This window comes from Corylus avellana, chromosome ca2 (genome assembly GCF_901000735.1).
Source record: "Corylus avellana chromosome ca2, CavTom2PMs-1.0".
Classification (NCBI taxonomy): domain Eukaryota; kingdom Viridiplantae; phylum Streptophyta; class Magnoliopsida; order Fagales; family Betulaceae; genus Corylus; species Corylus avellana.
Window position 1 is genome coordinate 40,523,235 of NC_081542.1, and position 70,280 is coordinate 40,593,514.

At 34.0% G+C, this 70,280-nt stretch overlaps 9 protein-coding genes and 1 non-coding gene across 11 annotated transcripts in view; 5 read left to right on the forward strand and 5 right to left on the reverse strand.

Annotated features, from left to right (window-relative positions):
• The window catches only part of LOC132171298 (uncharacterized), a 4,107-nt gene extending 864 nt beyond the window's left edge, over positions 1-3,243 (reverse strand). The window contains exons 1-3 of the mRNA XM_059582583.1: positions 2,572-3,243; positions 1,166-1,245; positions 963-1,021 (exon numbers count right to left, since the gene is read on the reverse strand). Coding sequence (XP_059438566.1) covers positions 963-1,021; positions 1,166-1,245; positions 2,572-2,892 — 460 coding nt within the window. The 5' untranslated portion in view covers positions 2,893-3,243. The remainder of the gene's footprint in view (positions 1-962; positions 1,022-1,165; positions 1,246-2,571) is intronic.
• Positions 3,244-7,511: 4,268 nt separating this feature from the next.
• On the forward strand, positions 7,512-11,846 carry LOC132172353 (peroxidase 19). The gene is made up of 3 exons (XM_059583837.1): positions 7,512-7,907; positions 8,000-8,200; positions 11,127-11,846. Exons 1-3 carry the CDS (start codon positions 7,647-7,649, stop codon positions 11,706-11,708), a joined length of 1,044 nt encoding a protein of 347 aa, XP_059439820.1. The 5' UTR covers positions 7,512-7,646; the 3' UTR covers positions 11,709-11,846.
• Positions 11,847-18,397: 6,551 nt separating this feature from the next.
• LOC132172680 (uncharacterized) lies at positions 18,398-20,668 on the forward strand. Its single transcript, XM_059584223.1, has 8 exons — positions 18,398-18,530; positions 18,608-18,699; positions 18,785-18,851; positions 18,982-19,012; positions 19,123-19,263; positions 19,899-19,924; positions 20,027-20,082; positions 20,175-20,668. The coding sequence occupies exons 1-8, from the start codon at positions 18,399-18,401 to the stop codon at positions 20,203-20,205; spliced, it is 576 nt and encodes a 191-aa protein (XP_059440206.1). The 5' UTR covers position 18,398; the 3' UTR covers positions 20,206-20,668.
• On the reverse strand, positions 20,582-27,585 carry LOC132172679 (negative regulator of systemic acquired resistance SNI1). 2 transcript variants are annotated; one of them, XM_059584220.1, is made up of 15 exons: positions 27,275-27,585; positions 27,043-27,109; positions 26,798-26,891; positions 26,609-26,692; positions 26,408-26,497; positions 25,666-25,737; positions 24,362-24,443; positions 24,241-24,290; positions 23,824-24,036; positions 23,675-23,745; positions 23,505-23,574; positions 22,131-22,196; positions 21,804-21,956; positions 21,381-21,517; positions 20,582-20,824 (listed from the first exon to the last, which is right to left on the reverse strand). In XM_059584220.1, the coding sequence occupies exons 1-15, from the start codon at positions 27,381-27,383 to the stop codon at positions 20,752-20,754; spliced, it is 1,431 nt and encodes a 476-aa protein (XP_059440203.1). In that variant the 5' UTR covers positions 27,384-27,585; the 3' UTR covers positions 20,582-20,751. The 2 variants fall into 2 exon arrangements, with proteins under 2 accessions (XP_059440203.1, XP_059440204.1); XM_059584221.1 differs by lacking the exon at positions 22,131-22,196.
• TRNAE-CUC (transfer RNA glutamic acid (anticodon CUC)) lies at positions 27,585-27,657 on the reverse strand. Its single transcript has one exon. It is a non-coding gene; the product is annotated as a tRNA-Glu (tRNA).
• Positions 27,658-35,533: 7,876 nt separating this feature from the next.
• LOC132171957 (GDSL esterase/lipase At5g45950) lies at positions 35,534-38,644 on the forward strand. The gene is made up of 5 exons (XM_059583377.1): positions 35,534-35,882; positions 36,719-36,849; positions 36,948-37,181; positions 37,629-37,875; positions 38,323-38,644. The coding sequence occupies exons 1-5, from the start codon at positions 35,606-35,608 to the stop codon at positions 38,511-38,513; spliced, it is 1,080 nt and encodes a 359-aa protein (XP_059439360.1). The 5' UTR covers positions 35,534-35,605; the 3' UTR covers positions 38,514-38,644.
• Positions 38,645-40,525: 1,881 nt separating this feature from the next.
• LOC132169788 (GDSL esterase/lipase At5g45960) lies at positions 40,526-43,150 on the reverse strand. The gene is made up of 5 exons (XM_059580755.1): positions 42,895-43,150; positions 42,646-42,776; positions 41,655-41,888; positions 41,290-41,563; positions 40,526-40,719 (listed from the first exon to the last, which is right to left on the reverse strand). The coding sequence occupies exons 1-5, from the start codon at positions 43,148-43,150 to the stop codon at positions 40,526-40,528; spliced, it is 1,089 nt and encodes a 362-aa protein (XP_059436738.1).
• An 8,499-nt stretch (positions 43,151-51,649) lies between these two features.
• On the forward strand, positions 51,650-52,556 carry LOC132169789 (ethylene-response factor C3). The gene is made up of 2 exons (XM_059580756.1): positions 51,650-51,899; positions 51,991-52,556. The coding sequence occupies exons 1-2, from the start codon at positions 51,650-51,652 to the stop codon at positions 52,554-52,556; spliced, it is 816 nt and encodes a 271-aa protein (XP_059436739.1).
• Positions 52,557-56,797: 4,241 nt separating this feature from the next.
• Positions 56,798-57,689, reverse strand: LOC132171749 (pathogenesis-related genes transcriptional activator PTI5-like). The gene has a single exon (XM_059583142.1). The coding sequence runs from the start codon at positions 57,646-57,648 to the stop codon at positions 57,043-57,045; it is 606 nt and encodes a 201-aa protein (XP_059439125.1). The 5' UTR covers positions 57,649-57,689; the 3' UTR covers positions 56,798-57,042.
• Positions 57,690-66,634: 8,945 nt separating this feature from the next.
• LOC132171078 (rac-like GTP-binding protein RAC13) lies at positions 66,635-68,755 on the forward strand. The gene is made up of 7 exons (XM_059582294.1): positions 66,635-66,827; positions 67,316-67,403; positions 67,533-67,642; positions 67,762-67,825; positions 68,057-68,121; positions 68,220-68,285; positions 68,442-68,755. The coding sequence occupies exons 1-7, from the start codon at positions 66,729-66,731 to the stop codon at positions 68,538-68,540; spliced, it is 591 nt and encodes a 196-aa protein (XP_059438277.1). The 5' UTR covers positions 66,635-66,728; the 3' UTR covers positions 68,541-68,755.
• Positions 68,756-70,280: the final 1,525 nt, after the last annotated feature.

Consider the following 70,280-nt stretch of genomic DNA (forward strand, 5'->3'; position numbering starts at 1 on the left):
AACAAGGGACCGTATGTCCTTAGGTGGCTACTCCACTTTTACCTTTATGTCACATCAGAACACATTTTTGTCAATACACATTAACAAAAATAACAAAAATATTTGCATTTCTTTGCGATAATTGCTATTTTAGGCACTTCCATAATTATATTGAAAATTCCATTAGAGTTGGCGCTTTTTGCAACCCTTAAAAAAAAAAAGGTGCTCTTTACAATGGTGAGAAAAGCAATATCCTGTAATTTTTACAGGATATATGCATACAGCAGTAATAATAGGAGGCAAACGAACTGAGAAGTCTGAATAATGCTTTTGTTTGTTGAATACACTATCTTCAATTCTCATTGTTTTTATGCATATCACCTTTAAATAACAAATAGGGCTCAAGCTTTAATAAATTATAACCCAAGATATTTTTCCCTTTTTGTTTTAGTCTGCAACCCCAGGCCTTGCCAATGCATCCTTCTCCTTCGGACTTTCAATCACATAGGACCTAATGCCTAGAAAACATCAAAGAAGAGAATAGATACTTCCAATATATTAATAATGATAAACTAACACCAGCTTGATTATGTGTAATTGTGGCCTCTATTTGGGGTTACCCACTTGCATGTGTTACAGCTCCTACTCAATTGTGTATATGCTTCACTAGCAAAAAAGTAAAAATACTTTTTTTTGATAAGTAAGAACCAGTCTTAATAAAAGCGTAAGGCACCCCAAAGTAAAAATACTATAGTGCATATCTAAGTAGACCAGTAGATTAGTTACTTATAAAAGCACTTTAGGTATAGGTGCATCAGATGATATGATTAATTATCTCAATTCATATCCAAGAGTAGATCACTCCACCAACAAGGTTAAGGGAAATTTGGTCAACATATATATATATCGATTTTAATGAAGAGGCAACCTCTAACAATTATGAACAGCAGCAAGTATGATATGGCCAGTGATAGAAACCTAACCTTGAGCAAACATTGTTGTATAACCACTTCCTTTCCACAAAGGAATGACAAAATATCGGCTGCAAGGATAGACAGAAGTATGAATAGCAATATAAAGAAAGAGGACATATATGCAATATAAACATGTTTTTCTTTTTTATTGGTAAGCAAGAATTTAATAAGACAGTAACAAAGTGGACGCAAACATCATCTAAATGGATTACCAATCTGCTGCTCTATGCTCCATCAAGTAATAAAGTTTTGCTGCCATAGTAGCTCCAATATGGCCTCTTCCCAAGTGATACTGAAAATGATAACACATCCAAAAATAACTAAAATATACATTGACAAAACTATCTACAGTCTATGGTCCCAGAGTTCCATGTCATTATAATTTTCTTCAAAATAACAAAGGAAATTCAATTCAATCATAAAAAAGCTAGTTTGCATAAAAATCTTTATCTTTCCCAAATATACAAATTAAGGTTTAAGAAGCAATATCCCTTATGAAGGCATAGTCCAGACTAAATATACACAGAAATGACAATTGGAAGAGGTTGACAGATGAAAGGAACTCCCCAGATGCTACTTTAATGAAGTTATAATGGCTATTCGATGAAATTAAGTTAATTCTACAAAACATGTTCTAAGTTTGCCCAACAAATTTAGAAAGGCTCATAAACCTAAAAGGAATCATGAAGCATGCTTCATTTGGCAATGTCAACCAAAACGTGATTATGTTCACAAGCAAGTAAATAAGAAATCTAGAGTCCCGTACACAGATATTTCCTCTCAAAAGAAGCTAAAGAGAAAAATGTGGATTTTTCAAATTTTAGTTTGGTGAAGCCAAATGTAACATATTGACATCGAAGAATATGGAGTTAAATGTTACATAAAGAATCATCTAATTACGTTCTACTAAAAATCCCAAAAAAATTAAAAACTAGTCTAGAATAGAATTGTCTTGAAATAACACTTTGCACAATTTGCTTCTAAGAACTCCTTGATATTGGGTGTTGAATTAGCCAGATGGAGTTAATGATCTAACTCTGGCCTAGCCCTCTAATAATTAAAGTTCCAAAACATACTGAAGTAATGATACAACCACCTCTATTAGAACAAGTCAAAAATGTGAGATGGATGACAGACATAATTAGGTACATTTACAAGGAACCGCAAAAATATGCTTAATATAATTCTTTCAGCTGACCAGGTTAGCAATATCCACTCTACAACTTGATTCAGTCCTCCAAATATGCACACAAACAAACAATAGGGAGCAATATATCTACACTGGAGAAATGAGCTTAATGACTATTTGTTTATTTCATTAGACCATACAGTCCCATCCATCCTTGAAGCAAAACATACAAAGGTTGTACTTTCTAAAAAAAGAAAAGCATGACATACACAAATAGTGTCTTTTTGTTTTTTCGAATACATAGTCTATATCAATAGAAAATTTCGTCCACCAGGAGTTTTTCTCAAATTCAGTTTGTTCTAACTTCTCACAAAGTAATCAGAGAAGCTAGTGCAGTCATCCAACACCCATTTCAAAAAAGAAAAGTACATCTAGAACTAGCATTCATAAGAAAATTCAAATCATGAGCTTGAGAATTTGAGACATTACATCATCCCAAACCGAAGTGATGTCCTCGGACGAGCGGTCCTTCACCCTCTCGATATCCATAATCGAGTCCAGGGGCTTCCGCTGCAACGGCGTGAATCCAGTAGCAAAGCTTGAAGTCCTATAGAAACCAAGCGAACCCCACTTCACAAAATCTCCCGGGATCGCTGTCTCTTGCAGTTTTTGGAGATTTGGTTGCAAAGACAAGGCACTGAAAGACTGTTTCGGGACAACACAGGTCGATGAAGCATATTTGGGTAGAGTTGTCAATGAAGAAGAAGAAGAAGCTATGGCCCTTAAAATTCTTGACGACAAACGTTGCATTGTCAAAATGTAAAATTTGAATGAAATGAATGATTTTTGAGGCTTTAAATGGTAAGTTCAAAACTATTGTATGACGCTTTTGGAGGGGGATTGGGTGTGAGTTGGGATTCAAATGAGTGAGCCCAGATGAGTCAGTACGGTCGCCGATTCAGTTCAGCACGTCCTCTTAAACCAACTTCTGAGCTTAGGTCCTATTTGTGACCGTGAATATTTGCTCCAAAGCTAGCTACTTTGAGGAAGACTATGGAGGGGCTCAACTGAAGACTTTTATCAAACAGTTGGAGTTCTATACAGGTAGCTACTGTTGGGAAGGGCGGGGAGAACAAAACCTTGTAGAGTAGGTAGCGAGTCTGCGACTGGCGAGGGAAGGCGTTTGGGGCTGAAGGGCTGAACTTAACTGGGCTTGACTTGAGAATGTTTCGTGTAAAGCCCATACTGTATGGGCCACGCCCCGGTGAAGTAATTTTTTTTTTTTTTTTTTTTTGTTTCTTTTCTATTTTTATTTGGAAGTGATAGTGAAGTATTTCTCGGTGCATACTAGTCATGTCCTAAAGGCAATCACTATGTTACCGACACAATAGAGTAATAGAAAAAATATTTTTTAAAAATGATGTGATTTTTAAATTACCAATATATTCGTAATCGATTTCTATTAAATTTTAATCAAATAGCGATTTTAAAATTCTATTCACTTTTTTAAGAACCAAAAACAACTTCTAAAATCACTCTAAAAAATACTGCTTTTTGAATCAAGGATACTCGCCCGAGTTATCATATTTCTTTTTGGGAACGGAAATAGATTTTCAATAGAAGTCAACAAATCAACTCATGTCACTTAGTTTGTTGTGGGCTGCGAGATCTTGCTCATGATGGGTTGCAACAATGTGTGAGATCTTGCACACGAGTAATGTTATACACATTTTCATTTTCATATTTTTATTCTTATATTTCTTTAGATGAATTATTATTCAATTTTAATCTAATAATAATTTTAAAACCATAACCCAACAAACCAACCCATCACTAATCACCAATCATAAGTGTCAATGCAATTCTAGGGTCATGCGGCGATCATTTCTAACTACAATACCCATATTTCGGATTAAGATTTACTACAATTTAAGTTACTTGAATTTTAGGAAAATTCAGACAGCTTAAGAAAAGAAAATTGTAAAGTCTACTTACCATGGGCAAGTGAGTTTTGCATCTTAAACTATTTGAGAAAGGAAAGGTTCTATGAATCCGAATGCCCTACAGTTAGCGATCACCAGTGTCGATGTAATTCTAGGTAGGGGGGAAAAGCGGTTATAGTTAGCGATTATCGACTAAAACTGCTAACCACAACTGCTTAGACGATTAACAAAATCAACTACCTGCCTTCCCTAACCGCATTTTAAAAGGAAAAGGTAACAAAAAACAAAAAACAAAAAACAAAACAACGTCGTTTATAGGTTAATACCCTACTACATAGTATAGGCAGTTAGGCAATTAGCGATTATCAGTTAGGGCGGTTAAAAGTCTATTTTAGCCCTAATTCTAGGTCATGTTGTGGTCATTTCCAACTACCAACACCCATCGATTTGGATTATGATTTACTACAGTCAAGTTATTTGAAGAAATTGAAAAAATTTAGACGATTTAAGGGAAGAAATTGTAAAGTCCATTTACTTTTGGCAGGTGAGTTTTGCATTCAAACTATCCTAATTGTTAGAAATTTGGGCTTGTGTTGTAAATTTTTGAACTGTCCAAATTTTATTTTACCCTCTTTTTCATAAAAAAACTTGAAATCAAATTTGAACTATGTATTGGTTGAACCTATTTGTTTTGGGCAGCCCCCCACCTACTTAGGGGGCAAGGCTCTGGACAGCAAGATGCTACAGCCTCTGCTCTATAAAATTCTTCAAATTTCTAACTATTCTGGCAGCCAAATATAACAATTGCTCGTCTAGGCTCCATAACCTTCTCTCTATGCTGATAATTTAACCTTCTCTATGTTGGAATCCCTATCCACCAATTGGAATGTTGGAAATAATTGAGAATCAAGCCGAGGGAGTTAGTTCCCAACCCATCTGCTATTGATGTTTTTGGCGCGTCATGCATGTAAAGCAATTTGAAGCCACTTTTAGATTATGCAAACACGGGGAAATGACTCATACATATTCAATCAAACCACTTCTGCAGATAGATAACATTGATGGGACAAAATGCTCACGTGGCAAGATCATGGTGGGGGCACTGTGACTTCAATCGGTGCAGTCCACTCTGACTCCTCAATAGGTGCAGTCCACAGGCTTTCTTATTATAATCTTATCCCTATTTTTTCAGTTCCTTTTGGTTTTTACCCATCATTTTCCATAATTCTATAACCTCCCCATTGTCCCCAAGTACTTGGAAATCTTTTATATTTCGAATTGAATCAGCAGTAGGTTGTGGGCTTCTGCCAAAATGACAAAAAGAAATTATGAATATCTGAACTTGCTTGACCTCTTTTGGCTTCTGTCTCTGACTATGATCATTACTTTATATTATAAGGCCCCTCGACAAGCTAGAAATGACAAAAGACCTACAAAAGTAAAAGTGAACAACAGACAGTAGAGAAAGGTCCGTAGGGAAGAATCTATAAAAATAAAAAAATAAAAAGAAGAAGAAAAAGGTGGGAAGACAGAAATTACAGTGGGTGACTACGAGCTCACACTCACACATGAATTTAATTTCTTTTACTCCATGGGTACGTACTCTGGCAGTACCCCCCAGTACCCACTACTCTGAATCTACATGAAAAGTAAAAAGATAAATCAATAATGATAAATTAATAAGAATTTGAATTTAGTTGCTGGGTTTTTAATCCCATTAACCGTTTGTCGTTTACCATGCGTGTCTCATTTGACTTATCAACGTCAATCTTAACATCTCAATATAATGCCAAGACAACGAAATCGAAGCTTTTTGTTATTGTGAGTTTGCTCTTTAGGTTTCATGTTTTATGTTTCTCTAACGGTAAAATGACAAAGCGACCTAAACTAAATAAAAAACCTAGAGGATATATATATATATATATGGTATTGATTATTCAGTGAGGTCCCCCGTTGCACATGCCAGCATTTAAGAAGTCATGCGTGGGTTGCTAGTGGTCTCACTCTATTCCCCCCCACGGGTTCTGCTCATGCTTCTATTTTTGCAAACATAAATCATCAGTGGCATGTCTTGAACGCCTTTATCGTTGATTAATTCCTGTTTTTTTCCTCTTGTCGGGCAGAAGAGTATAATAAAAGCACGTTGTTAGATAGTGACTGCGGATCATGATTTGGCCTTCAATAAACTGTGATTGATGATGATTAATAATTGCTCATACCAGCAAGTGATTCAGAATCTTGTTGGCAATTCATATTCTCGTGTATATTGTGTCCAATTATGAGTATAACATTATATAAGTAAATTTATAATCCGTTAATTTTATGACGGGTTCGTTCAAAAATTGACGGTTGTAAATGTTGTGTATCAGGTTTGAGTCATACTAAAGTATGAGTATAAGATTATAATTAGAAAAAAATATAAAAAAACCCCACAAACTACTAGCAGTTTATGATATAGCTTCCAATATTCAAAAGGTACTAAAGTAGCCCCAAACTACCAAAATGGATCAAAAAGGCTACTTATTTTTTTATATTCCTATATTACCCATATTCTTTTAACAAATAAAATAATAAAATAATTGTAAAAAAAAAAAAAAAACCAAACAATTTTTTAAAATACAAAAAAAAAAACCAATGGCGAATAAATACAAAAAAAAAAAAAAAGTTTTTTGAAATAAATAAATAATTTAGGCCAACTACAATGACTAATTTAGGTCAACTAACTATTCATGTCGTATTAAAGTAAAATCAAAAGTATAGTTCTTGAGATATTCCAAAAAGAAAAAATTTAGTTATTGGAGTCAAACTCTGTTAAGAAATTGTTTTTATTCACCCATTGATTTTACTTTAATATGACATTAAGCAATTTGTAATTTAGGCCAACTACAATGACTATTTTTTTTTTTAATTTTTTTTTTTTTGTATTTATTCGCCCATTGGTTTTTTTGTATTTTTAAAAAATTGTTTAGTTTTTTTTACAATTATTTTATTTGTTAAAAGAATATGGGTATTATAGAAATATAAAAAAGTTGCATTTTTAATACATTTTGATAGTTTGGGGAGTTACTTTAGTATCTTTTGAACATTTGAGGGCTATATTGCAAACGGCTAGTAGTTTGAGTAACTTTTTTATATTTTTCCCAAATAATTAAACGAGTTAAACCTCTCAACCTTAACTTGCTAATTTCGTGTTGAGTTCGTACCGAATTTGTAAATCGTATTATTTGGCTTAATTAAGTACCCTAGCTAATATCAAACCATAAAGTTGTCACCAAGCCATATCAGTTGGGACTTGGGATCCAGCTTAAATTTGTCTCAATTATTCCAAGAGGCATTCTTTTGGCTCTTTCTCAAATTTCACCCATCATATCTCTCTTCTCTTCACCCCATGTTTGGTCTACCACATTATACAATTAAGAGCATCTCTCTCTCTCTCTCTCTCTTCCCCCACCATTTTTCTTCTAATGTTTTGGGCTTCACGGGTCTTGATTACCACTATTTTTCTACGTGGCAATTTGTCCCACAACAGACTTTCACACCCCACTTCTTCACTTCTTTTTTCTTTTATATATATTCTCCCACTGTTCTTCCTTTGTCCTAATCTGCCCCTCAGTCCAAGCCATGTCTGTCCTTTCCTCTTCTTCTTCTTCCTCTTCCTTTGTTTTGACTTGTTTGCTCATCATCACCTTCCACTCCTCAAATTGTTTAGCCAAAGACACCAATGCCACTCGCCGCCACCGCCAAGTCTCCTCTGACTATTACGCCACATCATGCCCCCAGCTGGAGCAGCTCATTGGGTCTGTCACCAGCCAACGGTTCAAAGAAGAACCGGTCTCCGGTCCGGCCACCATTCGCCTCTTCTTCCATGACTGCTTTGTAGAAGTAAGCACACAATGCATGCATGCACCATTTCCCCTGCTTCTTCATTCAATGCATTTTTTTTTCACTGATTCTGAATTTATATCGTGATAAAGGGCTGTGATGCATCGATATTGATATCATCGAAGCCGGGAAGCAAACAGTTGGCGGAGAAGTATGCAGAGGATAACAAGGACCTGAGGGAAGAGGGGTTTGAGACGATAATGAAGGCCAAAGCCTTGGTGGAGAGCAAGTGCCCTGGTGTAGTTTCTTGTGCTGACATTTTAGCAATTGCAGCCAGAGACTTTGTGCATTTGGTCAGTGCTCTCTTTCCTTTCACCTTGATACTCCTTTCCTTTTTCTTTTTTTTTTTAAATGTCAAAATATGCTCAAAGTGGCTTCTGAGTTATATGCAACTCACCACCCCCTTTTAGCTTATTACTTTAATAGTCCTTTCAATTAGGTTAAACACCACTCAGGAGACACTTTTCCGATAAATTTATAAAAATAACACGTATACATTTTTTTTAATAATATATATGTGAAATGCACGTAAGTTTTTAATAAAATTTATTCTAATTTTATCTTTGTTATTATAAAAATATGTGTTTTTTACATGTTAAAAGGATACATGTCGTTTTTATAGATTTAATTGAAGAAAATTCATCCAACTTAATTTCAAAAAACACTCTATCAATTCTTTAGTTGTGACTTATAAAAATAATAATTAATAATTAATTTTCACTTTCATATCTTCTAGATTATATAATTAAAGTTTGCGGAGTAGTAATCTTGAGATAATTTTGGCATGGTGACAGCTCAAAACTGAGTTGATGGTCTAATTGAGAAAAGCTAGTATGAGCACGTGTCCATAGGAGAAAAAGGACATGATTTTTGCTATTTTGTTCTATGATAACTATTGCTTGATAAGGAAATAGAAAGCAGGAATCCAAAGAGCTCCGTTTGTTCAAATTTAATTCTGTTTATTGTTTTTTTTTTTTTTTTCAAAATAAAAATATTAATAAATAATTCAAATATAAAAAACTTTTAAATGTTATGTCATATCATTACACTTTTTTTTTTTGAAAAAATAAAAAATAAAAAATATATAAAACAAAAACATATTAACGGATAAAATGAGCTATTTTATCAACTAATTATAAGTTTTCGTCCTTCACCAAAAAAAAAAAAAAAAAAAAAACCTTATGAAGACTTGGCCTCCACTTTCATCCTCTTATTAAAATTATCATTGGGACATATAAGTTTTACACATGGAACTCAATCACGAGAGTATTCAATTAATTATATTTAAAGGGTATTTTTGTCTTTTTACTTAAAAAAAAAAACAAAAATATCCGTCAAATATAACTGGCTCACCGGATATTCTCGCGTAGCCTTACAAATCCAAGAATAAATTTAAAAAAATAAAAGAATACGAGAAGGATCAAGAGAAGTTGTACATAGAATATAGGTGGAATGAGGCATATATATAATCCTCAAAAGTAGCTCTTATTGCAATAGAAGATCGCTTGAGTCTTTTTTTTTTTGATTTTTTTTATTGAGAATTTCTTGAGTGTTGATATTGCATTTCTTCATTAAATGTAATTTAGAACAAATTACAAGCTAGACATTTTTGTTTATCATTTTCTTTAGTTGTCATAATTGTCAATATTATATTATTAGAAATGGATGATGTTTCCAAAGTATCTTAAAGACAGAGAGAGAAGGGTTGTTTAGTCCTTTTACAATTGGATTAATGCAGATCTCCATGTGCCTAATTTGTCGTTATAAGTGAATTCAAGAAAGAAATTTGTCGTTATAAGTAATTGTCCTTAGCCTGTTCTTGGTTATAACAAGTTGAGTACCCAAAACCAGTGAAAGTATTAATTAGCAGCAGCCCAGCCATCTTAATTGCCATTAAAATACAAAATGCCCAAGTAAAGAGACAAATTTGGTTTCATCATATATATATATATATATTTTCTGAGATGTTTCTAGCCCCATCAGTTTGCCTTCATGTGGTGCAGTTTTAGAGTTGACTGTGGTTTTATTTTATTTTATTTTATTATTATTTTTGTGCCAAGCTTGATTTCTAAGTCAATTCAAACTTGCTTTTAACTTGGAATGATTTGGTTTAGGTGCCGTAAAAATATGCTACAATTTTTTAACGATTCAAATTTAATTTTAACTTTTTTCATGTAAAAGAGAGACAATAAAATTAAATCAGGATCGTTGAAAAACTGCAGCATACAAACCTCCCCTCAATTACCGTGCAATTTATGATGTTTCTTTCAAATTTTTTATTGAAGCAATGTCCCCTCAAACTACCAAAAAATTGCAATATACTCATTTTGTCTGCTAAAACACAAAAATGCCCCCAATTTTTTTTTTTTTTTGGGTCACCTTTTTTTTAAAAAATAAAATAAAATAAAATAATAATAATAATAATAAATAAATAAATAAAAAATAAAAAATAAAACTTCTTATTAAAAGTATTTTTGTCATTTTCTTATAATTTTTTGGTAGTTTAGTAAGAACACTACTTCAATTGATAGTTTTTTTTTGGGGGGAGGAGAGCATTTCAAAATGTCTGATAATTTGAGGGAGGTATGTGTATTTTTTCTTAAAAAAAATTTGTAGTATCACAATTTGAACTTAAAACTACTATAAATCAGGCTTGTTTGGCAAAATTTTTTAGATTAACCTTTTACTTTTTAGCAAAAAAGTAAAACAGTTAACAAATAACTTAAACTACAAAACACTCAAAAACAACTTTCTCATTTATGTCACATCACAGCTAAAAAGTCAAAAGCACTCTCTAAATTGTGTAATCAAACCTGCTCATCATGTTAAATCATCAACTCTCTAAAATGTTTTAAGGGTGTTTAGGATTAAATGATTCTACAGGCAAAAATATTTTGTCAATGCATAAGAGATTTAGGATCAAATTGTACTCACATAGTCACATAGATAAACCAAATTGAACCTTCAAGACTCAAGATACGAAAAACATGTGGGGGCTGGCTGGCTAGATTTCTGGTGTGAGTCCAATTTCAGATTGACCATGTGTCAGGCTCGAATTAACCATTAGTGCTGCACCTCCTGGCTGCATCAAGACCAAATTTATGTCGGTTTTGGTTGCAGTGGTCTGAATTCATTCCTTCATAAGCACCACCACACATCCTTCAATTATTCCTGCCATGGCCCATGGCATCCTTTAATTTCCAAATTCATGTGGTGCAGGCAGGGGGTCCTTACTACCAAGTGAAAAAAGGAAGGTGGGATGGAAGCATATCAATGGCATCAAGGGTAGCCCCGAACATCCCGCGCGCAAATTCCACCGTCGATCAGCTACTCAAGCTCTTCGGCTCCAAAGGGTTAACAGCGGAAGACTTAGTCGTCCTCTCGGGCGCGCATACAATCGGCTTTGCGCACTGCCGGAATTTTGTAAGCAGACTTTACAACTATCGTGGCACCAAGCAGCCGGACCCGGCCATCGATCCGAGGCTCCTCAAGGCATTGACAATGTCGTGCCCACGCTATGGTGGCAACACTGACATTGTTGCACCATTTGATGTTACCACCCCATTCTTGTTTGATCATGCTTATTATGGCAATTTGGAAGCTAAACTCGGGTTATTAGCGACGGACCAAGGTTTGTTTTTGGACCCGCGGACCAAACCAGTTGTTCAAGCTTTGGCAAAGGATAAGAACAAGTTTTTCCAAGCTTTTGCAGCAGCCATGGAGAAAATGGGTTCAATTGGGGTGAAGAGGGGAGGAAAACATGGAGAGAAAAGGAAAGATTGTAGTATGCATATCTCCTGATCATGATTAGCTTTGAGTAATTTGGATTCAATTTGGTGTTTGGAATTGGAATAATTAATTGGAGAGAGGATTAATTGGTGACCAATAAAAAACTAGCTAGGATAATCGTTTTCATCACATGATGTAATTTCAATTTAATTTTCATTTTTTGTTAAATTATCCGAGTTTTGTGGTTAAGAGTTTCCATAACTAGACAACACATTAATCCAAAATATTTCATTTTAGCTTTACTAAAATGATGGAAAGTTGTTAATTTGAGTAGAACTTAATTTGTAATCTAGACAAAATTATCAAGACTTTTATATCTTTCTTCTTTACTTAAAATTGGCATGTTGGTTGTATTAGAATATTAACTAATTAAATGATAAATTAAGATATTTTGTTTGAGATAAGTAGATAACTAGAAATTTATCATGGTATCAGATGTTCGTCATGTCTTGAGTATACAATTCACCTCTCAATTCATTCAATATTTCACTTGCTACATCTCATTATTTTGAGATAACTTTTTTTTTTTTTTTGGTAACATCATTTTGAGATAACTAGGGGTTTGACGCCCATTTAGTTTTATTTTTGTCTCCAAATGGTAGCTCAATCGACTGGAGTTATGCCTCATGAAACGGAGGTTACTAGATTATTTGTGTAATGATTCAAAATATGTTTTTTAGAATTTCAAAAAAGTAGAAAAGAATAAAAAAATAATTAAATTTTGTTGGATCAAGCCCCACAAAGCATGTTCTAAGAGCCGCCCAAATGAGCATAGCGGCATTGTTGCACTCAAACAATCCCTCTCTCAACATGACACTCCCGCGATTCGAACCTATGACCTGGCTCTGATACCATTTGTTGGATCAGGCCTTTGACCATTTCATCTAAAAACTAATTGGTGTCCACTGAGTGAAGCTAAAGCCTTTTATAGCATTCGAAATCGCACCCTCTAAGAGCCACCCAAGTGAGTAAAGCGGCATTGTTGCACCCTAACAAATCTCACAAAACATCAAAATTTAATATGGTTCAACTCAACAAGCTTATATTCATGAGAGATAATCAGAAAAAAAAAAAAATACTATTAAAAAATGAAAAAAAATAATAATAATGTTATGAATGCATTCATGCATTTGGTGGATGACCATTTAGTTCCATCTCTTGGAATTCTACACATTCATATCATCTTTTAGAATTCCTATAACATCCATGTAATACATTAATGTACCCTCTTGTTTCATATTTCCCTTTTCATATTCCTTAACCTCCCATTATGATTCTATGCCTATAAAAGGGAGTATTGAGTTGTATATAAATCACACAATAATAGAGAAGAATAATACATAGTTCCTGAAGAACTAGTTTCATATATTGCAATCTTTTATCTTATCTTGTTATTTTCTTTAATTTTACAACACGTTATCAGCACGAAGCTCTAGCCAATTGTTGTGTTCTTTTGATCATCAACATCAAAAGCTATCCGTGAGGTATTCTCAATTCATTAAATTTTTATTGTTTTATGATTCATGTGAGATTTATTATAAAGCTATCATAATACTTGCATATTATAATTCATGTGAGATTTATTATAAATTAGAATTTTATCATACTAATGTTATGAATATGATGTCTTGTAATTTTATATGCCTGAAGCATATAAAAACTGAGTACCTTTCGGTAAATGATCCCTTGATCTTGTGGAATAATTTAAGGAAGAGATACGAGCACCAGAAGATAGTTATCCTCCCAAAAGCTCGTTATGATTTGATGCACCTGAAGTTGCAAGATTTCAAGAGTGTCAGTGATTAACTCTGAACTCTTCAAAATCAGCCCACAATTAAAATTGTATGGAGAAAAAGTCACTGATATGGATATGTTAGAAAAAACATATACCACATTTCATGCCTCGAATGTGCTCCTGCAGTAGCAATATCGAGAGCGTAATTTCACAAGATATTCTGAACTGATATCTTGCATTCTAGTGACTGAGCAAAACAACGAGCTATTAATGAAAAATTATCAATCTCGTCCAACGGGTTCTACACCATTTCCTGAAGCAAATGGAATAAAGGTCAAAGGGAACGAACTCATAATTTTTACAAAAGAAATGCTCCATACCACCAGAAGTGGAACCACATTGAGGCGAAACAAAATGAAAACAAAGGTTTACAGAATAAACCTACAAAGAACTATGAAGATAAATGTTACATGTGTGGTATGAAAAAGATATAGATCACGTACCTGTCGTACGCCTAAACATTTGGTAGACCTATATCAAACCTCCTAAAAGAAAAGGAGATTGAAATGAATTTTGCTAATCACAGTAATCCTGAAGATTCTCCAATTTTTCGTAATACTCTAAATGGAAAGGGTAACATTCATCTTAATGTTTCTGATTTCTTTGTAGACTGTAACACAAAAACTGATCTTTTCATTGGTGATAAATATGTCTATAACAATTAAAATGTTTTCATTGTGTCTTAATCACATTGAGTTTACATTGTTAAATTTAATTGTATTTTGTTATTTTCTTTTTGATTAATGAAATTTTAATATATATTTTGTTTATATATAGAGGTATGGGTCATATTGATGGAATGATTAATTTCAAGATGATTGGTGAAGATTTGTGTCTAGCAGACAGTTGTACAACGCACACAATTCTTAGAGATAAGAAATATTTTCAATACTTGATATTAAACAAAGCTAGTGTCAATACAATATCAGGTTCATCAAACCTTATCGAAGGCTCTGGAAGAGCGAATATTATATTGCCAAAAGGAACAAAATTTTGTATTGACGATGCTTTGTATTCTTCTAAATCTAGAAGAAATTTAATTAGTTTTAAGGATATTCGTCTAAATGGTTATCATGTTGAAACCACTAATGAAGGCAGTGACGAATATCTTTATATTACTTCAATAATTTCGGGCCAGAAGCTCATATTGGAAAAACTGCCTGCTTTCTCTTCCGGGTTGTATTATACAACAATAAGAACAATTGAATCACATGTTGTGATGCACCAGAAGTGCTCTAATCCAAAGATGTTTATGCTTTGGCATGATCGTCTTGGACATCCGGGAACAATTATGATGCGTCGAATAATTGAGAACTCTCATGGGCATCCCTTAAAGAACCAGAAGATTCTTTTTCCAAGTGATTATCCTTGTGCTGCATGTTCTCAAGGTAAACTTGTTATCAAACCATCCCCTTCTAAGATAATTGTTGAATCTCCATCATTTATACAAAGGATTCAAGGGGATATATGTGGGCCGATTCACCCTCCATGTGGGCCATTTAAATATTTTATGGTTTTAATAGATGCATCATCTAGGTGGTCACACGTTTGCTTGCTTTCTACTCGTAATGTTGCATTTGCTAGACTTCTTTCTCAAATAATTAGATTACGAGCACAATTTCCTGATTATCCAATTCAATCTATTCGGATGGATAATGCGGGTGAATTTACATCTCAAGCATTTTATGACTATTGCATGTCAATTGGAATTAATGTTGAACATCCTGTTGCTCATACTCATACTCAAAATGGTTTAGCTGAATCGTTTATTAAACGACTTCAGTTAATTGCTCGACCTTTGCTTATGAAAACAAAATTACCTGTTTCTGCTTGGGGACATGCAATATTACACGCTGCATCATTAGTTCGGATCAGACCAACAGCTTACCAAAAATATTCCCCTGTGCAACTTGCATTTGGTCAACCACCAAATATTTTTCATTTTCGTATTTTTGGTTGTGCTGTATATGTTCCAATTGCGCCACCTCAACGCACTAAGATGGGACCTCAACGTAGACTTGGAATAATTCGACATTATCTCATTTTGATCCTCGTACAAATCAATGTGAACTAGAAGTTCAGAAGATCATTCATTTGCAGAGTATTGCAAATCAATTGCCGGATGCATTTACTGACAACAAGAAAATAATTAAGTCTCACATTCCAGCTGCTAATACTCCAGCGAAGATAGAAGTCTCTGTCGGACAATCAATTAATACAACAGCAAATGAGTCTAAGGCGCGCCTGAAGCGTGGAAGACCTATTGGTGCAAAGGATAAAATTTCCCGGAAGAGAAAAGCACAAGGAAATGAAATCGGTGCTCCTGAAGAGGACTTACCCACAAAACAGGCAACGAAAATTGATCCATCCAAACTTTCTGTACAAAATTCTCCTGGAAAGGAATCCCCTGAAGAGGAATCTCTTGAAGAGGAATCTCCTGAAGAGGAATCTCCTGAAGAGTTACCTCCTGAAGAGGAACAGGTACCTGAAAATAATGAGATCTCAATAAATTATGTAAGTACAGGAGAAATATTGGATAGAAATAAAATTGTTGTCGACAACATATTTTCATTTAAAGTTGCATTTAACATTACCAGAAGTAATGATGATATTGAACCACAAACCGTCGAAGAATGTCGACGTAGAAATGATTGGCCAATGTGGAAGGAAGCAATTCAGGCAGAATTGAACTCACTAGCAAAACGTGAAGTATTTGGACCTGTAGTCCAAACACCTAAAGGTGTATCGCCTGTTGGATACAAGTGGGTATTTGTACGAAAACGAAATGAGAAAAATGAAATTGTGAGATACAAAGCAAGACTTGTTGCACAAGGTTTCCTGCAGAAACCTGGTATTGATTATGAAGAAACATATTCCCCTGTAGTGGATGCAATTACATTTAGATTTTTGATTAGCTTGGTAGTTACAGAAAGTTTGGATATGCGTTTAATGGATGTGGTTACAACATATTTATATGGATCACTTGATAATGATATATACATGAAAATCCCTGAAGGATACAAAATGCCTGAAGCATATAATTCGAAATCTCGAAGTATTTATTCTATCAAGCTACAAAGATCTTTATATGGGTTAAAGCAATCCGGACGCATGTGGTACAATCGTCTTAGTGAATATCTATTGAAAGAAGGATTTGAGAATAATCCAATTTGTCCATGCGTTTTCATTAAGAAATCAGAATCCGGATTTGCTATCATTGCAGTTTATGTAGATGATTTAAATCTTGTTGGGACTCCAGAAGAGCTCATAAAAACTGCCACGTATTTAAAAAATGAGTTTGAGATGAAAGATCTTGGAAAGACAAAATTTTGCCTTGGTTTACAAATTGAACATTTTCCAAATGGAATTTTTGTTCATCAGTCAACATACACAGAAAAAGTCCTGAAGCACTTTTACATGGAGAAAGCTCATCCTTTGAGCACTCCAATGGTTGTTCGGTCACTTGATGTGAAAAAAGACCCTTTTCGCCCTCGAGAAGATGACGAAGAAATTCTTGGTCTTGAAGTACCATATCTTAGTGCAATTGGTGCTCTGATGTATCTTGCAAATTGCACACGACCTGATATAGCATTTTCAGTTAATTTATTAGCAAGATACAGCTCTGCACCAACTCGAAGGCATTGGAATGGGGTCAAACATGTTCTACGTTATCTTCGTGGAACAGTTGACATGTGATTATTTTATTCAAAAGGTTCAAATTCACAATTAGTTGGATATGCAGATGCATAAAGGTAGATCTCAAACAGGATATCTATTTACAAGTGGAAGTACTGCTATTTCATGGAGATCTGTCAAGCAAACACTTGTTGCTACTTCTTCAAATCACTCAGAGATTATTGCAATTCATGAAGCAAGTCGGGAATGCATATGGCTAAGATCAGTAATTCAACACATTCGAGAAAAGTGTGGTTTATCCACAATCAAAGATAGCCCGACAATATTATATGAAGATAATGCTGCTTGTATCACACAGATCAGAGGAGGATATATTAATGGTGATAGAACCAAACACATTTCACCAAAGTTCTTTTATACACATGAGCTCCAGAAGAGTGGTGATATTGATGTTAAACAGATACGATCAAGTGACAATTTGACAGATTTATTTACCAAAGCATTACCAACTGCAACATTTAAGAAGTTGGTGAATAACATTGGAATGCGCCGACTGAAGGATCTTTCATCATAAACAATTGAAGCTCTTCATGCTAATGAGGGGGAGTAAAATGATTATGCTGATTGTACTCTTTTTCCTTCGCTAAGGTTTTTCCAACTGGGTTTTCCTTTGCAAGGTTTTAATGAGGCAATCCTAAAGCATACGAAGGCACACAAGAATATTGTACTCTTTTTCCTTCGCCACAGGTTTTTTTCCCACTGGGTTTTCCTTGGCAAGGTTTTAACGAGGCATATTCTTAGTGTATGGTCATCCAAGGGGGAGTGTTATGAATGCATTCATGCATTTGGTGGATGACCATTTAGTTCCATCTCTTGGAATTCTACACATTCATATCATCTTTTAGAATTCCTATAACATCCATGTAATACATTAATGTACCATCTTGTTTCATATTCCCCTTTTCATATTCCTTAACCTCCCATTATGATTCTATGCCTATAAAAGGGAGTATTGAGTTGTATATAAATCACACAATAATAGAGAAGAATAATATATAGTTCCTGAAGAACTAGTTTCATATATTGCAATCTTTTATCTTGTCTTGTTATTTTCTTTAATTTTACAACAAATAATAAGGAAAAAATGACCGACGTGGCTGTGATTCCAAACCAATTTGGATTTGAAAACTGATTTGGGCCCACATCAAGACTTCTCAATTCAAGACATTCACGAGACCAATAAAGAAAAAAAAAAACGAAAGAAAGACAACATGCTCGCTCTCTCTGCCTTCCCTTCCTTAGTAACCACACGCACCAAGCCGACGTTCGCCAGTACCAGCAAAGCCGAGCCAATCAGAGCAATGCGAGCCGTGGTTCAGCGAGTCGCCTCCGCAAGCGTCGAGGTCTCTCTCTCTCTCTCTCTCTCTCTCTCTCTCTGTGTATTATCCTACGTCACCGGCGAATAATAACATTTTTCCAGGTCGAGGGGCGCATCGTATCGGAAATTGGGCCGGGTCTGCTTGTCCTCGTCGGAATCCACGAGTCCGACTCCGACTCCGATGCTGACTTCATGTACTCAAAATATTTTATTTTATTTTATTTTTATTATCCAATGTCAATTTCGTTTATTAGAATTCAGGAATTAATTTTGTTGCAGTTGTCGTAAGGTCTTGAATATGAGGTTGTTCCCTAATGAAAATACCGGCAAAGGATGGGACCAAAATGTAATTTCCAATTTCCCCTCTTTTTTTTTTTTGGCTGTGCTTATGTAACTGCCAGTGCCAGTTTAACTGTATTAACTGCTAATATGGTGTAATTGGTAACGGTCCTTTTGAATTAAACTTTGGAGTGCAGGTAATGCAGAGAAACTATGAAGTTCTACTAGGTAATATAGCATACTATTAATTACATCATAGGATTAGGGGGATATGGTATTAGAAATGAAGTGGGCATTGTGTGAAATTTTTGATGGTTTATGGTGTTTGAGTTTGACAGTGAGTCAGTTTACATTATATGGATTCTTGAAGGGTAACAAGCCAGACTTCCACGTGGCAATGCCGCCCCAAACGGCGAAGCCCTTCTATGCATCTCTAGTTGAGAGGTTCCGGAAGTCCTATGATCCGGCCGCCATCAAAGGTAGATGTTGCTACTTTTATTTGTTTTGGTTGTCTTAATGTTGTTGTTTTGTTATTATATTAGGTGGCACCAGTTACAGAAATGTTGTGTTTGATAATAGAGGGCTCGTTTGCTAATGCTTTTTAGTTTTTTTTTTATTGTAACTTGATATAAAGGTTAAAGTAGTTTTGAGTGTTTTGTGTGTTGAGCAGCTGTTTGTTAATGCTTTTGCTTCTTTTTTTTTTATTTTGTTAAAAAACAAAAAGCAGTTTAAAAAGCATTAGCAAACAAGCCCACTGAGCCGATTTGCTTTTGTGTTGACGCAATTGTTTGCAATTATGATCATCTTCTTTGTTACTGAAAAAACAATTCCACATTATGATTTTTGCCCTGTTTGCTGGAAAGTTTATTTTGGGGTTAATCTGTTTAAATTATATATGACAAACTTCTGAGGGACTCCTAGGCTTCATTGTTCCTATCAGATCCATAATTGTTCACTCCACAAAGCAAAGCTTTAACTAGTTTTAATCTCCCAACTACAACACTATTGTTCTTTGAAAAGATTATGATCCAATGTAGGCTTTGCACTAACTACACTGTTGTTAAGACTTCAATGTCTGATTTCTCATAATTGTTTTCCACTTTGGGTTGTGTAGATGGTGTATTTGGAGCAATGATGAAGGTAATATCTTGCCCAATTCCTTTCTTTCCCTGTTTGTTCTAATTTTTGTTTCATTTATTTTGTTGAGAACACCAGACCTTTGATGTTTCCATTTCCATATAGGTCAATTTGGTTAACGATGGACCGGTCACGATGCAGCTCGACTCACATGCCCCAAAGTGAGCTTAGTAGCTGCTTAAAGATGTTTTTCACATTATATTGTTTTCTTTTTTGCACTTGTTTAAGTAAAAGAATGTTAAAACAATTTCAGGAATTCAAATGGGGCAGTGGAGGAATCATAAAGGTTGCATGTGCTTGGATCAACTGTAATTGGGCTATGGACCTATGTTTCTTACTTCTATGCTGCAGAATTTGGAAAGTAGCTTTACAGGATACAGGACACGATTATCCCTTGTTGGGATCTTTCTTTGCTTCTTCCTTTCTTTTTTAATTTAGTTAATGAGTAATGAAGTATGTACATGTGAGTGATAGAGGTGAGATTTGTTGTCCTTAAATTTCATAAGGTAACAATCTGATTTTCATCAATCCAATTGTCGAAGTAAATTTTTGGACGCCTGGATCGACAACAGATTTCTTTCAAAATAAAGAGAAGATGGTCATCGGGAGCCTTTAATACATAAATGAGTAGGGTATTTTAGAGAGAAATCGGAATGGTGTGATACGTCAAAGCCAAACAGATATACAACTAAATTAAGCATACATTGAATTACAGGGACAAAAACTTGGGTCAGCAGGTAAGTATGACGGGCCAAAAATATATAGGGGGGTCAGCAGGTAAGTTACATGCAGCATACCATCCTTCACAGCAAATCAATGACTACAAGCTCCTATGACTTTGTAGAGAGTATTGTTGCTGCTGTAAACAGTGCTTCCTTTCCAAATGACAAAACCTCCATGTGCCTACACCATGACAATTAACATTAATTAGTAATAACGAGCATGGTAATGAAAAAGTCACCCATTTATCGATTAATTAGACTCAATATGAGTAAGATACACAAATTATTTCATACAAGGCATATGTATATTTTTGTGGCTTCCTGTTCATGAAAGGACAGTGACTGTTAATATTTTGAATTCTCTAGAAATTACCATGTAATATTAATGTTTGAGATATAAATCTCAGCTCAGTATCAACACTACTGGTCCTATCTCAGTTTAAGAATTAGCATAGACATGATTAAAAATGAACTATGTGACTTCCATGTTGTATTAGAACTAATGTTGCAACTCTAACGTTATCCGAGGAAATAATATTTCCTTTATGGAAGCATGTCGTGTTGAATTCAGGGAAACCTATATAAGAAAGACAAGTTCATTTGGCCTTCGGTAAATAATTTGACTGTTCAAGGGCAATAGATTTTAACAGTTTCTTACAGATACCGTTAGGACAGAAAACTCATGCAAAGAAAATTAGCAAAAGCATGTTAAACTGCGGAATGTTGATCAGCCTTACTCATCTACTCTTCTCATACTATGGAAAGCAGAGATCATATTCTTGCATACTTCCACAAGAGAGTTGCCGCTCACATCTTCCTTGCAATCTGAGATACCTAGAGCAGGACATTGTTCGGTCGATAGAAACAAATGAGCCTGAAAGAGAGTCATGCAAGTAAATTAAAATAAAAAATACAAAATGGTATAGGTGACTAAAAAGTGAACAAAAAACTGACCAACATTTCTAAATGGTAAAAATTGTCATGCAAGGCATTAACTATCAGCAAGGTGAGGCTAAGTATCAAAGGAAAAGACATAAACCCAGTTATATATTAATAAATGAGAATATAATAACAACAGATATAGTGCACAGAACGAATCATGTAGTAAAACATTATACATCACAGTCAATAGATGTTGTTTGACAAAAGATGAAAATCACCTTAAAACCATGTGCTAAAAGCAACTGAATTACTTCTATACCAATCTTTTTTATGATGCCTTTTGTGCTAGTACTACTTGAAAAGCACTTCAAAGCTCCACTAAATGTTGCATCATCTGAAGAACCATTCGATCTCCGTGTGCGAATAGAAGGCTGTGCAGAATGAGATATAATTAACTTTATTACGATATTAGTATAGTGGGAAATACAGGCTGTACTACATGACTAAGTCAAAAAGACTTACAGGACAATATAATGGAAAACACCAGACATAAATCTTTGGGGTCAATTTAAATGGAAGTACCAAAAATCTGGCAACTTAGTTACCTTAGCTGTGTATTTCCAGAAATACTGCAAAATTATTTCCAGTTTCCATTTAGGTTCATTGAATACCTGCAAACCATCCTCATCATTGACCAACCAAAATAAAAAATCTTGGCCTCCTTAATAAAATAGGTACTCTGAAATTATAACCTACCAAAACACAACGAACTATGATCACCAGAAACTAGGGAAACATGGACCTTTACAAACTAAAAGCAAATACTAATACGTAATCAATGCATAGGAAAACTTATACAATCAGAAAAAATTCTGCCAACTTAGGATTTAAATAATCAGCTAAAATTATAGTTGTTTAAGAACTGCCTAGACTAGTGTAAAAGTCATCAAATACTGTAAATAATTTATCCCCATTGTCAATATGTAACAAGAGATATTGGTTTTGTTAGTATGTAGTGCTAGCTGACACCTATGATATTGTTTCCTGGGAAAGGCCTGATGCCTTATCAAGGCAATCAACTGTTAATAAACTTACTTAATCCCTGATAATATTTTATTCTTGATTTTATTTTCATTATTGCTCTAATCTGCATTAACTATATTACCATAGTAATTTGTATTAGATTTTCTATTTAAGCATGTAGATGCCGTATGGTTTTGATATTGAAGAATACAAGCTTTCTTCTCCCTTACTTATTTTTCACTTCTTTCTATTTTCTTCAACATGGTATTCTAGTTAGCTAGTATCATAAAAACACTCGATAGTTGCTAAATCAAGTGCAGAAGCTAAATTCGTCATGGCACATAGATATGAGTTATTATGGTTAAAAATATTGTTTAAGGAACTTGGGTATAATTTTAACGACCCCAGGAGATTGTATTGTGACAATAAAGTTGCAACTACATCCTCCAAAATCCAGCCCAACATGATAACACTTTGAAGTTGATATGCATTTTATCAAGGACAAGTTGCGTGCAAGATTAATCTGTACATTGTATCTAAAGTCATGCGAACAACTTGCAGATATTTTGACAAAAGGACTATCTAGTAGCGTCTTTCACACAGCTTCATGTAAGCTGGGCATGCGAGATTTTTGATATTTTTGCCTCAGCTTAAGGGGGAGTGCTGATTAGGAAACTTAAATACTGATCCTATTTTATGCTTGATTTCATTTTCATTATTCTTAGTTTTTATTTTCCTTCTTGTTGTAATCTGCATTAGCTATATTACCATAGTAATTTGTATTAGGTTTTCTATTAAAGCATTTTTTTTTTTTTGATACGATACATATGGTTAGATATTGAAGAATACAAGCTTTCTTCTCCCTTCTTTCTATTTTCTTCAACTTAATCATATTTTCCATTCATTATGAGAGAGAGAGAGAGAGAGAGAGCAAAAGACCATATTTGAATGAATACCTGAAGAAATGGGGAAAGGATCTCACTATTGTAAGTTAGTTCATCCAGAATTACCTCTACCAGTGGGGTTCTGCACCAAATTCAAGTACACATTAACTTCCAACAACTATTTAAATATGCAAACACACACACACACGCACCAAGAATTTCAGTATATAAGAAACAGTAACCTCACACCATCAGCTCTCGTAGTATAACCTTGCATTTCTGCTTTCTTCTTCGATATATCAAGCTCCATAATCTAAAAGGTCAACCATATTAAAGCCCATAATGATACTGATTCAAAATGTCCTGAACTAAAGGATGTTAAGGAACAGACCAGTATTAGAAGTTTCTGCATGGCAATGCAGGTCTTCTTTCCTATTTCAGGCAAAGCAATTGCCACAGCAGTGTCACAATTATCAGGTGGTTTTGCCACAGAATTCTCTGGATATATCTTATTATTACTAAATGCAGATTGAATTTGAGATAGTCCACACATAATGGCCAGGCAATCCCTCACTAAGCCTTTGTAGTTTAATTTTCTTGACCCCTGAAAAAGAAATCTAGTCTGAACAACTTCGTTTCAAATAAACATGAAATAGTCCCTCATAGGAAGTGCTAAGAAGTTAAAGCTGAGTGCAAATAAAGACACTGCAAGAGCCATGATATACACCATCACATAATGACTAGTGTAGTGATAATGAAAGACATAAAAATCCCTTCAATGTTCATGGTTTGAAGGACAAGAGTATACCAGAAGCATGTTGAGCAAAGATTCCCTCAGAAATGTCCAGTTCAAAGTTTCTGCAGCACAACAATTAGCTACTTAAACTTCCCAAAGACATAAAGGCATAAAAGCAACAGATATCAGCTACCTTCATGTACACTGTTACGAGGTAGTATATCTCCTTCAAGAAAATTCACAAGATACTGGAAAAGCAACATGCTCCCCAGGGACTGCAGAAAGATAAAAGTAAGAAGTAAGAACCTAGCAAAATTGTCATAAAGCAAAATGATAAATTCATAGCATTGATAGCAAAAACCCACCATATATAACACACTAAATTATAGAATAACCTCAAACTGCCCCCCTTTCCAATATAAAGTTTATAGATCATACTTAAAACAGACCAGGAATTACAGGTCAAGAAATCTGAAACAAAAGATAATATCAGCAGGGGATTTGGATGACGTACCCTGTCTCAATAAGAACAATATTCCATGAATAATGTTTTAACAAAATTCAAATAAGAAAACCAAACCAGAAATAGTGAAAACATTTAGGAAATAAACCTACAATGTGCAGTTCTTGATTACATGCATGCATGGTCACCAGAGGCTCATAATGAGGACAGGCAACTCATAGTGCAAACTGGTATATTATTAACACACACAAACTCTAGAGAGAGAGAGAGAGAGAGAGAGGACATCTTTAACATTAGTAACAAAAATATTAGGTGTGCGCTGCATAACAGCATAAAATGCAAGTATAAACTAGTGCACTCTAAACAGTACAACATTTCAAGCAAAAATTTGAAATACCCTATTATATTAATAAAGAATAAAGCTTAAACATAAGTTCCAACCTTGGAAAAAAAATATATGAGATGATAGTTTCAACACAAGAAAAAGGCTGACATACTTTAAGCACGTTATAATCTTAGGATGGAATTTTGTTCCTTTTTAATAAACGATATGCATGCCTCAACATTAGGTTGCGCCTGCAATTAGATTATTATCTTAAACTTTCATACTTACAATATGTGCCTCTAAAAGAGGCTTAACACAACAAGTAGGAAGAGTGTATCAAAAGATGAACTAGAAAAATAAGAGACAACAGCCATATGAGGTACAGTTCCTATATTTCATAAAAGTCACCATATTAACAATACACGTGTATACAATCTAATGAATCCTACTTTTTACCTATTAATTTATGCATATGAATGAGTTTTTATATTGATATTCCTCAAAATGATCTTTACATTTTGGCACTCCAAGCTTATACTTGTAATGATAGGGTTTAGAACCGAGATCCATTTGCACTCTAAAAATGACACAACCAGATAAGCATCCATGTCTTCATGTGACTACATTAAACATGTTTAGCTTCAATATTATGAACTATCATCAAATATGCCGTGCCCATCCAACAAACACTGAAAATAAATAAACCAACCTTGGTGTCTAATGTTTGAAAGTTTGCTTTACGATTCACTTCAGCAAGGTCTTGTATCAGAAGTTGAAAACTCTGCAGTTGGCATAGACACTTAAATGAAAGGATGAATTGAGTAATTAAAACACTTAAAATCAACTTAAAAAAAATCAGACTCTAGCAAATATACATACTAAGGATAGATAACATCTTCCATCACTAATATTTTTATTGTAACAGAAAGAAGTATCATCCATACTCTGTACCTATGTGCTATGAACCAAAACCTCTAGCTTCCACCCCACAACGGAAAAATTCTACATGCTCATATAATGCAAAAACCTGTTGTATAATCACATGGAAGCATGCATTTGATATTCACAGCTAAATTATTTGTAATAGACTCTAAGGCATGGTTCAGAACTTCATTCAGCAAGAGTTCCAGTCTTTTAAGATAGAAAGTTTGTAAAAATTAAAAGAAAAGAAAGGAGTAACGTTGAGATATCTTTTAAAGTCCATTTAAATTTGGGAAGCAAGAGGGAAAGTGAAAAAAAAAAAAAAAAGTGCAAAAATGTACGAGGAACTTAATTTCTTAAGCAATTGAGTCATTTCATTTTCTTTTTGTGAGGAGGCGTATATGAGGAAAAGTAGCTTGTGTAGTTACAAAGAAAAGTGCAGATTAGTAATAGCGAGCAATGTGCAAAATACTACCTAAAGGGAGAAGTATGACAAAGGCAAGAAGCCAAGAACAGCAAATCGAACTCACAGAGGAATCAAGTGGTCCACCAGAGTTTTTACCAGCTGCTTCCCTCTCACTAATACTTGTACCCAAGCCTGGAAAAAATGGCGACCAAGCCTAAAAGCAAACAGAACTACTATTGATTATCATACAAGATGTACAAATTGAACTAATAATTTACACCACAGAATAACGAAACACATTAAGCACTCATAATCTATCTACTACCTCTTTAACCACAACTAGTTCAGGAGGAGCATTAGATGATGATTTGGACTTATTTGAATTGGATGAATACACCCGAGGGTATCGCTGCATTTAGAAAGAAGTTCGCACCAGAGTGGCACTTGTGAGAATTATGTGGCATCTGAGAATGTAAATGTAAATTGAATTAAAGTAAAGGGACCAATTAAGCACCTTATCTAACTCATTCAAAAGCTGAAAGCTTGCCATTATCAGTTCTAGAGATTTCCCAACTCTCAAGATTTGGAACACCGCCTCCCACATTTTGCTACACAACCAAATTCACATAAAAACGTGGTTATTCACACAAAACGAATACATAATATCCTCACCAAAAACTGAAAAACCATGGCTTCATTTCCAAATAAATAAATAAATAAGAACTCATAATAAACACGCGAGGGCACTCAGAGAATTACTTGGTTGGAGGTCTTCCACTTTCTGGAACAATCGAAGCAGCACGTACAGCATCCAGAAAAGCAATACCTGTGCATCAATCAACAGAATAAAAAGACAATAAAAAGTCAAAACAGTGATTACAGGTACTTTAACCTCTGTTTGGTTGCCAAGAAAATTAAGAAAAAGCTCAGAAATTAAAACTCCCAATACAAACAGAGGAATGAGCAAATAGCTAATCCAATGATTACATACTATCATCGATGGCGTCCTGAGAGTCTCTAGCCTCCGAGGCGTCGAGAATAGCCAAGATGTTCTCTTCGATTCCTCCTCCGATGGTTCGCCTACTGCTAGGGATCTCCATCTTCCACTTCTCAGCGGAAAAAAAAAAAGAAAAAATTGAAACCCTAATTCGTCTTTCGGAGAAGCAAATATGCGTGAAAAAAGGGTAAATGAAAATAGATGCATAAATTAATTAATTAATTAAATAATTGTTTTCTTCCCGCCAAATGCCCAACCCGCTCTGTATTTGAGGCGGGGGCAGAAAAGAGAAATTAAAAAGTAATTCCGTTGCCGGGACTTGAACCCGGGTCTCTCGGGTGAGAGCCGAGTATCCTGACCAACTAGACTACAACGGAATGATGTTACTCTTTCAATTTAAAAACTATATAATATTTAGTTTCATTTTTCAAATACCATCCATTAACAAAATCAAAAGTGATAAATGTCAACTCGTGCGAGGTTTTCAAAGTTAGAGTAACATTATATATTATCATACTTCTATCTCTATCCGGTTCCTCACCATCCACCGAAACTCCTGTTGTCTATCTCGATTGAGGGAATTTATTATTTAATTTTTTTTTTTTTAACAAGAATTGGTTCAATTGCACATCAGTATAGTAAAGTAGTAATATGATATATACCGATACAATTGAAATTTTGCTTATGTAATAATGCATTTGAGGTCACTCCTAAGGCTTAGTGTTGTTAAGCGTAATAAGAAACAATACTTGGATACGTTGTCATAAAATAAATAAATAATGTTAGAAATTACATTTTTACCTTAAAATGTTGAAGCTACAGTTTTAACGAGTCAAAATTTTTTACTATGCCCTAAAGCTTGAGAATAATCTTGTGGGACTTTGAGGAGCCAAAAGCACCTCCTCCTAATCAAATTTACATTGACCCAAGCCACACAAAGAGACCCAAATCTAGTGAAAAGGGACCAAAATTGCCTTAAAATGGTTGCCCTATTGGCCTATTCCAGCCAACCAACTTCTTCTGGCCCAAACCACCTTCCCTCATAGGAACAGAAAGTAATTTCCAAGCAACTTTAATCCCCTTTTTAGGTAAAATGAAGATGTTGGACCAATGGACTAGGATACTATAAAGTACCCCCAAGACAATAATTGCAACCTACCAACAAAGGAAATGTATTTGAACAACCAAAAATCATTGGGAGTTTACCCTCTTTCATTTTCCTTACTCCTCAAAGAAATACCAGAACAAAATAAAATAGAAATGTGTCAACTTTGCAGCCACTGGTTAAGGCTTCTCTTTAAGGAAAACGCAAACCAACTGAATATATCACAACTTAAAGAAGATAGCTCAATCATATCAAAATCCAAGAAAAAAAAAATCTCAAAATTGAGCTACTGAGTATCATATGATAATGACAACATTAATGCCACACATCTTCTTGTTGGCCCATCCATTGAGAATAAATGCCCTCAACTATCACCCACTGCCCAATTCTGGTTCTGGGTCTTCATATATCTCTAGCCTTTATTCATGTCATTGTCATCTTATCTGTACATGAACCTCACCATATATATATATATAAGATTTACAGGTTGAATGAAGGAATTTTAAAGTATTAAAAAAGGCAGCTTTCGTGTATTATTGTTTTCCCTCGCAACCAAGGTGTTTGCCTGCCGGTTGCTGGTCGAATTAATGTTGTGGACTTCGAAAAAAGAAAAGGTTTCCCTCACCTTAAATGTTTGGCCTCCAACAATCACCAACAACATAGCTGTATTTGCCTGCAATTCAAACAACTGTTTTTATATATATATATAGTTCCCAAAATAGTTGGAAATCTATCCCCGACATGTTTGGGATCGATCAATGACCAATCACCAACCGTGATTAAACTTATAGAATCTCGTGATAAATCAAAGAAAAGAGATGACAAGCAAAAATAATTAAAATGGATTGGCCTCAGCTTTAGCTATATTTTTCATTCTTTAAAGAGGTTTGAATAATTTCAAATACAAATTAAATTCATTGATTTATAGTAATCAAATCATCTAAATCCTTTAATTTAAAAACCGCTTACATAAATGTTCAAGTTTAATAATAAAAGAGTTTTGAGGGTGGTCTAACCAATTTAAGAGAGTGCTTTGCCCATCACCGAATCTATTCAAGTGTGGTTCAGTCATCTTTGAAACACCTGAAGTAGCTCAACCTCCCACATGAAAGTTAGGTGGCTGGACCACCCGCTTAACCCCTCTTTCTTTTATTTCTTTTGAAGTTTTTAGTTGCATTTTTTTTCTTCTTCTTTTAAGGGGATGGTAATTTAGGTAATTTAATGCCTTAAAATCAAGGAATTTTGAGTACATTTCGAGTTTTAATTTCTGTTCATTTTAACGTCAACGGGTAAAAAACGAGTATTTTTACTCTAAATGGTAGTTGGAGCATGAATAATAATTTGATATGGTTTGACTGATAATTTAAAGTACACCACCGGTGTATGAAGCATTAATTTATTCTATAACCTTACCGTTAAAACAGTGTAAGTGAATAGTGAAGCAAGTTCACTCATTTCTGTCCCAACTCCCATCTTTAATGAACACGTTTCATTTGATTGTACATATAACGACCAACAAGGAAATTATAGTCTCCATAAAGGCCCTTCAACAAAGCAATTATTCTTCTACATGTGACTAACGATATTATTATATTATTTATTCTATGGCCATTCCTTTTTACATTCAAGGCACTGTTTTCTTCTTTAAATTATCGATGAAAAAACAGTTATCATTAACGATTTTTGGTTAAGATCGCTAATTGTATCCATCTATGTGATTAACCTGCTTTTAGCGTTTATTTAATAACCGCCAATTCCACTTTTTAAAATAAAAAAACTAAAACGACGTCATTTCATATATATATATATATTGATTTTTCTAAATCCTAAAATTGCTAATTGCATCGCCTTAGGCAGTTATTGGTTTTTTCTAACCACCTTCCAAAGTGGTTAGGGCAGTTAATAACTACTTGCTTTCTTAGCCCTAATTCAAATCATATTCTTTGTGTCATATCAAATTTGTTGTGCATTTGTTTTTTCATTTTCCAATTTAGATAGTGATCAATGGAGGAATGTTATAGTGAAAATATGACTTTGACACCAATTGATGTAGAAAGTCAATAATTATGGTACCAATCCCCACGGCCCATGGGAGTAGTTCAGCCACCCCCAAGGGGCCAGATGGGGGTGGCCGAAACCACCACCAAATCCATTGAGCCACCCCCATATGGCCAAATAGGGGTGGCCGTTGCGGCCCTTAGGGTGGCTAAACCACCCCCATGGCCGTGGGAATGGCAAGTCACCCCCAATCCAGCCAGATGGGGGTGGCTAGGCCACCCCATGGCCCATAGCCACCCCCAAATTTTTTTTTTTAAATTAATTATATGGACACGTGTCAATTTGTTAATTGTGCTAACGTGGCTTTCCGTCAAATTTTGGACGGAATTTAAACGAATGTATTATTTTCCTTTTTTTTTTTTTTTTTGTTGACATGTCCGCACAAGATGGGGGATGAGGGATTTGAACTAGTGATCTCTGTTTCATGAGGTGTGATCCCCCGTCGATTAAGTTACCCCTTGGGGACACTATTTTCGTTTTTATGTAAACCACATGTACCTTCTGTGATAAAAATTAAACCATAGAGGGGCACAAAATAAAGTCGTTAAACCACATGGAAAATAAAGTATTTAACCCTTAAAATTATTCTCTCGAAATTCAAAAATTCTCAATTAAGGGTATCGAACTTTCAATTACCCAATTAAGTTAGAATTTTTCATTAAATTTTGTCAAAATTTTCAAAATGCCATTTTTTTATTATAAAAATTCAAACGTTTGTTTTTTTATTAAAAAAAAATCAAATTTATAATATTTTTGCAACATCTTTGCAAACTAGTCTAAGAGGCTAAGGTAACTTATTGCTATCTATTTCAGTTGACTTAATTACCAAACGTAATGAGCAACTACCTTAAAATTACCGTAGAATAGATAAAAACTACCTTAAATATTAGTGTTTTGAGTTTAATTCCTTACCATTTTTGAGCTGAGACAAAGAAATGGCTTTCTGCAAAACTACAACTTGCAATCAATTTTCTGTCATGCATGTTCCCCATGCCTATGGATCCTCTTACGGTCCAATTATTATTGATTGGTTTGTACTATAGTTGTTGTCCTTTCATAATTACAGAAAGTTCATGCACATTGGTTTCTAAGAATTTTTTACAAATGTTCATGTAAAAATGATATGTATTATTTAGGAGAAGTGTTTTTTTTTTTTTTTTTTGACATCCATCTCGTGCATATCTCCGCTGAGTTGACATGTTTCATTCACCGTTAATTAAAAATGATAAAAAAAAAAAAAACCAATCATGAATGGAACAAGCCAATTCAATGAAAACATATGTAAGATGGATTGAATGCCATAATGCAAATAAAAATTTTCCATTATTTATGGACGTGAGAAGCACGCTAAGGACACAGTTCACTTTTAAAAGCTGGTTTATAAGAAATTTATGTCCAATGAATAAATATTCACCACATTTTCCCTTATGGTGTTAATTGTTAATACAATAAGTAATTAAATTTTTAATTCATAATCAACTTATATTGATTTTACGTGGCAATCCCAAATAATTCGTATATTAGTCATGGTTAAAAAAAAATAATTAAGAATTAGTTAAGACTACTACATTAATATTGTAGAATAGTTGTCAAATATAAATATAAGTTCTAGATTACTCTAATGCAACATATATTGTCATTATCTTTTTTAGCAACAAAGAATGCAACCTAATTATTATGCACCTTTCACAATTTTGTTTAAACTTAAGTTGACATGAATACGTGAATTTAATTATTTAATAAATATTTTAACATTTTCTCTCGAAGTGTAAGACAAACCAACACGTAGACCATTTTAACTGAAAATCGGGTATTTCTAATTTCTAGGAATGAAATTTTTAATGAGGGAAGGAATCAAATTTTTTCATGGAGCCAAAACAAAAATGAAGAATTAAGTCTAATATTAATAGGAATTAAGCTTAATTTTTAAGTAAAGAGCCCGAGATAGCCTGAAAAAAGTCATCTACAGAAGATCCATTCATGCCAAAGTCTTAAAAAATTTGGAGTAATTTGATATTAGACACTTACATTCATTACTGTACTTTCATACTCTCATTAACTTGAATTTGTTTACGATATAAAGAACTATATTGTTACTTGTTAGGTAGGTGGGAGAATCCAATCCAAGGAAACATAAACAAAGACTACGAGAGAAGTCGATATCTAGCTTGGAAAAGATAGTTTATGGTGTACACATGAAGCCAATTGTTTTGAATTATTGAAATTGACCGATTGATGTGGAAGATTGAAGCCCTATCATAAGAGAATTATATATATATTCAACTAAATCATCTGTCCATCCATTGAGAATAAATGCATCCAACTATCACCCACGGCCCAATTCTGGTTCTGGGTCTACATATGTCTCCTGATGTGTACATGAACCTAACCGTATATATTTTGTTCTCAAATCAGATTCACAACTTAAATGATAAAAGGGGAATTGTTGAAATTTTAAAACAACTTTCGTCTATTATAGTTTTGGACCGGTTTAGAAGAAATTTTCTCAAACCTAATCTAATAAGTGTTAAATGTTATCTCATTTCTCACATGTCTTCTTTAATATTCTTAACAATTATTTATTGTCATTCTACTAATTTATAAACCCAAACATATAAGAAATTTGTGTCCGTCTGTTTTCACCGCAACCGAGCCACCGCAACCAGCAACCAGCAACCAAGGTGTTGGCCGACCAGTTGCTGGTAGAATTAATGTTGTAGACTTCAAAGGTACGGTTTCCCTCGCCTTCAATTTTTGGCCTCAACCATCACCAACGACATAGCTGTGTTTGAGAGCAATTTAAACAATTTATTTTCGAGAATTTATATATGTAGGAGAGTAAAAATAAATATTCTTGGGCTCAAGGTGGATGGAGGGGTTTAGAGGTGAACGGTCGGTGTTGGATTAGAACGAATAAAAAATTGAAAGAATTTATTTAAATTAAAGATACCATATTTTTATTTTTATTGTATTTAATATTTTTATGTTATATGTCAAAAAAAAATACTCTCTGCAAGGAAAAGTATATATGTTTCCGACAAGGCACAGGGTTTTGGGCCTTTTGGTCTTGTAAAACAAAAGAGAAATTACTTTTTTATTTTTTTTATTTTTTTGTTGAATTTGATCGTGGAACGACACGTAGGGTCTATTTTGCAAATTTCTAGAAAACACACATTGCTTAACTAGGAATGTTACACACACTTTTTCTTTAATATTTTATAAGTGACTTTTAAGATTATTGTTGAATTTAAAATTAATTATTTTTAAATTTTAATATAATCATAATTTTAAAAATTACTTTATAGACATATATAGTTGTTATAGGAAGAGCGGAAGTGAGTATGCAACCTTACTTATTATTAACATACTTTTTAAAAAATAAAAGGTAAATCGCACTTTACTCTTTGAAACTACTCCTCAACTTTCAACTTGATCTCTAAACTACAATTTACTGCATCTCGAATTTATAAACTACAACAATATTTCCAGTTATTTTCAATGGAAAGCATTTTAACATGCATGCCACATGCTTTGAGACCGACTTGAGTTTCCAAATTACTCACACTTCAAAAAACGACACAATATATATAATTGAGAGGGCAGTCACACAACCATCCATTATGACAATAGATGCGCAACCTCCTCTCACAGTAGATGAGGATGACTAAACCATGCGGCCACTCCTTATTTTTTTTTGGTATAGGCCATGCATTATATATATATATATATATATAAAGACCTAATTTCTTTCATTATAAGTGTCATTAATTAAATAATTAAATTTATCAAATCTCATTAGTTTTAATTTTTGGAATAATAAGTTATTTAACATACTACCAAATTAAAGCAGTAGTCCTCAAGAGTTCAAATCTTTCTTATATCTCCCATCTAAATTAAAATATATCATACTAGTTGAATCACACTTAATTAATGATTTAACTACGCCATACGACCAAAGGCTTAGGATCTTCTTAATTTTAAATGAAATGAATAGTATCAAAATTTAAAGTTGGTATATTTAACAATGTACATATTTCTACATTATTTAATTTTTTTAAGAGACATATCAATATTAACTTCATATATACAGTTGGATATACAAACTTTAAATAATAACTATAAAATAGATATTTTCGCTTCAATTTTTTTGTCCAATTAAAAGGGTAGGAGGGGCCGGGGGACCAACTATGGTTACTTTACTTGAATACTACCATGGTAGCACCTGCCCATCGGGAACTGCTAAGGAGGGGTCTAAATGGTGGAAAATGCATGCGTTTTTTGAAGACCAATTGAGCTATAGCTTGACTCAGTCTTACCAAGACATAAGGTGATTCTCCATTGCGGATAGTCGAAATCACGCCCTAGTACATGCTCAATCTTATGAAAATTTATTTGAGATCAATGCCAAACCACTGTTACTGGTGATTTTCGTTTCATTTAAAATAGAGAGAATCTTAGTTATCAAATTAAAGTATTAAAGAGATGAATAACTATGATACCAAAATTTAGCTTCCACATTAAAGACAAGTATTACTTTAAAGCATTCACAACATACTTCTTATATGAGGTTCCCTTCCTAAGTTTAGGAAAAATGTCAAAAAAATTACAAAAAACCACCTACAACAGACTTTTTAAATGAGCCCTAAATATGAGAATTGCTACAGTGAAACCCAAAGTATAAGGTCCCACTGTTACGATCCTTGTGATTATTAAAAAAAAAAAAAAAAAACCCGCTTCTCTCTCTCAAATCATTAAAGAAGTATAAAAATAAATAAGTAAAAAAAAGTAAAAAAAAAAAAGATGTTTAATTAGTATAGAGAATAATAAATGGAAATTATTGCAGAGTATATTAAAATAAGGAAGAAAAAAATAGTTTAAATCTAGAAAAAATGACGAGTAAGGTGGTAGAATGCTCTAGCCCAATATCTTGAAATTCAATTCACTGCTTCAATCTACGGTCCAAGGACTGACAAAAAGACCTGTACAATCATTCCAACTTTTCAGACATATGATAAATGCTCAACTAACAAATTATAAAACAATTCCCACAGGCCTATTTAAATTTAAGAAGACGTGGGTAAAAGTGCAAAACCAAGACATATCTCTCAGCTCTCGGCTCTCGATCAGCTCTCAGCTCTTCAGTGCTAGCATTCTCAGTTAATATGGCGAGGAAGGTGACAATGGCGATGATTTTAACCTTGGCAGCTCTGGTGGCGCCTCTGCTCTCGGACGCTCTGGACATCGGTCAGATTAGGGCACTGGCAGCTCGACATAACGTGTCATGCATTCTTGTGTTCGGAGATTCCAGCGTTGATCCTGGAAATAACAACATTCTTCAGACGACAATGAAGAGCAACTTCCCTCCTTATGGGAAGGACTTCTTCAATGGCCGTCCGACCGGAAGGTTTAGTGATGGAAGACTTGCCACGGACTTCATTGGTACGTAAATCACACCCTACTTGAATGCTTTTTCTATCCATTTAGTGTTTGCTTTTTGTTAATTTCCCTGCTTTTCTGATCAAAAATATGCAGCGGAATTTCACTTTGTGTTGTCGTTTTCTTGAAATGCTGCACAAACTCCTATGCGCACATTTTAAATGCATATCTTTTAATGTACATGATAGTAAAAATCGTCGTTAGATTTTGAATGGATCTTTATTGAATTTTAAATTTAATTGTAATTTTTTCAATTACGTTACATGATGCATTTTGTTGGATCATGAATTATCATTCCACTTAAAATTAATTGGTGTTTAGGAAGATAAATTCAAATTCCGGCACATCATATCTCTAGCCGCTATCAAGTTATTGATTTCCGATCTTTTTCATTTCCATTACAAATGCATTTCTGAATGCAATCAATAATTTACTCAAAAAAAAAGAAAAAAAAAAAGAAAAAAAAATAAAAAATAAAAGATAGACAGAAAAAAGACTCTGGAATAAGACTTGTTAACATGCCGTCACTTTCGTTATCTTGAAAAAGTCATGACACATTGGCTCATTCTGCAATACATTCGAGAATTGTGTGAAGATAGAAGAAGATATCCTTGTCAGAAGATTAGGTTTGCCTATTTATCACATGCATTATCTAATAGTCATAAATCGCCATTAATCTCATTGCGCACATTAAGAAGATATCCTTGTCAGAAGATTAGACGTTTCTCTAACTGTCATGTATATTATCATTAATTCTTCTGCAACTTACTGATCTAATTAATCCTTAAAATTTAGTGTTTGTGTTTAATTAATTAATTAATTCCATAACCCTTTTCCAGCTGAGGCCATTGGGTACACGAAAGTAATCCCAGCCTTTCTTGACCCGAAATTAAGGCCTTCAGATCTGGTGCATGGTGTTAGTTTTGCATCAGCAGCTTCAGGCTACGATGATCTTACTGCCAATATTTCGGTGAAGCCCTTGGAAACCTTCTTATTTGCATCAAATTCACCACATTATATATATGTTTTTAATTTTGATATGTTTTTTTGTCTGGTTGGATGGAGCAGAATGTATTACCCGTATCCCAACAGCTGAAGTATTTTTTGCATTACAAAATCCACCTGAGAAAGGTGGTGGGTGAGAAGAAGGCAAAAGATATAGTCAAGTATGGTGTGTTTGTAATGAGTATGGGCACAAATGATTTTCTGCAGAATTACTACCTGCAGTCAATGCGCACCGACCAATTCACCCTCACGGGCTACCAGAATTACTTGGTCTCTTGCATGTCCCATGACATTGAGGTTCTCTCTCTCTCTCTCTCTCTAGCTTATTATTAGAGAAAAAATATACTTTGACTCATATGCATGACTATGGATCATTTTAGAGTCAAATTATTAATTGAAAAAATGTTTTCAATTGACCAATAAAAATAACTTTCATGGGGCGTAAAATGATTTATACTTTTTATCTGTGTAAATTATATTTTGCTGTTCTGACACATTTTCAAACGGAGTGGACTCCTTATGGGGTCCATTTCAGTGCTTTCACAATTGTTTATCCAAATTGTAAGTGATATGGGTATGTAATTGTAGTTGATCTCGATCCGACTATTATGTTTTGCTATTTTTTTTTTTTTTATGAGCCAAATATCAAAAAATATTATCAACGAGCTAAAAATATTTTATTTTCATTTTATTTTATTTTTTTAAAGTGGTCTGATATATTTCTTGAGTTGGTTGAAATGGCAGGTAATGCATAGACTAGGAGCCACAAGATTGGTTGTTGTCGGGGTCCCACCATTTGGGTGCATGCCACTTGTCAAGACAATAATGGGCACGACAACATGTGTGGAAAGCTACAATGCAGCTGCCTCCTCATTCAATTCCAAGATGAACCAAAAGCTTGCAATCCTCAAGAAAAAGTTGGGGATGAAAATTGCCTTCGTTGATACTTACAGAATTGTAGAACATGCAGTAAACAACCCAACAATATATGGTTAGTTCCACCTGCTTCTATCAGTTAATCTCGTTTCTAATATCATGTTAAATTAGGCTTTAAATTTTTAATAATTTGTCGTCTGGTCTAATAAAAACGTGAGAGAGCTTATATAAAATCAGGGATAGACCCAGATTTCAATTTGGGGAGAGACTAATTGGCAAAAAAAAACATTAATTCTTTTTTTTTTTTGCCTAATTTTTTTTTTTTCTTGTGATTTGGGGGGACCAGGGCCAATACTCCCAGTTACCTGGGTCTGTCATTGTATAAAACTCACTTGTCTGAAACCTATTCGAATAGGTCATTCAGACAACAAAATTGTTGGATGATCATTAATCATTCCAGGAACTTGATAAGATAAACAATATATATAACAATAAGTAATGAGGATTATGATTTTGAGGTTGAATTTGAGAAAGAAATTGATATATTTATAAAATTTTGCAGGTTTGAAGGAAACTTCGAAGGGATGTTGCGGTACAGGAACCATAGAGTATGGTGATTCATGCAAGGGGTTAAGCACATGCAGTGATCCATCAAAATATGCATTCTGGGATGCTGTTCATCCCACTGAAAAAATGAATAAGATCATCGCCGATGAGGCTGTCAAATCGCTCGGTGTTGAACTCTTAAGCTAATGTTCATCCCACTGAAAAGATGAATAAGATCATCGCCGATGAGGCTGTCAAATCGCTCGGTGCTGAACTCTTAACCTAATTATAAGTAACAACATTTTGTTGTTTTAAATGTAAGAATTTAAAACAAAATAATATTGTTATTTCAAATGCAAGAATTGGATGATTAATTAGAAATAGGGAGACCCACATGACCACTTTGGCACTTTTTCATTAATAATTTGTTGGCCTAATTACTAACCACTTGATTTGCATATCTATAAAGTCAGTACAGGTTTTAATTCCATCAAATTAAAAAAAAAAAAAAAAAAAGGGATCTTAATAACAAAAATGAAATTTCTGATTTATACTCTAAGTTGTAGTTAATTCAATTTAAGTGCTACATATATTAATACCAAAATCAAAGCATATAATCAATTAACATATAAATTTTGGTAATGAGAACTATTTTAAAGTACGTAAAACCCTTTTAAGGGCTAGCCAACCCTAAAGGCGTTCACTAGAAAATTTACATTACAATTAATTGTTCTTGGGAAACATACATTTTACCTCCTTTGAATTATCCACTCATTTGTACTTTGACCTCCAATGTTTAAAAAAGTGACACTTGACCCTCCCCCAAACTTTCAAATTGTAAAAATTCGACCATTCTGACCTCTTTTTTTCTTTTTCTTTTTTTTTTTTTTAACTTTGGAAAAAATAAATTAAAAATTAATGGGTGTCCTGTCTAAGGTAGCCGAAGCCACCCCTAGGCCCAACTGGGGTGGCCGGCCACCCCTTAATTTTTAAGTCTTTTTATAAAATTTTATTTTATTTTATTTTTAACTTGGGATTGGGGCATTTTGGGAAGAAAAAGAAAAGTCAGAATGGTCTAATTGCAACAATTTGAAATTTTGAGAGGGGTCAAGTGTTACTTTTTAAACATTGGAAGTCAAAGTGCAAATATGTAGATAGTTAAAGGGATAAAATGTATTTACCCCATTGTTCTTGCACACAATATCTTTATTCCTCTTAAGACCTAATTTGCATCCTCGGTAAACGACATGTTCACTTTCAGCGGGAGTGGCTCTAGATCAGAACCTATGACTTTCTTCTATATGAATAACTTTTACAAACAAACTTCATTCTGGCTGCATGCTATGTTATTGTTTGAAGGCTATGAAGAAACTAGGAGTGGATTTTGATTATTTTCTATCAAATTATGCAATAACAGAGGAAGAACAATGAAGAACAAATAGAAAACAGAGGAGTTGGAGAAGAAAGTTTTCTCTGTATTAAATTTAATGAATGAAATGTTACACTCAAAGCACATATGCATCAAGAAATTAAGATTAACTGCTGTGAGAATACAACCAAACTGTTATCCATCTAAACACCTTATCAAACTACTTTAACTAATCATCAACTTCCTACATAACTAACATCCACCTCATCCATAACTGATATCCAGCTCATCCTTATTGTCCAGCTCATCCAAGCTCCATGTTACATGCTGATATTTTCAGCTATCGCTCTCACGGGGGACGAGATTATTTATCGACCAATCGAGTTCCAATCTTGTTCGATTATACTTTTCAAACTTTTTCTTGTATTCAATTCCCTTTATGGTCTTCAATTTTTAATTTCTACTTATTGTCACATGCCGTCAAAACAATCATAGTTCTGTTTAGCATCACCTCTCAAAAAAATAGGGCTAAATATGGACCACAATTTTAAATATTTAGCAAGCAAATACGGGCACAATGTTAGATATTTTATGAGCTTTTCTCAAGACCCTTAATTAGCAGGCTCACATCGATCTCGGGCACATATTGTTTATGTTCAAGCCTTATATATATTTACGTTGTTGTTTATTAATAAAATAATTTAGTCGAGTTCGGCTCTTTTAATAAACAATTCATAAAATAAAAAAAATAAAAAACAATTATAAGCATGCTTTTTATTGAACAAAACCGAGTGAAAAAACTGAGAATAAGTTGCCCATGGCCATGAGTTTCCAATATTAGTATCACTAATTAAGTGTTGATGATGAGGTCTAGTGTAGAACGAATGCCATTGAAAAGGTTGTGATAAGCCTCTCCCGTAGGATGTATGGAGTCCCAAAATACGTACTTAGATGGATCAGTGCACACAGACGACGTCGGATTACATAAGAATGAAGCTTCAAGGTATCCTGTCCCACAACATCCGACATTGACATTATTAAAACCTGCAATAAAAATCATAAATGATCACATGCTCCTCATGGCTATATTGGATATATATGCATGTATGCATGCATGTGATTTATCACTGGCTAGCTATGATTCTTTCTATTTGGTTATGATTTAAAGTTGGTGTATCTAACTGTGTATATAAAGTCAATTTTGATACGTCTTTTAAAAAATTTAAATAGTGCGATGTTATGTACTGATCTTGAAATGGAGAGGATTTGTGTCATCTCACATCGCTTGAGTATGAGAAAGGGGATGTGCTTACCCAGGTAATATGAGATGCCACAGGATCCTTGTCCGATTATCATGTGCTCTGATTAAAGACAATGCATATGAAAGTCACATGTTTTAAGGTGATTTAAAAAATTTTCTCTAACCTAATTCAAAAGAAAACTTTTAGAGCTAATAATGCTATTTTTTACACACATTTATCACACAGATTGATGCAACGTGTCTTGTTTTTAGTGGTTTTTTATTTTTATTTTTTATTTGAAGTGCGTGATGTAAAAGGTCGATTAAAAGACGTCACATTAGTTGGTATAATCCTCTATAAAGTACCCACTCACCAAATTTTGCTTGGTCTTGAATCATGTCGATGAGCGGTCCATATATGTCAATGTAATAGACCTTAGCACCATTGTTTGCTAAGCTTGGCTGCATCAACTTCAATTCATTTTGAAGCATTAGATTGTAATCTCTTGCAATGGAGGAATACTGTTCCACACAACCACGTTGGAGAATGGCACTTCTGTTGGAATAAAGAGTGACAACAACTGGCAAGCAACCCATCGGGGGTAGCCCGACCACCGCTATCTTTCGAGCGCCCTCGTCACACAAACTCTATAAACATGGTCAAAATCTGGTTGAATTAGCATTTTTTTATTAGCTTAAACTTTTGATATAAATAATATTTAACAGATAGTGGTTAAACCTGTATGTACTCTTTAGCCTGCTGAAGCAAGAATTGATGGTAAGTTGAGACAGTATAGAACTGTCGTCTAATTGGAACACTAAAGTAGTTGACCACAAAGTCGTTTGTACCAGCACTGATGATGAACAATGCCTTGTTAATATGATGTTCTGTTATTTCCTTCCCTTTCGCTGACTCAAGTCTTTCCTTGTACTCTCTAAAATACTGCAGTTGCTTTGATATTGGAATTACATTCTGAAACAAAGTAAACCCACACAAACCAATTAATTGAGCATCGGATTTGATTGCTTAATTAGCTAGGCGCCGTAAAATAAATTACACCAGCCAGTTTTTTCAATGGTTCATGATTTAATTAAACTCTATGAATTTTTTTATTTTTTTTAAATTTTGTAATTACTCATCAAAAGTTTAAAAACTCTCAGTGTATGGAGCTTCTATTTTTTTGTAATGTCACCCATTAGTTACTTTTTTCGGTTAAATCTTGCCAAAATTCCCGAAAGGCCCCAATTATTTTAATAAAAAAATTGCAATGATTTGTGTGTTGGTTGTATTTTTGCAAATTCGGTTTTAAACAACGAATCAATCTTTGTAATTTCTTTTTTTTTTAAAAAAAAAAAAAAGAATGGGGTATTTTGGTAATTTTTGCACCCCATCTATTTGGATTTAACGGAAGAACTAAATAGAAGGGTGACATTGTAAAAAATTAGAAATTCGATACATTAAATTGAAAGTTTGATGCGACAATTGCAAAAATAATGAAAGTTAAGGAGTATTAAATCACTATTTGTCTTAAAAGCTTAAGCGTATAGGAAGAGATGAATTTAATCACTTAATCATTATTTTAACAAGAGTGATTAAGTGAAGCTTTTCCTTAAAAAAAAAAAAAAAAGCCTAGTTTTTTTTACGACCGGTGAGACAAAGCGAGAAATATCAGTAATTCAGATTATTTATATATAGCAAGAATGTGAAAAGTTTTAAGAGAGAGAATTACACTAAGCCTTGGTGTAAGTGGATCATATCCAGAGCCGCCGGACGCAAAACTAACTCCTGTCATCATCTCTTCAATGCTAAGAGTAGAGTCCAAATATGGTGGCAGATTCTCCTTTACACCTACATAGGAAGCTGCAACAGAGACACAGCAAACAAAAGCTTTGATATATTTTGAGGAGAATACAAAGAAACAAGAAAGAAATTAAGGATATATATTTAATTTCCTTCCATGGAATAAGCTTTTACATACCAACAAAGTCAGTGGTAAGCCGTCCATCAGTGAACCTTCCGGTGGGCATTTGGGTTGCAAAGTCTCTCCCATAGGGACGAAAATTGCTCTTGAAAACGGTGGTTAAATTGTTGTTGTTTCCAGGGTCGACAGTGGAGTCACCAAACACTAACAAGGCTGAAACCTTCTTGTTGGAAGCCTCGTCTGTTGACACGAAGCATAACATGTGGAGAAAGAAGAGAAGAAGAGGAAGAGAATGTTCGTCGGAGAATCCCATATTAGTTATCTGAATTAATTAACCTGAGAGCAAAGAGTTTGACGTTGATAATATATATGGTGAATGAAAGTGATGGAATTGAAGAAGATGATATCTGTGTTTGATATTGTGAGTTGTACGTGGGATCTTGTAGTTGGGTGATGTGGGCGAGTAGATTTGACTTGTAGTATTCTCGTCGGTTGCTGTGGTTTGGGAACCAAACCTTGGCTCGTAGTCTTAGGTTCTCAACTACCTATGCCAAGTGACCCAAGTGAACACTTCAACGTACACTCCATACTGTGAACCATTTAGTTCTTAGAGTGGGAGTAGGATTTTCAAATTATGCAATTTTAACCATTTTTTTTTGGCATCAAAACACTTGAAAAATGCTACATATTAAAAATGTAGTATGTTACAATTGAAAATTGAGTATATTTTTATGGACAGAAATTTTCTCCAAACTAGTCTGAATGAAATATCCTCTAACCTATTTAAAATAGTGCCAAGTGTCTATAAACATTTAAAAGACACATTAAATTTAGTATAAGTTAGTAAATTGTTACTAGTGGTGTTAAGAATTTAATGTGCCTTTTAAATGTTTATAGACACTTAGCACTATTTTATTTCATACTAGTTTTGAGGAAATTTCTGTCATATTCTCATTAAGTTCTTGTTCTCTATGTTTAGGCCAAAAATTGTCTTTTAATTTGATGAATAAGAAACGTTTCTATAAAAGTGAAAAGAAAGCCTTTTAAAAGGAAAATTCTTTTTGGTTACCTCAATTAATTAACATGCCATATTTTTAATAGGGAAAAATCAACTTTACCTCACTAAAGTTTCAGAAGTTTTTCAATTTGAACCTCAAAGTTTAAAAATTGACAATATACCCCCCTAATGTTTCAAAAATTTTCAATTTAAATATTCCGTTAAATTGGACGAATTTTTTTTAAAAAAGCCTAAGGGTAATTAAGTAATTTCATAGATTTCTATTCAATTTGACGAAAATTAGTAACATAAGATTTAAATTGAAATTTTTTGAAATATTAAGGGGTATATTGTCAAATTTTAAACTTTGGGGTTCAAGTTAAAAAATTTCTGAAACTTCAGGGGATAAAGTGGATTTTTTTCCCTTTTAATAAGTAGCATTTTTTAAGTGTTTCGATGCTTAAAAACAGTATAAATTACATAATTTGAGAATCTAGAATTTTTGTCAAATTAACTTTTTTTTCCTAATTAACTTTTCTTGTACTTTAATCAAGGAGATGGGCCTAGGCCCTATCACGTCGATTGTAGTGGGCTTTCTTTTTTGTAGCTACGCAATTGGTCCAATTAATACCAATCTCCATTCTGCCCTCTTTTGCTTGGGTTCGGATAAGCCAGATGGAACTGGCCCATATTCATCTGATCTGCCAAAGATTAGCTTAGAGAGGAAAAAAAAAAAAGAAAGGATTAACCAAATATTTTTATTTGATTTTTCTTTTTAACATAAAAGAGAATATTCTATTTGTATTTAACCCATGCAAGGGATTACTCCCATGGACCCTAAAAAGGATGTCAAAACCTAACTTCTAAACAATTTTTCACTAGATGACAAGTCATTTTAAGTGTTTTTTATTTTCAAATGGAACATTTTAAATGTGAATTCCCGTTTGTCAATATAAATTCACCGACCACAAACAAATAATCACCAAAATATAAAAAGCAATTGACACAGTAATTTTGGTGAGTAATCGGCTGTGAACCACGCCTTATGAAGCAGAGATCATTAGTTTGAATCCTCATTCTCCTTTTCCTTGTATGGACATGTCAAAAAAAAAAAAAAAAAGAGTAAGTGAAAACCTTTTGAAGAACTGTTCAAAAATAAAACCACTCCGAGGCAACATACCCAGAAAATCAATCGACTAAGAAGAATTAAGTTGGACAAGTAATTAAACTTACAAAACCTTTTTAATGGACTTCCTCTCATACCTAAACATTAAAACATCAAATGAAATTCAGATGGAAGGGCTTAACCTTGTAGTGATCTTTTCTACCCACTTTTCCCCATTCATGTTGTTAAAAGCAATCTCGGTCGAACAAGATCTAATCTCGATCAATCGAGATGAGTCAACATTAAATACACTTTCAATCTCACCAACCCCCACATGTGTGATCAATCTAGTCCGTCCATCTTTACCTATCGCTCTTGCGAGGGATTGTAACGTGGAGATGCTTTCTCGATCGAACCAGCTCCATATATCCTCAATTGATCGGAAATTTCAAACTCAACATCCTAGCCGTCAAAGTAATCAAAAAGTCAAAATCTTGGGGCCATTATTCTATCAATTAAAAACATTCCTATTGAAAGTCAAATGCGGCCGCAGTTTTCGATTTCTTCTCGCTGTTGATACATTAATTTCGTATCACCGCGTCTAGGCTTTATCCCTTGCTTTGCTTTGATGCTAAGCTCATAATAGCCTAGCCTCCCCTTTTGTCGTTTTGATTGTATTTTAATTTGTTTTCTTTTTCATTTTCTATGGTGACACGTACGTGCGGCTTCTAAATTATATTCATCTCATCAGTTATTCATCCAAACCAAACCAATTTCTTAGGCATCAAGAAATGGCCAGCCAATGATGACTATGCAATTTGGTTTAAGGTACATTGATTGGGACAACTCAGCAAGAATCATAAGGCCAAATCACAAAATGGTATTGATCTGTTGTGATTTAATATGTCTACATATAAGGGAAAATGTTAATTAAAAGGATTAATTACCTTATTAATATTTAGGTTTTCACGTTTCTGTTTTTTTTATTTAAGTTTCAATTCGTATTACAGATGGTATATGACTTATAGGTAAATACCAATTTAATACGTTCATCACCATTCTGTCAACCAAAGTTGTTAGTTCTTGTATTGGCTTAATTCAGTTCCAAAATGCAGAGGCAACTGTTCACAGGCTCAATCACTGATATAGAATGTTTAGAATCCAATCTTCACCCTTCATAATGTAGATTCATGTGTTATGAACGTCTCTGCAAAATTTCAGCTCAATCGAACTACAAAAGCCCATCGATCGGAGCTGTTGATCAAGGCTGGACAGCATTTTCAGAATGTTGTTTCACCCATTGCATGCCCTGTTTAGACGGGCCTTCCCCGAGTCCGGACCTCATTTCTAAAAACTTTGTTTCTGCTCCGCAAAGCCCTGTCCGGACAGCCCATTAACCTGTTCGGACACCCCTTAAGTTTTAGGCGCAAAAATGTGATTTTAAGTGGGTTAGGTCTAGGGTTTTGTCGGAAGTATATATACATCATTATAGGAAAGAGAGAGAGGCACGAATTTTCACTCCTAGAGAATTTGTTGGAGACTGTACTAAGAGAGATCATATGTGGTGAGCATTAAATTGAATCTCTTAGAGTTTTAGTTATTCCTTTGATAAATCTATAGTTGAGAAGTCTATCGGAAGGGTCCGGTAAAGGAGAATCACGTTGAAAAAGATTGTGAGCAATGAGACGAGTTGTAGGCTTGTCGATCTTACAGAGCCAAGGTCTTGCAAAGGGTTGTAAGTGTTCCTAGTGTCTGTAATCTCTGGATAATCTTTTGATAGTGATTTCCTGGGTTTGGCTGCCCTGGAGAGGTTTTACTTTTAGATCGGTTTCTAAAAGGTTTTCTCTTCGTAACCAAAATATCTGTGTCTGCCTCTTTATTGTTTTATATATTTTGGGTGATTGAATTGTTTATTGCTTCTTAGTAGTAATTCCACATAAATTGTGATAAACAAGTTTTTGGAGTCAGCTAGCCTCTTTTAATTAGTATCAAAGTGGGTTCACTCTATTTGGATTAAATTCCTGAGTGAGATCTGTTGACTCCTGTTTGCTATGAATACTTCTCAAAGGGAATATGATCTTATAAACTCATTCAACAATTTGTTGAAAAAATTCACTCTTTTGAGACATCAATACACAAATTGTTTGGAGGATTTTCAAGATCTTAAACATGTGAAAGAATCTATTGTTACTAAATTGTCTGAATCACATTCTTTAATTGATTCTTTAAAATCTGAAAATCTTGTTTTAGGTTCTAAATTTGATTTGTTAGAGAATAAATTAAAAAAGTCAGAAATTCAATTGGAAAATTCTCTAGCAATTTCCTTGAGAATATGTTGCATACTCAGAATTCTGATTGTGATAAATCTGAGTTAAGTTTTGATTGTCGTTTTTCTTTCTCTTCTAACAATGATTCTACTTCCGAGATAATATTTGTTAAAACAGAAAAATTAGAACTCTTTGGTAAAAAGAAAAACAACAGTTACCTCGACCTCATAAGGTAAGAAAGTTAAGAAAATTCATATTGAATCTTGCGTATCTTACTCCAAGTATAAAGTCATACATCCTCCTAGGAATCTACCCCCTAAAAGGTTTATCCCTACCTGTCATTATTGTGGAAAAGTTGGTCACATTCGACCCAACTGTTTTAAATTAAAACCTCATGTGCATAAAAATAAAAATTCCTTTTCTAGGAAAGAACCTTTGGGGTTATGCACAATGATGATGGGAGGTTTGTCTAAATTAAACAAGATTGAAAATGTTCACGTCTCTACACCTTTTTTCAAGAAGGTTTGGGTTAGGAAGGATTGTACCATTCACCCATTGAGGGGGAGTGATAGTGATCTCACATAAATTTAAGTGAGTAAATAACATGCCTAGGAATGATTGTTTTGTTTATTTTTTTTTAAAATCCTATAGCATGTTTTTTTTTCTTTGCTTTGCATGTTTTTTTGCTTTCTAGCTTATGCATTGCAATTTTTTTGTTGTTACACTTTTTGTGGGAAGAATGTATACATGTTTGTTTTGATATTCTTGTTATGAGGCATATTCATAAAGGACTTTTCAAGAAATTCATATATCATGATCTTTGAAGGGCCTATAGATGAGATGTTGTGTATGGATCACCAAAATTTTTGTTTACTTGCTAAGCAAATGTTTATGAATGTGTAATGTCTTATGAAGGCTTAGAAGTAGTTATTAAACAAAATCATTATTTTGTAGTGGGACCTATAAGATGTAATGAAAGTTTAATGCTAAAGGACATTCATGTCTTACCTGTTGTAATCTCAATTCAAGCATGTTGTTTTGTTTTGCATTGCATTTTTGCTTGTTTTGCATTTGTTTTCGTTCATGTGCATTTTTTTTGTGAAAAATTTCAAAAAGACAAAAATGTGTTACTTTGATTGTTTTCTTTTCTTTCTTTTGTCTTATGCACCTAGATAGTCCATTAATTTCTCATGTTGCTTTCATGGATTTAATTTCTTGCGTCTTGAAATGTTCTTAATATGCATGAGATGAAAATTTGTGTCAATGAACTTGTTTTTGTGGTTACCTAAAGCCTAAGCTTATGTGGTACATTTTGCCTATGCTTTATCTCTTGTACACATTTAAGCTTAAATTGAGATTTTGTTATTTGTGAGGTCTGTTAGGTAACCATATAAGGTTTTTGACTAGGCATATTTTTCAAATAGACCATATGCTAGTTGAACTTAGGGTTTAAAAATTCCTCCTTTCTCTTTTGTGATAAGCACCAAAAGTTTAAAGACACTTTCTCAAAGAGAAAAATAAACAAAATAGTGAAACAAATAAAATCAAAAGATCATATTCCAAAAGGAATTTATTTCACTGTGTCAAATTTGTGCAAATTGTTTTACAAAGAGAAATGTATAGGATGAGAGCGACTAGGCTCTAGTATGATAAGATTTGACTTTTGATTTGATATACTTGTCAAAACCTCATTTTGGTGAAGCTTTCTCCTCATTTTGTAAGTTGACTATTTTTTTCTTTGAATGGCTTACACACACACACACACCAAACAAGCATGGGTTAAATGGAACATAGTGTCTTTTGCTTGGGTTAAGCAATATGAGTTCCTTGTCATTTTTAATCTCATGTATATTTTGCATATTTTGTGCATGTTTGGGATATTCATTATTGAAATACATGAGACGTTGATGTGTGTATCATGTGTGTTCATTTGACTTTTGAAGGGGAGAAACATGTTTTGCATTTTCAGTTTCTTGTTGTTAATTGAGTCATATATTGAGGGGGAGTTATGCTGATGTTTCTTTGTGATCATGCATTCTACGTCATTTTTTTTATCATGAGTTTTATTTATGTCTTCCTGTTCCACATATGCCTTGATGTATTTTGTGAAGTGCTTCAGGAAACATGAAGACTTTTTGTCATTATGTGACAAAAAGGGGGAGTAAATATGGGGAGATGATGGGATTGGCTCGACATTTTGGTTTTGTCACTGAATTGCCAAAGGGGGAGTTTGTTAGTTCTTGTGTTGGCTTAATTCAGTTTTAAAATGCAGATACTACTGTTCACAGGCTCAAACACTGATATAGAATGCTCAGAATCCAATCTCCACCGTTCATAATGCAGATTCATGTGTTATGAACATCTCTTCAAAATTTCAACTCAATCGGACTCAAACGCTCATCGATCGGAGTTGTTGATCAAGGCTGGACAACATTTCCAGAATGTTGTTTCACGCATTGCATGCCTTGTTCGGACAGGCCTTCCCCGGGTCCGGACTGCATTTCCAGAAACTCTGTTTCTGCTCTGCAAAGCCCTGTCCGGACAGCTCATTATCCTGTCCAGACACGCCGTAAGTTTTAGGCCCAAAAACGTGATTTTAAGTGGGTTAGGTCTAGTGCTTTGTCAGGAGTATATATATATCATTATAGAAGAGAGAAGCACAAATTTTCACCCCCAAAGAATTCGTCGAAGGCTGTGCTAAGAGAGATCATATGTGGTGAGCGTTAAATTGAATTTCTTAGAATTTTAGTTATTACTTTGATAAATCTATAGTTGAGAAGTTTATCGAAAGGGTCCGGTAAATGAGAATCACGTTGAAGAAGATTGTGAGCAAAGAGACGAGTTGTAGGCTTGTCGATCTTACAGAGTCAAGGTCTTGCAAAGGGTTGTAAGTGTTCATAGTGTTTGTAATCTCTGGATAATCTTTTGATAGTATTTTCCTGGGTTTGGCTGCCCCAGAGAGATTTTACTTTTAGATTGGTTTCTAAAAGGTTTTTTCTTCGTAACCAAAATATCTGTGTCTGCCTCTTTATTGCTTTATATATTTTGGGTGATTGAATTGTTTATTGCTTCTTAGTAGTAATTCCGCTTAAATTGTGATAAACAAGTTTTTCGAGTCGGCATAGCGTTTTTCAAAAGTAACAGACTGCCATGGAGTTGTTTTGCCCACCCCTAATGGCCAAAAGTGGTGACCAAAACCACCTCCAAGGGCCTTGGGGGTGGTCGAGCCACCCCTCAGATTGACCACAAGAAGTGGCCGAAATGACCCCCATTGCAGTCCGTTAGTTTGGTGGACGGAATGGTAACAGATGTACTAAACTTGTATTTACCCATAAGTCAGGTACCATCTATAATACGAATTGAAATTTATGTGGAAAAAAAATAAAAACGTGAAAACCTTAGTACTAAAATAGTAATTAATCCTAATTAAAATATTAACCTTAAACTTTTGGACTAAGTGGATCATGTTATGATGTTTGTTAGGCTTTTACTTCATTAGTTTGGAGCTTCAAACGTGTGGATTAGCAATCCCCCACGCCTGCACTTGGTTATTTAAAGGAGAAAAAGTAAAAGATGGAACATGTTTAACGTTAATTAATTGTAAGAACTTGAGAAATGAGAGCGTACGTACGTCTCTTTTAAGGTTTCAGTTTGGAGGAAGGGAATGTCTGAAAAGGGCCAAATTGGGTTATGACTATTCAATTGGAACAAAGATTTAAAAATTGCATAGTTTTATGATATGTATTTCCAAAGAAACCACCAGGTTTCAGAATTACACAAGCATTATCCTTTTAAATTCAGTAACTTCAGCATGCAACTGGTCAATTTGGTTTGCACAAAATATTTCTGCTAATCCCCTAAAATCATACAAAACTCTTACAATCTGATCACCCTGCAGCATAAAAAATGAAAGTAAACACACAAATGATCTTTCAAGTCTTCTGCAATAATATGGCTTGTTTTTTTTTTTTTTTTTTTTTTTTTGAGCTGTATACAGGTAGACCTTTCGATGCCAAAATCAAAGGGAAATATAAAAAAAATGTAGATGACACTCTAAGCTAGCTTTCAAGTCTTCTTCCTTGTCTGTTCCTTAATTATGCAATCAATAATGAATTGCAGGGAGGTTTACCTCTCCATTAATATGCAAAGTACATAGAACCTACATAGATTAAGCCAAATCAAAGTTTAGAAGAAACCACACAAGTCAACACAATATACAACCTGACCTCATTTTCTTAGTGTTTAAATCCTGTTATCCTCCATGATTTTAGCAGATCAGTGGCTGAAATTACAAGTTTCCATCTGGTTTTCCATTGATGGAGTTGGATAAAGCATAGCTGATCGATGAGCTGTTCAGATTACGCGTCTTGCGGCTCTATTGCTTTTTATATATTTCTTCTCCATTTTCTGTGACTTTTGGAGATAGAGTTTGTCATTTGTCATATGGCTGAGAATGGTGGAGAGCTTGCAGCAAAATCCGGAGCAATTCTAGAGAACGTGTGGGCGAGCTTTATTGGTGGGGATGGAGCGTCTGGAGGAACAGGAAATGCACCAGAAAATTGCAGATCATGGGAAGAATTGCCTAGTCTTGATGGGAGAGATGGCTCCATGGAAATTCTACAACGGCTACCAAGTCTTGGAAGGTGGATATCAATGGGAGCTGAGGCCTGGGAAGAACTCATTGATTCACAAGGTGACTATTTTTGCTTATATAGATACCATGTTAAATAATCACTTAATCTTATACGAAGAGATGAATGTAATTATTTAATTTATATTAACAGATATTGTCCGTGAAAGGTATGTTGTGGAAAGGTCTTGTAATGACAGTGTAGAAGGAAATGGTGCCGGTGGCGCCGGCTCGTGCTTACAAAAGACAAATGCAAGAGTCGAGAAGGCGGCAACACGGCACTACAGGGGAGTGAGGCGGCGGCCGTGGGGAAAGTATGCTGCAGAGATTAGAGACTCTTCAAGAAAAGGCGCTCGGGTTTGGCTCGGGACGTTTGACACGGCGGAGGAAGCGGCTTTAGCTTACGACAAGGCGGCGTTGAGAATTAGAGGCCCCAAGGCATATCTTAACTTCCCACTTGAGATGGTTAGACTTGATTGCTCAGGAAATTATGTGAATTGTTCTTCTATAACTCCTCAAGAAGGCAGTGGGAAAGTTTTCAATCCTCGAAAGAGAGCATTGAGAGAGTGGGAAGAAGATATTGGCATGGTGATTGAACAGCCTCCTGCACTGAAGAGAATGAGAAGCATGGAAAAGATGCAGGCAAATGGATTTGATCATGTTCTTGAGTTTCAGGACTTGGGGAGTGATTACTTGGACAGTTTGCTGTCTTCTTTTTGACAAAACACAGGATGAGATTATTACTGATTACTTATATTTTGTAAAATACTTATAAATATTGCATCTAATTGACAGTCCTTTCTAATATGGATTATCCAAATTAATAGGGAATTAGATGGTATGGATTATTTGTAATTAGGCATTTGTCTAGCATAAGTTTTGTTGCTCATAGTCTTAGACTAGTGATTTGTATGATTTAGAAGAACAGAGAGATGGATCATTGTATGTAGATGCGTCACATGATCGAATTTTAAACTAAAAGGAGAAACTATACAAAATTCCATTGAACTTCTACGTGTTTTAAAACTACCTTCATAAAGTTAAAAAACTCTTAATTTAAGGTATCGAACTTTCTGCTAGATCTTGTAAAAACTCCCAAAATATGTATAGCCAATATTTCGATATACAATTACTTAAGGTATGTTTGGATGTGTGTTTGAGGGTTTAAAATTGTGTTTAACATTCAAAAAAGTCCGTTTAAAGAAAAAAGTATCCATTTGGTAAAAAAATTGAGCACTTTTAAGGGTCCAAAAATGGTCAAAAAACACTTTTTCAAACACAATCTCAAACATGCTATAAACAGCTCAACATCTTAGGTTTTTTGATGTTGTATATATAGTTTAGAACCAACAAATTAAAGATCTTAGTCGGTTATTCTATCTCAATGACACGTGTGTTAATCAAGGCAACCAAGTTTTGACTTTTGAGGGTTTTTATTTTCAGATGAATCATATTTGGATTTTGATCAAATTGTGATTTTGAAAGCCACATCAACTTTAAGAGGATAAAAAGATGGTCCTTAATATTACTCATTTTTTAAACTTTATCTCCAAGTTTTCTTTATTTACTTTTTTGTCTCCAAATTTCCAAATTAATTTTTGGTATTAATGTATTTCTTTCTTTCTCTCCAAGTTTTAGGGGTATTTTTGTAATTTAATTTTATTTCGAGAGCACTCCAAACTCATCTTATATAAAGTCATGCTTTGCATGTGTTATTTTATTTGTCATTCAAACTTGAGAAAAATTAAACTTTTTCTTGGAGAGGAGTTTTCATTCAGTCTTCTAATTAAACTTATCTTATATAATGAGTTAACCATCGGAGGCTCCCAGTCAGCCCTCTGGTATGGTGAGTTGAAAAACCTTTTGAATAGCTTCGCTATAAATATTTTTACTTCATGACCTCGTCAATCTTGATTCTACCATATAGACTAAAATCATTTATTTATATTATTGGTCATCCCCTAATTGAGGTCACATGAGTACTCCATTGACAACCATCACGTAATCACCTGTGACGGTCCAATTACAATTTGAGGACAAAATTACTTTATGTTTAGAGGTAGACTAGAAAAACTTTACCCAATTCTAGGAACATGTAGATTCATTGTTTTTGTCTTTGGGACAGTGAGGTTAATTTGTAATTGTCGTGTGGATTCCAACTACCTCTTTTCTAACAACATAGGTAAGCAAATACGTGGAATTTTCAGATACTTGAAACTCTTAATTATCAGATTGTTTAATTATGATCTCTCATCATTTTCAGATGCATCACAACAATATGTTGTCGTATATACCCCATTAACGGTTCATTTGAGATTGCGGTTTTAACAAGTGCAATTTTAAAAATTGCGTTTTTGAAATCTCTACTTTTTAAAATCACAAAAGCATTTTGTAAAACATGTTAAAAAGTATATATATATATATATATTTTATCAAATATTTGTTATGCGAAATCGTGATTTTGATTTAAATTCGTACATTTTCAAATAAGCACCCATTAGCTTGCTTATAGAAATCGCATATTTTTTTTTTCTATTTTAAATTAAGTGTTTTTTAAACCGCAATGTTAAACGCCTTATATTTTGCGATATCTATTAAAAACGCAAATTATTCTTGCGAAATCGCAATTGCAAATGCACCCTAACTTAATCAAGGCTAAGAAGAGTATTTATTTATTTTTAAATTAGGTCCTCTCTCATTTTTATAAGCAGAAGTATGTATGCTTTAGCGGCTTAGCCCTCCGAACTATCACCCATTTTACGATTATGCTTCCAAACTTTTTTTAAAAAAATGACATACTATCATTTCATGTTAAATTATGAACTTTGGTATTTTTCTTCCCAAAATACCCTTAAAATTATTAATAAATAAAATTATAATTTGAAAAAAAAAAAAATTAAGAGAGCTAATATGAAAATTAAGGGCATCCCTTTTTTGCTTTTTTAGTTTTAGTTTTTTTATTATTTAATTTTGTCAAATTATTATTTTTTTAAAACAAATTTAAAGGTATTTTGGGAAGAAAAATGTAAACGTGTCTAATTTGACAAGTGGTGGTAGTATGAATGGCCTTAATTAATGTCACTTTTTAAAGTTTTTAGGCATAAGTACAAAAAGAGTGATAGTTGAATATTTTCCCCTTTCAATAATTATTGCCAATCCTATCTTATAGAGTTATAGCAGGAGAGTAATTTGGGGTGCGATCCATTGATGGCCACCTTAAAAGATGAGCAGGGAGGGCAAGTAATTATATTTGGCAATCTACAGACTACGTAGTTAAAATATTAATTAAATAAAATTAACTTTTTCATATCATCTTAAGTTTTGAGAGATAATTGATGATCTAACGTACGTGATTCAATCAAATAAAAGAGATTGCTTGGCAGATTTTTTTGAGTTCCACAATCTACGGAGTTTGCAGATACTGAAAACTCTATCGAATTGTTTATGATATATCTCTCAATAATTTTGCAGAGACAAAAACAAAAGTGGGATGTGTTTGGAATGACAGAATGCGACAGTTCATACCATGGAAAAAGACTACCCAAATGCCTATTGGTATATGGTATACGTACAACTGTCGAGCAGACAAACCTTGTAACCTACATGCATTTTGGCTTTACTCATATTGACAACTATATATATATATATATAAAGACAATCTTGATTATTCAATCATTTGATTCACACCATTATATCTTTTAGCGTGGCCTCCCATTCACACCCAAACTTTGATCAATTTTTAGTTTAGATTTAATAAGCAAAGATCTAATCATATTATATGAATATTTGTCACCAAAATCAACCACCCCACATCATCATATTGGTAAATGAAAACATTTGAACAGTTTATGGACCCTGTTCAAATGTTTTCATACCAACAGAGGAAAACTTGTGACCAACTTAACGTCGCACTCAAAGAAATTTTTAAGTGATTAAGGTATATATTAGGACATGGGTTCGAACTCCTAGATATGTCTGATTAGTATTAACTGTTTTTGATTATCATTGATGTCCTAGTGGATTGGATAAGAATCATAAGACTATGGTTCTGTCAAACTTGAGAGTGCAGTTCTCACTGTCTAAGCCCCTCCTGTTAAACTTCCGACAAATAAGTACTACTATAATTATAGTAACATTGGATAACCACAACGCCACATTTCACTTTGATAATACTTATGATTCACGGAAGATAAAACTTATAAAGTCACTTTATTTGAATAAATATAATAAAGAAAAAGAGAGAGAGAGAGAGATTATTCATTGAATATAGCTGGTTCTTCTTTAGGTTTGACCTTTGAACGGTGGAAAAGGTTCCATAGAAAAAATAAATAAAAAATGAAGAAACAAACATGTATACAAGTCCTATGTAAGACTTGTCAGAGAGATCATAAAATTTCTCATCAAACATCCCCCCACCCCCAAAAATGGTATGAGACATTCTCGAACATTTTGACAACAACACGAGGTAGTAATTCATCACATGGCAGAGAAGATAACCTGTATATTTGTTTGTCGTGTTGGACCAGCTGTTCATATTTTCAATTTATTAAAATAAATAAATAAATAAATTATTTCCCATTAATCAGTCAGTGACTTGTGTGGAAAGAGACAAAAACCTACATTATCTTTAAGCCTATGAGATGGCTAAGGGTTTTTAATACTTAAGCTTTCATATGTCTTTCCAGAAGGCCAGAAATGTTTCATTTAGTCATCGGTCAATGGCATCACTGTATCCTACCAATTGGCTTCTCAGCTAATTAGTGAAATCTGCCTGCCTTGACCTGATCGGGGCGGATAATATAATTAACTCTATCATATTATTTGTTCAAATTATTAGTAATTCGAACACGTGATTATGTGAATTTCAATTCCAAAACCCGTGTCGGATTTAACCCATGTAAATTTTGAAGGCGTGATTGATTCGTATTAACAGGCAAAGATTGTAGAAAATTTCATAGCACTAATTTCTTCCACCATCAGCTTGCATTTCTATGGCCTCAAGGCCTTCTTATTACAACACAAAACAGACAATAAGATACTTTTTCTTCAGTACATTCGTGACTAGACCTCTTATATACACAAGAAGCTAGGGACCCGTCATGAGAGACCAAAAGAAAATCAAAAACCTTCAAACATCTATCTATATCCTTGTATTATATGAAACATGGAATTTGATCATGTCAAGTTGTTTCTATTTTTGGAAAACCTATGACAATTTGTCTGGAGCCTCTCCCACGGTGAGGGGGCTACAGCTACTTTCAGCTTCTAATCTTGAAGAAGAAGTCCCAAAGGAATGTGTGCTAGAGCTTCCACTTGAAGAATCTGCTGACTCCTGCTTAATTGAGATTGAACTTGGATGAAATCTTTGCAAGGCTGATGCAGCCACCACTTCCGCAGGGAAGTTAAGGAGGGCTTTGGCCCCGCGCATCCGAAACGCTGCCCGGTCATAAGCCAAGGCGGCTTCCTCGGCGGTGCTGAAGGTGCCGAGCCATATCCGCGCGCCGTGTCTAGCCGAGTCGCGAATCTCGGCGGCGTATTTCCCCCATGGCCGACGCCGCACGCCTCGGTAGTGCTTCTTGCCGATGGTCCGGTTGGGTTCGAGGCTGCTGGAGGCATTGGTTTGGTGCCTTTGGGGTACCAAGGAGCTGTTGGTAGCCAAGCCTTCATTGAGGACTTGATATATTACCATGTCTTGTGGATCATTCTCATTGAATGGTAGCTGATCGCTTTGGGAGGCTAAAACCATGGCTTTTCTCTGTACTTTCTTCTGCTCTGGAGGGGAGGTTTTGTGGTGGAGATTCTGAAGACTCATGAAGAGTCTTTGGGGGTGGCTCTAGACTTGTATTTATCGTTGGAATATAAAAGGCAAAATGTGGGGTCAACGAGATTTATTATATATTTGGGAAAAGACGAAGGCTTTACGAACCAAAGGAGAAGAAATGGACAATTCTTCTTCCACTTGTTGGTTGGTGGGTGGACTGTATACATTACAATTGATTTCCTTTTGATAATACATATTTGTGATTTTGGTGTGAAAAGAATCGTAGCCAACATAAATTATTTTTCGCAACTTGTGGTCTTATCCATATTATATATATATATACAAAGGGATTAGCTCCTCTGCTAATCTTGGGGTTAAAGATGCCCCAAAGATCGTCCTGAGGGACCAAGGTACTGTTACCAACTTTTGATGCTCCATTATCCCAAGCATTTGCCTTTTCTTTTTTATTTTTTTTATTTTTTTAATATATATATATAACAAAACATACAACAATAAACCAAACAAAGATAAAAGGGGATGCAATTATCATTTATCTTTTCTGTTAAGAAATATAATTTGGAACAAGATTGAACAAAGACATGGAAAGCAAATGAATTCTCATATATTATTCTGCATCTTTGAGCTATGTTTTATAGTATATCAAGGGGGACAAAATCCCATAAACTATGGACTAAGAAATGGAAAATACAATTCAAATATAAAAGCTAATAATGACGTACAAGTGTGCTTCTACATACATGGAAACTAATTAAGAGAAATAAATCCTAGATAATCAAAGGAGGAACAAATCCTAGATAATCAAGGAATCAAATCATATCTCAATATTTTCAAACTCAAATTTTCACAAACTTCCGTGTTGAATTTGATGGATTGTTAGAGTATATGATAATTATATAAGTTCTTTTGGATAAATGATAATGATTTGTTTATCCAATATATAAAGGAATTTGCGTAGGATAAGATTACATTTGAAATTCAAATTACGTGTAAGTTATATACGACATAATCAGATTAATCAAATTACGACATAATCAGATTAATTCAATAAGGGCATAACATAGCTCTATTGGTTCTTCCTTAGTGATGAATGTAGATGTCTAATATTGAACAACCTGTAAATCTTTTTCTCTCCATTTTCTCTTTGTTCCGATTTTCTATTTTATTTTTCATTTAATTATAAATTTCTTCATAAAGCACCCTAATTTTCCATCATATGTTGACTATGGGTTAATTACACTTTGTAGTTTGTACCCCCAAATTAACATCTCATTTGTGTTTACACTCAAAAATTACAATTCAGTGTAACTTGCTCCCCCAAACTACCACTCTATTTCGAGTAGCACCCTAAATTAGATTTGACCGTTAAGTATGAATGAAAAATGCTTTATGCGGCTATCATGACACTGTTTATGGGTGTAAGGGTAAATGGGTGTTGGTTTTGGTGGGGACAAAATATAATTAACTCCACGACCGTAAATGACGCCAAAAAAAAAAATGGCCCGTCACATGTACTCTAGGCGTGACGGTCTCATCACAACTAACGACCAAATCTGACTTAGAGTGCTACTCAAAACAAAAGAATAGTGTTAAAAAATGAGTTGCGGTGAATTATAATTTATAAGTGTAAATATAAATTAATAAAGATGTAAGCTATACATCTTGGAAGGATGAAGTATAATTTAGCCGTTGAATATTCTAAATAAAGTGTGTGCATAGAAATTTGGGTGAAGGTCAATTCCGACGGTAACGTGAACAAAATTTTCAAAAAGAAAAATAGATAGTGTCGTTGGTGGTGATGTCAACTTTAAACGATGGCTAGATGTGAGAATTTCATTTAGGCTTTAGGGCACGCGATGCACACAATAATCTCTCAGCGATGGGCATGGAAGATAATATAGGGAATCTTCTTGGCACAAAGAAAAGCATAATTAGCAACTATATATGTCTAGTTTCGATATTTTCGTTAAATAAAATATTTTATTGTAAAATATCTCAACATCTTATCCAGTTTTTAAAAAACTAATAATTAAATACCATTAATGACTTTCATAATTGGAGTAATCATACTGGAACCCATGCCACTCCCGTCCACATAAATAGAATTTGAGGAAAAAAAAAAAAAAAAAAGTTTTTTACCACAGAATTTATTGAAGTAACAAAAAAAAAAAGGGGAGGAAACTTTACTAAAGACCTCTGAATTTCTACTCGATTTGATAAACCTCTTTAAATTTCAAAATCTCTCAATTTAGTCCCGTAAACTTTCAATTGCTCTCAATTTGGACCCTCCATCAGATTTTAAACGTTACATGACGTTTATACTCCTAACTTCTATATAAAATTTCAACTTTCAAAACGTTTTTTTATTTAAAAAAAAAAAACAAAAATCAGGAATATTTTAATCTTTTTTTTGTATTTTTAACTGCTAAAATTGACGGAGTGGTCCAAATTGAGAGCAATTGAAAGTTAAGGGGACTAAATTAAAAGATTTTGAAGTTTAAGAGAGTATTTTAAAATGGGTGGAAGTTCGGAGGTCTTTAATGAAGTTTCTCCAAAAAATAAAAATGAGAAACTTTCTCGTGTTTTAATATGGCCCTTTCAAAGTTTAAAAATTCTCAATTTTACCAATTGAACTTCTAATTTAGTGCAATTTTCTCTTTAAACGTTAAAACAGACGATAAAAATGATAAAATTATATTTATACTTCTAAAAATTTATAAAATTTTAAATTTATCCTTATTTTACTATTATTTTTTTTTTTTTAAAACGAAAAATAGAAGATATTTGAGTATTTTTCATACTCTTCCAAATCCTAACTGAGAAGTAGTTTGTATTAAATTAAAAATTTGAAAGGGACAAAATTAAAAAATTTTAAATTTGAAAAAGTCCTTGTAATCCTAATTTAAATTAAATTAATATTAGATGACGTCATCCTAGGTGACATACGTAGGTAAATAGAATAGGAGGAAGAGACTTTTCGGTGGGTGCGATGATGACGCACGCAATTAGAGTTGATCACACCTTAATTGTGCGAAGCTGAGGTAATCAGTGCCGTAAGCTGTCGAGTGGGGTTGGTTTTGGGGATGAGTCAGGATTTTGGACTTTTCAAAGCAGAAGAGGAATCCAATTCAAAATAACCACGAAATAGGAGTCCTGATTTGTTGGTGGAGAAAGAGAAACGAAGAGGGTCCTGATTGGAGACTGGGATGCATGTGGTTTGAATGGACCAAGACTGTAGACTATTCACTGGAGAGAGAGAGAGAGAGACAGACAGAAAATAAGAGTCTTAATTTCTGAGTAAATGGTAAAAGCAGTGCAAATACATGAACAGAATCCGGATTCAATCTAAAATGGACCAAATAGCAGGTAATGGTGATTGTTAATGGTCCCAAAAGAATCATAAGCAAATTGGGTATTTTTCAAGACTGCACAAAGTAGTACAAATGGCAAAGAAACTCTATGAAGGGTTCATTGCGGTAAAAGTAACGATCATTGTTAAGTGGTTGGTGTAAGACAGGCACTGCAGAGAACCAAATAGGAGCCATTGAAGGACAACCACTAGGTTTTTAATTTTATGGTTTTTTTTTTTTTCATAATTAGTAGACTATTTCTTCATATTATCTAATTATAACAAAGTTCTTTTGGTTTGTCTACGAGTCTAATGGAGGCTTAAATCCTAGCATTTTGTAAATAAAAAGCTACATAAAACAACTTTATAATACTAAAAATTAACTTTTGAATCAAAATATGTTAAAAAAAAAAAACAAATTAATGACTTATTTTTATTGACATGTCATATTACATGTCACTTTTATAAATTAGGTTGGAAGAATTTTTCACAACCTAATTTGGAGGAAAACTTTGCCCTTTCGTTATTGAAGTGCTTAATTTTGCATTTGGGGTAGAAATTTGGTATTGCATATTTTGCAGGCCGGTTTACATAACAAGTTGGTCTTATTGGTGTAAATGTAAGTGGGTTTGATGTCACTTGACAGTACTCAAGGGGATGAGTGATCAAGCATAATGTATAGGACATGATTTTCCTTCAAACTGAATTAAAAAAATTTAAATTTGAAAATGTATAATAATGACATGTTCAAATGACTCATGTCATTATTATAAATCAATTTGAAGGAAAAATTTTCAAACTCAATTTAGAGGACAACTCTAAATAAGGACAGGTATTTGATTAAATAGAAAATATAGCTATGCCCAAAAGAGCACGCCATAGAGATGTAATGAAATAGCGATTGGCTTAAGGATAAGGTGGGGAATGGGAAGTGGGTAGAAAAGCAAGAGCACAAAACAATTAAACCCAATTTTTTAGTCAGTCAACAAACTTCAGCCGATCAATCCTTTTCCCAAGCTCCTTTGGCCTACCAATCCTGGCTTTATTCTAAGACAAGTCAAGCTACCCAGAAAAAAAATAAGTTACACGAACGGGTTTCTATGAAATTTCATTTTCAAATTTTAAGAAATTCGGACAAGAAACGAGAGAGAGGGATGCTGCACGATCCGAGTGTCCCAAACACGTCTTTGGCAGTCATGTTCAGAGTACCTGAACCGCGCGATACTCATACTCATTTAATAGTTTAGGAGAAACTTTAAAAAACATGTCTTTTCACGACGTGCATAAACAATTACATAATTAACAAATTTAATATAATCTTGCTTATACACAAATTGTTTAGAGCTCTAATTTCACTTTGCATCAGCTCAATCGATTCCAAGTACCATCAAGCTTTCTTTCTTTTTAATAAATCTTAAAAGAACAAAAAGACGAAAACAAAATAGGGCAATGGAAGAGATGGGTGTTTTTCCACATGTGTTATTCAATCAAAAGCAACCCCACTTTGCTCATTTCTGGGTTATGCCAGCACAAGAGCACTCTCTCTGCCCAAAATAATTGGATGAACTTGAAAACTTTGGAGAAGTATAGTATCCTAGTATTTTTTTATTTTTTATTTTTTTTAAAAAATCCTAGTAAATATTATAAAGCAGTAGTGATGATGGCTTAGGAATATGCCTCCCAAATAACCACTCCAGCAGCCAAGCCTTCCACTATTGGCAAAGGGAACCGCATCTATCCAAGCCAAGAAATTGTGAAGATTTCATCTTTCTTTTGCATGATATAATCCATCGGAGAATAATGGTTAACATAGTAAATTCGACACGAATGCAACATGAAATTAAGGGATTGTAGTTGAAGAATTTGACCCATTTAATTGGGTTAGATTATATTGATCTATATAACTTTATATCTATGTCCAAACAATACAAATTACCACCCTTTTTATTGTCATCCTATTAAAAGTCAACCAAAAAACTTTTTTGGGAGGAGTTATCGCAATCTATTTTTCAGAGATTAGTGAATATTATATCACTTTTTCTATTGAAAAAATATCTTATATCACCTTTTTCAGTGAGAATGAGAGTGGCAGTAATATATTATATCACTTTTTAATATCTTTCATGAATAATGTTTTTTTATGTGTTCAAAGGTTGGGTTACATAATGGCCTGGTTGCCCCTTCTTCTGTATGCCCATATATTTTTTGATCTAAATGAAAGGGATTCAATCACAAAACTTTTGTATGAGAGCAAAAGATTTACTAGCAAACAAATTGATGCCTTATCAAAGGGGATAGGATTAGGGCGAGCAATTTAATTCGCAACTCGCGAACCCGACATGTAATTTTAGGGTTAGAGTTTAAGTTAAACAGGTTCGAGTCATAAATGTGTCGTGCTCGGATTTGACATTAACGGGTTCGCAGATTAACACGTTTATACAGTTTATTTATTTTTTAAATTTTTATTTTTTTAAGTAAATTTTAAGTTTAACTTAATTGAGGGTTGACAATTTAACTCACGACCCGTGAACCCGATACGTAATTTTAAGGTTAGGGTTTAGGTTAAATGGGTTCGTGTCATAAATGGGTCACCCAACGTGTCATGTTTTGGTTGGCATAAACGGGTTGGCGGGTTAACCGGGTTGACATGAACCCGACACTTGAACCCGTTGCCAGCCCTAGATAGGATATGATTCTAAAATGAAAGAATAATTGATTTCTAACTAAATTTTTTGGTATTATTAATTACGAAAACAACATGCCCTATATAGATTATAAGATATATTTCAATTAAAGAGAGATTATACAAGATTATAATTCTGGCACACTTTTTTTTTTTAACACACTGCATATGAGATACATAGTAGAAGATGATTACAGCTTCAAAGATGTATAGTTGTCCAATACATTCTTCAAAAATTTAATGGCCAAAAATAGAATTCATCCACAAAATTAGTGTTAATATAAAAAAATTATATATAAAAGATGAAAAAAAAAAAAAAAAAAAAACAGAACAAGAAGAAAACAATGTCTATATACCTTATAACTAAGGTGGTCTTGGCCTTTGTACAGGATCATGGCTGGGGGGATAAGGTAAATAATGAACGCCAAATGGCCGTAATGGTACTACACCATCCCATCTGGAAGTCAACGCAACATGATTTTCTGCCTGGTTTATTATTCCAGGTTGCCCTTGAAAGACGACACCTTCAATCCCACCTGTTCCATGATTTCCTCCATTTTGTATAATCCTATTGTACCCTATTCCTTGACAGCTGTTTCCTTGCCTTGCTCTCTGATCTTGTCCATGGCTTCCTGGCATTACTGGCTGAAAACATGGTGCTGGGAATGTGGTAGATTGAAGGCCAATCCTTCCTGTTTGAAGGTCCGGAAACCGTTCACGATATGGAATCTGTCAGAATACATATAAATTAAAGGATTAAATTCATAACATGATATAATATCAGAGCAGAAGTTTTAAGTTCAAATTCGAGAATGGTACGTAATTTGACAACCTTAGGAACGCATACTACTCCTTGTCTTTCCATCAATTGTTCTTGTTGTAAAAGACTAGTATGAGAACAATTCATAGGTTTTCTAATAGCCGAAGAAAGTATTTCTAATTGGCTTCTAAGCAACTCAAGCTCATGTTCTATTTTTTTATGCTGCTCAAGAGGTCCGCCAACACCGTCTTGCATCCACGCCCGGGCTTCCCATATGAAAGACGTAACGGCTACTTCCCTGTGCTGCACATCAAGACTCTTGAGCTTTCTTGACACGTTTTTAACACCAAAAATACTGTGAACAGCCTCGAACTCTTCCGCCTTATCGGCCGGAAAGTATGGAGCCATCACGCAGTTGGCGTTGCACCTCTTTCTTTGGTGCTTGCACGCTGCGCATGCATTTCGATTACTCCTATGGTTCCCGGTTGCCATTCACATATGCTAAGAAGATAAATAAATTATGAACCAAAAAAAAAAACTATTCCATTGGTCTTTGCATAAGAAGCAAATCAATCCCTGCCTTCTTGTGTTAGTGTAATTCTCTAATAGAAATTAGAAAGATCGAATATGTCATTAGGGTAATCGTAGTCCTTGGTTTTTATGGACGATTGAGCTACGATTTATTTCTTTTCCCAATTAATGGAATTCTATCAAGTTCAGGAAACAAAACCAATACAATGTCGAACACTTAATTAGAGTCCTATTTGGTTTCAAACAAAATAAATTTAAAAAAAAAAAAAATTAGAGTCCTATTTGATGAATAGTCATAGATGTATGTAAATCCTTTCATGGGATATGGAGACTTAGGTAGCATATATTTAGTATACTACTACTTCTTGAAAATGAATAAAAGTAAAAAAATAAAAAAATAAAAAAATAAAAACGGAAAAACAATTGTGGATCACTTTTGAGCATTTTAATTTTGCTTTTTTATATATATATTTTTATCCTTTTTCGGTGGTATAATATCATTTCATTCCTTAAAAAAATAAAATAATAAATAATAATAATAATTGGGAATGTATACTGCCCAAAAATATAATTGGGCTCATGTTGGGCTCACCCTACGTGTAGACATGTTTTTGTTGGGCTTTAATCTGGGCATCGTTGAGTTTATTACACATTTGTTTCTTTTCTTCTTTTGGGTCATGAGATGTCATGTCTCATATCTGGAAGTCTCATGATTGGGTAGTGAACCCAATCCAAACACCAAATTTACAATTTCACCAACTAATCTTGCAAGTCTTTTGATCCCAAAAAGGAGGAAGGTTAAGGGTTTAAATCTTGCAATTCTCCATAAAAGAATTTGCGCTCATGGAAGAAAACTGTTTGATTTTCATTTTTTGTTCATCTCTTGTCCATCTCATTGACAAATTCATCATTGAATATGTGGGACTATTACACAAATTCAATAGTAAATTTGCAAAAACAATAGACAAGAGATGACCAAAAGATAGATATGTAACACTTCTCCTCGTGTAAATCTTAAGCTTTAACGTAAAATCTTTTTTGGAAAATGTTTTCTTTATTTTTCGGTCTTTGGTAGCTAGTAATACCGAAAATCTCGGTCAGACCAAAATCATTTTCGGTTGACAAGAAAACCTAAAGTTGCGTAAAATGATTTTTCTTTTTTATTTCCTTAAACATTTTTCGTGTTTTTACTTCTCCTTCTCGACCTATACTATCCGACCTCTTTCTCGTAGTTCATTCTCCGTTGCCTCTCCCGGAAGTTGCTGTTGCCAGATATCACCAACTTGTTTATGGGATGGTGAGGAACATCCTTCACTTTGCAACTTTCACATGAAAAATTGTTTTGAGCTTTGTCAATGTCAATGGGCCCAGAGCAAACTAATCTTAGCTTAGCCCAGATAAGCACAAAGCCAACAGATAACAATGGTGACACCCTACCTTTTAGGTCATCACCATTTGTTGACTCTTTTGGATCATATTGCTCCTAATCTCATCATAGTGAGTTGGTTATCTAATCAATTTGTTCTCTCTTCATCACGCTTTCCCTCCCTTTTCCAACACTTAAACCAACTAACACTTCCACCAAACTTACTTTGCACCTAAAGGAAAGAAAAGCTTACATCAAAAGCAATCATTTTATTTCAACTAAAGTGGGTGATAGGGTTATAGGTGGTTAACTCCCCCTGCCTTCCCCTTTCATTTCCTCTCACTCTTCAGAATTCCTCATATTTTCTTCTTATAATGCTTCTTGGTTTGGGAGAAACACAATAAGGGGGGGCCTAGCTACAGAAATGAGCACTGCCAGGTTTATCAAGTGTGTCACAGTTGGGGATGGCGCTGTGGGAAAGACTTGCATGCTCATTTCCTACACCAGTAACACCTTTCCAACGGTATGATTCCTTCTGGTGCTCATGAAACTTTTCTTTTTTTAATAATCGGGGCAGTGGCGGATATAGAAATTCGTATTAAGAGTGGCGGGAGATGGAGGAATTCGTATTAGGAGGGGCGGGAGAATGAAGAGTACGGACTAGGATAAAAAAACTAAAAAAAAAAAAATTACCTAAAAAATTTTTTTTAAAAGAAAATTTTGGGGGGCGTGCACCCTTGGCCGCCCCCCTTTGCATCCGCTACTGAATCGGGGCTTCGTCCGACACCTTGAAAAGCGCCCTCCGTCCACATGGGTTTGGATAAAGCTAAGGCTTTTTACAATGGGCGTAGCTCCAAAAAATTGTTTGCACTAAAAAAGAGATCGAATCTTAAACTCAATACTTCATGACGCGTCCGGGCGGTTTACTACTTGAGCCCCTGTGGTTTATATACAGAAAACAGTGATCATGGTGATCATCATGAAACCAATTTTCTTGTTCTTTTTTTGTAGGATTACGTTCCAACTGTGTTCGACAACTTCAGTGCCAATGTGGTGGTAGATGGTAGTATAGTGAACCTTGGCCTATGGGATACTGCAGGTAATTCCGATTTTGATGCAGCTTTGGTTTCATTTCTTTATCCTTTAAAAGGAAAATAAGATGAATTTTACAATCACATTAAGATTGCATGCATTTTTAGGAATCTATAATTTGTGGGGTGCATTACAGGACAGGAAGATTACAACAGGCTAAGGCCTCTCAGTTACAGAGGAGCTGATGTGTTTTTGTTGGCCTTCTCACTAGTCAGCAAGGCCAGTTATGAGAACGTGTCTAAAAAGGTTTTTTCATCTCTAGCCACCATTTTTCTTTTTTTTTTGAGAATAATTTTTGTCTTAAGATTATCATCCAACAACCTGCGAGAGTTTGATTTGATAATTGGGTTCATGTGATCTATCAGTGGATCCCTGAGCTAAAGCATTACGCACCCAATGTGCCAATTGTTCTTGTGGGAACCAAACTTGGTAAGAAAATTTAATTTCAGAAGCATTACATTCAAATCTTGTTGCCATTATCACAAATTTTTCCAAGATATTCATGAATTCAAGCTATAAATGCTTAGAAGAAACAGAGTAGAAAGAAGAATTCACATATTGTCAAAACCTTCTTCATGTTCTGCTCATAATTGTTCATCTCACCTTTGTGATTTCCTTATAATGATCACCATACTTATCATGGACAACTTTTAAGTGCAGATTTGCGAGAAGACAAGAATTCCTTGGCTGATCATCCTGGATCAACGGCAATAACAACTGCTCAGGCATGTCATCCATGGATAAAACATGTGCAGATCCTTTTAGTATTAAGCTATACATATCAAAATATGTTTGTGGTTAACATCATGAGATTGATGATCAGGGTGAGGCGTTGAAGAAAATGATCGGTGCAGTCACTTACATTGAATGCAGTTCCAAAACTCAGCAGGTAAATTTCTTATTATTTCTTCCTTCATTAATATCATGTCGTAAAAACATCATTTAAGGAAAATATGTTCTTAATGAAATCTTATCAAAGCAATGTTGAAACATGTTGTTCATTACAAAGTGAATTTCAGTTATGTGTTGGTTTCTGGTTCTGCAGAATGTGAAGGTTGTATTTGATGCTGCAATAAAGGTTGCATTGAGGCCACCAAAACCGAAGAGGAAGCCACGGAAGCAAAGAACATGCGCCTTCCTCTAATGCTAAAGAATCAGCGTTGATCCCAAATCCTCTTCTCCAACGTTGTCTGTCAATTATGTAGTTCATTTTTGTTTCTCGCGATTTGTCATTAATTTTACACTCGAAAGTTTTGTCTGGAGCTATGGAAATCTCTAGGGGGGGGACAATATATATATATATATATACACATAAAATATATAAAATTGTTATGCTGCAATGTGAGTTTTATTAAATTGATCCTTTTGGCAAAACAAGAGCCGTTGTTCTTGAGAATCACAAGTACAAGTGATGTACAGACAACGTTAACGCATCCACCCGAGAAATTTTAGAAGTATTTTTTGTGTCTTTTTAAAAATGATGTGATTTTTAAAATCACCATAGGCTCTATCCGAAACATTCTTCTTGTGGTTTTGATTATTTACCGTCCATTTGACCTTATGATTTCGCAGGTCAAAGTGTGTTTTTAAATAAAATCACGGAAAATGTTTCATTTTGGGAGTACGTTTAAGAAAATGGCACTTGGAAAAATTCATGTTTTTAAATTGTAGGCAAAGAGATCCGTTTTTAAGGGCTGAACCGTAATTTTACCAAATGCTTGATATCATTTTAAAAATGTCTTTTTATTAATTAACTGTGTTTTGAAATCACTTTTATTTATTTTTTTTAAAAAAACCTGTTCATTTTGTAACTGATAAACCATACCTACCCTCAACCATGTTGGACATCAAGGCATCAACTTTTCATATGCATTTTTGTATGTGATATTTCCTTAAGCCGTACTTTGTCCCCCATTTATAGACAGGTAGAAAGATTCCCAATCAATTGGAATATATGTTATGCACTAATAATAATATTTAAGCACTAAACATTTCTTCTAATATTAAGCTTTAGCTTCCCAACCAATGGATCTCAAGCTATTCCCAATACTTGACATTCCTAGGTTCTTTCTTTTTTCTTCTTGTATAGAATTGACATTCCTAGCATCAACTCAGTATTCCAATACAATACGTAATCTTTCTAACTTATCTATTATTATTATTATTATTATTATTATTATTATTATTATTAGGATAATGTAAAGTAAATAAGTGGGTCAATGCAACATTAACCCAACTTCAAGGAAGTTTTGTATTTTTTTAAAATTAGGAGGACGACAATTTCCCAAGAGGGTGTGTGTGTCCATGATTTGCTGATTAAAATAAAGTATTTGTTTACGCATTTACCCATTTGATTTATCCCACAAGATGATTATCAATTTAACGAGACTTAATTTACTAAACAATTTGGTAATTTCTATGGTCTTTTGCAGAAGAATGTCTAGCCAGATTCAAATTAGCTTCAAAATATATTTCACAGCCTTCTATTTTTGTCTATTCTGACCCATCAACGTTTTCTCACCACCTTAGTTAACTCCCACTCATATTGTTGCGTCTAAAGCTGTAAATAAACCAAATTGTTCATATATAAATAGCTTAAGTTGGACTCGCATAAACTCAACTTGATCAGTTTGGTTCATTTAATAAATGGACCGAATTTGAACAGAAATTTAGGTTTGTTTATTAAATGAGCTGAACTTGTATAAACTCGGCCTCGATCACTCTTACAAATTGATATTACTTTATTTTTATTATTTTTTATAGTATTATTTTTAACTTTGTAATGCAAACATCTTAAGTATTTCAAAAGAGAAAAGATAATTATCTTTCTAATGGAATAAAAATATAGCTTGAATTATTGTGATTGTGAGTCTTGATATAGATA

Excerpts from the sequence above, each read along its gene's own strand:
- LOC132172353 (XM_059583837.1), top strand. The coding sequence starts at position 7,647 with ATGTCTGTCCTTTCCTCTTCTTCTTCTTCCTCTTCCTTTGTTTTGACT. Across the intron at positions 7,908-7,999 it reads TCCATGACTGCTTTGTAGAA|GGCTGTGATGCATCGATATT; the intron begins GTAAGCACACAA and ends ATCGTGATAAAG. Across the intron at positions 8,201-11,126 it reads CCAGAGACTTTGTGCATTTG|GCAGGGGGTCCTTACTACCA; the intron begins GTCAGTGCTCTC and ends CATGTGGTGCAG.
- LOC132172680 (XM_059584223.1), top strand. The coding sequence starts at position 18,399 with ATGCTCGCTCTCTCTGCCTTCCCTTCCTTAGTAACCACACGCACCAAG. Across the intron at positions 18,531-18,607 it reads TCGCCTCCGCAAGCGTCGAG|GTCGAGGGGCGCATCGTATC; the intron begins GTCTCTCTCTCT and ends ACATTTTTCCAG. Across the intron at positions 18,852-18,981 it reads GCAAAGGATGGGACCAAAAT|GTAATGCAGAGAAACTATGA; the intron begins GTAATTTCCAAT and ends TTTGGAGTGCAG.
- LOC132172679 (XM_059584220.1), bottom strand. The coding sequence starts at position 27,383 with ATGGAGATCCCTAGCAGTAGGCGAACCATCGGAGGAGGAATCGAAGAG. Across the intron at positions 27,110-27,274 it reads TCAGGACGCCATCGATGATA|GTATTGCTTTTCTGGATGCT; the intron begins GTATGTAATCAT and ends ATTGATGCACAG. Across the intron at positions 24,037-24,240 it reads CTTTGCTCAACATGCTTCTG|GGGTCAAGAAAATTAAACTA; the intron begins GTATACTCTTGT and ends TTTCTTTTTCAG.
- LOC132171957 (XM_059583377.1), top strand. The coding sequence starts at position 35,606 with ATGGCGAGGAAGGTGACAATGGCGATGATTTTAACCTTGGCAGCTCTG. Across the intron at positions 36,850-36,947 it reads ATCTTACTGCCAATATTTCG|AATGTATTACCCGTATCCCA; the intron begins GTGAAGCCCTTG and ends TGGATGGAGCAG. Across the intron at positions 37,876-38,322 it reads AAACAACCCAACAATATATG|GTTTGAAGGAAACTTCGAAG; the intron begins GTTAGTTCCACC and ends AAAATTTTGCAG.
- LOC132169788 (XM_059580755.1), bottom strand. The coding sequence starts at position 43,150 with ATGGGATTCTCCGACGAACATTCTCTTCCTCTTCTTCTCTTCTTTCTC. Across the intron at positions 41,889-42,645 it reads CACTTACACCAAGGCTTAGT|AATGTAATTCCAATATCAAA; the intron begins GTAATTCTCTCT and ends ACTTTGTTTCAG. Across the intron at positions 40,720-41,289 it reads TCAAGACCAAGCAAAATTTG|GTTTTAATAATGTCAATGTC; the intron begins GTGAGTGGGTAC and ends TTTTTATTGCAG.
- LOC132169789 (XM_059580756.1), top strand. The coding sequence starts at position 51,650 with ATGGCTGAGAATGGTGGAGAGCTTGCAGCAAAATCCGGAGCAATTCTA. Across the intron at positions 51,900-51,990 it reads AGAACTCATTGATTCACAAG|ATATTGTCCGTGAAAGGTAT; the intron begins GTGACTATTTTT and ends TTATATTAACAG.
- LOC132171749 (XM_059583142.1), bottom strand. The coding sequence starts at position 57,648 with ATGAGTCTTCAGAATCTCCACCACAAAACCTCCCCTCCAGAGCAGAAG.
- LOC132171078 (XM_059582294.1), top strand. The coding sequence starts at position 66,729 with ATGAGCACTGCCAGGTTTATCAAGTGTGTCACAGTTGGGGATGGCGCT. Across the intron at positions 66,828-67,315 it reads CCAGTAACACCTTTCCAACG|GATTACGTTCCAACTGTGTT; the intron begins GTATGATTCCTT and ends CTTTTTTTGTAG. Across the intron at positions 67,643-67,761 it reads ATGAGAACGTGTCTAAAAAG|TGGATCCCTGAGCTAAAGCA; the intron begins GTTTTTTCATCT and ends GTGATCTATCAG.